Genomic DNA, 72,089 nt, shown 5'->3' with positions numbered 1-72,089 from the left:
CAATACCAAAACAACTGAAATAACTGTCTTAACATACTATAGTCTGAAAGCCTCTAACACTGTACTGTCTGAATAAGGAGTTGATGGGACATGTCCCCAACTAACTCCAACTACTGAAATAAACTAAGTACGGTAGAAGTGAAGTAATTAAATCATAACATCCTCGAATAATGAGGACTCACTGCTGACTTGACTGCTAAAATAGGAATGCTACTGATGCTCTGGAGCTCATACTTCTGAACCTATGGTATAAAATAATATAGTGCAAACACGTCAGTACGATTGAATGTACTGGTATTCTAGTGAGGTAGGCTGAATGCAAAGGGTTCATATGCATGAATAATACTAACTGACTGTATAACATAAACGTGAGAATACATGCATGAATAAGTAACTGTAACTGAATTCATGAAAATACTGACTACTGAGTTTGAATACAACTATCATGAGTTACTGATAAATGATGTAATTGATACTAAGTGATTGTATCTGACAGTCTAGATTCTGATGGAACTAACTGAGTTTCGTACTGTACTGGGTGACTGTATCTGACAGTCTATATTTTGTAGAACTAAATGAGTTCAATTACTGAGACTGAGACTGATACTGTAACTGTGGGAAGTAGTCCTTTAATCGACATGCCTCTAATAAGCTATTATAGTTGAGTTGGGGTCTAGTCTATAACCCCAATTGAAAGAGTGTCAATACCGCACCACTGGTAAGGACAAGTTGTGAGTGACCCGTTAGATACTCTAATGAGAACGGTGGGACCCTCATCTAACAGGTTAAGCCACCTTATCTACCCTCATCTAGCAAGTTTAATGTCTCAACCTACGCTGGCTACGTAGTTCTGGAGCATAAGAATTGCTTCTAAGAATCACACCCTCTACTCGCAGGTGAGTTTCCATACTTGGGCTCACTCGGTGTTGAATCTTACTCCCATCTGAATAGACACTGAACTGAATATACTAAACTGAACTGGACTGAGTTCACTAAATTTCGTTGACGGATGAAATATTACTGAGATCTGATAACTGACTGAGATTACTAAGATTACTGAGACTTCTGGACTTATACTGAATTTGCTGAGTTTTCCTAAGTCATGTAACTGATTGAATTCTACTGATTATGGCTTGGCTAAGATTATTATAAAGCTGACACTAGCTCTAGACACTCAGCTAAATTGTCGAGTACAATTACCCCCAGGACTCGATAGCATGAAACTGATAAGACATGATACTTCTTGAACACATGACCATAATCAATAATTCATAATACAATCACTTGGGAGTTTCATGAAGCACTTGGTTCTCATACTCTTGTACATGAATAGTAATGTATTCAAATATATCATGGTTATACAATTCTAGTCTCATGGACATTCCATCAAACAATTTCAACGCATCACAATAGCATGAGTGTCATTTTGAAACATAAGGATAAAGCATGGATTCATCATTTAGGCCCTATTGAGTTAATAAGCATAAATATTACTCTCTTAGGCATTTTATCAAACTTCTAGTATGCATAACTTAGGGCTTAAGCATGAACTTAGGGCTTAAGCATGAACTTAGGGCTTAAGCATGAACCTTAACTTAATACATCAAGTTCCTTTATTCTACTCAATTTCATTGATTTGAATCGATACATTAACAAATTTCATGAAAACATATTAAAGTTTCCAACTTAGAAGTCGCACAACAACATAAACATGATTATAATCAATCCACAACATGGGTATCACAATTCATGATTTTAAAATAGGATTCTTGAGCTTCATGGGTGAAAGGAACCCATGAATCAATACTAAACATACCTGGGTGGATAATTTCTTGAAGATTCATGGAGAAAAGCTTGAATTCTTGACTTAAAATTAAACACTTAGGGTTTCTCGTTCTTGGGTATTGATCTTTGAGAGAAACCCTAATTTGGTGTTGTGTATGAATAATGAAGTTATGAGCTCTAGTCTGGTATAATTAGGGGTTAAAATGGGTGGAAAAAGACCCAAATACCCTTTTGAAAACAACTTAAAATAGCTGATCGAAAGTGGTGACGATTTGGGCGATGGTCCGTTGCTGGCTCGACGGTCCGTTGGTCCATCCCGTCGTACTTGGCCAGAACCTAAACTTTCTACCTTGTCTGCAATGATTTGGGCGATGGTCCGTCGCTAGCTCGACGATCTATCAGTCCTGAATGTCGTACTTAGCCAGAAGATGGGTTCACTACCTTAGTCACGATGGCTTGGGCGACGGTCCATCGCTAGCTCGACGGTCTGTCGGCCTGACTGTCGCTTTTGGGCGGTTCTGACAGTTCTTTGTAAAATAACCATAACTTTTTACTCTGATATTGGATTTGGACGAAATTTGTGTCGTTGGAAAGCTAATTCGATTTACCACATGATAAAAAGTTGAAATTAGGGAAATTCGATCTGATTTAAACATCATTCACTTAGAAAGTCATCCCTAAATCTTCTGGAAACTAAACTAGACTTCAAAAAAAGTTTGGGGTATTACAATATCTATCCCTTGGGAAAATTCATCCTTGAATGGGACTGACTAAGCTGGGATTTCTAATAGACTAAACTTATTAAGGGACATGAACATCTGAAACATAATTATATGACTGGAACTTCTGATATACTGAAATTTCATACTGAACATGCATATCTGATGCATGAATACTGACTCATGAATACATGAATGGAATCACTGATAAGCTAAATTAAGCAAGCTAAACATGCATATCTGATGCATGAGTACATGACTGAGCTGATACATGAATGCATAACTGAATATGCAATGGTACTTTAAAATACCAAAATTGTAACTGAAATCTGAACATTAAACTAAATAAGCTTAAGGATAGCTATTACCTTGGGCTGAGTCTGAGTTTGCGGAGAAGAGGTGAGGATACTTGGTCTGCATATCTATTTCTGCTTCCCAAGTATCTCCCTCAACAGACTGATTCCGTCAAAGAACTTTGACTAAAAGGACTTCTTTGTTCCTCAGTCTGTGAATCTGGTAGTCAAGGATTTTGACTGGAATTTTCTCGTAAGAGAGACTTTTCTAAATATCTATGCCCTTAGTAGGTACTACGACTGCTGGGTCACCTATGCACTTCTTAAGCAAGGAGACATGAAAGACTGGATGCACTAAAGCTAGATCTGAAGGCAACTCGAGCTCATAAGCTACCTTGCCAAAATGACTGAGAATTTTAAAAAAATTGATATATCGGGGACTGAGCTTTCCCTTCTTGCTGAATGTCTTCACTCTCTTTACGAGAGATATCTTTATATAGATAAATTCATTAATCTCAAACTTGAGATCCTTTACTTAACACGCATGAACAGGAACAGAAGAACCTGACTGAGTCTGTAACGTGTGACATAGACTGAGTATCATAAACTTAATTGAGCTATTGCGTACATGGCTTACGACTGAGATTGAATCTTGAGGGTCCGCCTATGAGTACCCACTACTCCAAGATAGGCTCCTTACATGAAGAGGGAATGACATGTTTAGGTAATGAAAGTTCAGGGGATTATAGTGTATCTCCCCCTTGGGACACTACGTCTCTCGAAGAATACTGACTTGGCCAAGATACTGAGGAGAGACTGGAATGATGCACAGGGCATCCACAAATGGAATCACGACTGAATATCTGGGATCTGAGACTGAGTCATAAAACATGAACTGAGCTGAACACGCAACTGCTTGATTGGTTCATCTTAGAATGGTTACATTTATGAGGCATTAAATAGTGCGACTAGGTGGACAGAATCGAAAAATATGTGAACTTATCCGTCTGCCTATCAGACTAAAGTACTGGTTGTTCAAACTAATTCCTACTGACTGACTCATCTGATCTACTGACTGACTGATGGCTGAGACTGGGCATGTAAGACTGAACTATACTTAGTTTGAATAACTGGACTGAGGATATGGAGTTTTTATGAACATAAGAAAGGGACTAACTGAGTAACATAATATAGCTGAGCATGAATTCATAAAATATTTGTATTGTTTGAGAATACAAGACCTAGCGTATAACATGATTTGGAAACACTCTGTAAGCTGAGGTACTGAAACACTGATAACATGCATAACTGATAACTACACGTTATGGTTAAGCAAACCTAAAATTAAACTGTGGTACTGATCTGATTTCTGAACTAAGGCTAAGGCTGACACTATATCTAAGACTGGAGCAGAGACTGTAATTAAATTTGTAATTGAGACTCATACTGGACTAAATACTGGTTTCTAATAATTAAGGTTTAGACTGGTACTGAAGTACAGAATTCTGATAGCTAAGTAATTGATAACTGAAAGCCATGGTCCTGTAGGACTATTTGAGTCCTTTACTGAATACCGATTACTAAACTGACGCTGTAACTGAGGCCAGAGGGATGGAATGTCGACACTACAGATTCATCGAGGGATCTAAACTGAGGGTATACGTGACATAACCTGAGTTTGGCTGATCACTAGGAGTGGAACACAAGTCATGTGGGTTAAGCATACTGTAAAGCACGACATGAGTACATGAGTCGTGAGTTGCATGACCTGAGTCTGAAGGTTCTATATTCATAGTACATGATCCATACTATTGAGTAAATTGAAACTCCTTATACTTGGAACTGGAAATGCACATGATTCTATGGAAGGTGCGTAATATAAGCTGTGTTCATGAAACATAATTCATACCGTACCTTATACTAGGAATTGAAATCATACATAATTTTTACTAATATGCATAAATATGCACGATGATCATGGAGCTGACAGGTAGGACATAAATAGATATCATGATACTTGATGGGTTTTGAGGATCTGTAATACTATCCTGAGATGGTCTGCATGATTATGTTCACTGCAGAAATAGACGAGGATGACATCTATGAAAACTATGACAAACATGTCCAAGTACTGCTTGAGCACATAGTTCATCAAGTCCATGAAGTCTGCTAGGGCATTAAGACCAAAGGACATGACTAAGAATTCGAATTGATCGTATCGAGTTCGAAAAGCTATTCTCGGAATGTCACATTTTCTAACTCTGGGTTGATGATAGCCCAATCTGAGGTCTATCTTAGAGAAATAGCTGGCACCTTGATGTTGGCCAAACAAGTCATTGATTCTAGGAAATGGATACTTGTTTGTAATCGTGACTTTATTAAGCGACGGTAGTCTATACACTTTCTGAGAGAACCGTCTCTCTTTCACATGAATAGAATTGGTGCACCCCACGGGGAAACACTGTCCTGATGAATCCTTTATCTAAGAAATCCTTCAACTACTCTTTTAGTTCTCTGAGTTCTGCTCTGTATGGTGGAATAGATAAAGGCTGAGTATCTGAAAGAAAATTAATGTGAAATTCTATTTCCCTTTCGAGAGGAACTCTGAGAAAATATTTGGGATACACATCTGACTATTCATTCACTACTGCGATTGATTTAAGACTGGGAGTTTCAGAACTAAAATCCTTAACTCTAACAAGATGATAGACACACCCCTAAGATATTATTTTTCTAGCACGTAGGTAGGAAACAAGCTGACCTCTGAATACTGAAATACTACCCTCTACTCTAGGACGGGTTCATTCAAAAACTGAAACTGTACTGTAGCTAACTGTGGCATAGTAGGAATGAAGCCAATCCATGCTGAGAATGACATCAAAATCCATCATATTTAATTTGACTAAGTCTCCTGAAGTAACTTTCTTAGTTACCATGATCGGACAGTTCCTATATACCAAGAGACTTTCTCAGTTACCATGATCAGATAGTTCCTATATACCCATCGAGTTATGATGGTTTTACCCACTGGGGTAGAGACTGAAAAGGGCTCTGCTAGAATTTCGGGACTGATTCCAAAATTAACTGCTATATAAGAAGTAACAAAAGACAAGAAAGCTCATGGATCTAACAAAGTGTAAACATACAAGAGAAAGATCTGTAATATACCAGTAACCATATCAAGAGAATTTTCCTGATCTTGTCGGGACTGGAGAGCATAGAGTCTGTTTGGGCATTGCCCACGGGTAGCACTGGAGGTGGCACCCTACTGATTCAGGCGATCGGACTGAGCTGAGGAACGGTTACACTAACGCTGAAAACCTGACTGGGGACAATCTCTGACTTTATGGCCTGGCTTACCACATCCAAAACAGACATCATTGCCAGCTCTGTAAATACCCTGATGGTTCTTACCATAAGTCTGACAAAGGGGATGGGTTCGGGTACTACTCATACTATTCTGAGGTTTAGGGCCTGGCGCCCTTCCCTCCTAACGTCTCTAGATTTTGGTACTAGAGCACTGGCTGAAGAAAGGGCTAGGACAACAGCCTGCCGATTGCTCTGAGCTACTACTGAGTAAGATAAAGTGAGGGATTCGATTCTGAATTAGCCATTAAAGGCATTCTCATCTAGGGAATCTGCCCCTTTTGGGAGACATATTCTGTAAATAAAATAGAAAAATAGATTAGACTAGGATTCTACATTTAAGCTTATTCTCACTAGCACGACATGAATACTGAAATAAGGGAAACTATTCCTAAAACATCTTATAGCCTCCTATCCATAAGTGTGGAGCACAATACGCCCATGTACAAGACTCTACTAGATAAGACTTTTCAAATTTCCTAGGACACTGTTGAACCTTAGGCTTTGATACCAAGTTTTTAAAGCCCCAAATCTGATACTCGGAATGCTACACGATCCTTATGACCCCGAAGGACCACAAGGTAACCCATGACTGATATCTGTAACTAAACACTGCATAATATACTATATAAATGCAGAATAAAAGGATGAAAGGCCATAAGGTTCAAATATCTGATAAAACACAACATCTGAAAATATGGTATATCAATACCAAAATAACTAAAATAATTGTCTGAACATACTACAGTCTAAAAGCCTCTAACACTGTACTGTCTGAATAAGGAGTTGATGAGACATGTCCCCAACTAACTCCAACTACTAAAATAAACTAAGTACTGTAGAAGTGAAGTAATCAAATCATAATCTCCTCGAATGATGAGGACTCACTGTTGACTCTGACTATTAAAACTGGAATGCTACTGATGCTCTGGAGCTCGTACTTCTGAACCTATGGTATAAAACACCATAGTGCAAATACGTCAGTACGATTGAATGTACTGGTATGCTAGTGAGGTAGGCTAAATGCAAAGGGTTCATATGCATCAACAATACTAACTGACTGTATAACATGAACGTGAGAATACATGCATGAATAAGTAACTGTAACTGAATTCGTGAAAATATTGACTACTGAGTCTGAATACTGATATCATAAGTTACTGATAACCGATGTAACTGATACTGAGTGACTGTATCTGACAGTCTAGATGCTGATGGAACTAGCTGAGTTTCGTATTGTACTGGGTGACTGTATCTGACAATCTAGATTCTGCAAAACTATTTGAGTTCTATACTGAGACTATAACTGTGGGAAGTAGTCCTTTAACTTACATTCCTTTAATAAACTATTATAGCTGAGTAGGGGTCCAATCTGTAACCCATATTGTAAGGGTGTCAATATCGCGCCACTAGTAAAGACAAGTTGTGAGTGACCCTCATCTAACAGGTTAAGCCAACTCATCTACCCTAATCTAGCAAGTTTGATGTCTCAACCTACGCTGGCTACCTAGTTATGAAGCACAAGGATCGCTTCTAAGAATCACACCCTCTACTCGTAGGTGAGTTCCCATCTTTGGGCTCACTCGGTGCTGAATCCTACTCCCATCTGAATAGATACTGAACTGAATATTCTAGACTGAGTTCACTGAATTTCGTTGACTGACAGAATATTATTGAGATATGATAACTGACTGAGATTACTGAGATTTCTGGAATGATACTGAATTTGCTGAGTTTTTCTGAGTCATGTAACTGACTGAATTCTACTGATTATGGCTTGGCTGAGATTATTATAAAGCTGACACTAGCTCTAGACACTCAGCTAAATTGTTGAGTACAATTACCCCCAGGACTCGATAGCATGAAACTGATAAGACATGACACTTGTTGAACACCTGACCATAATCAATAATTCATAATACAATCACTTGGGAGTTTTAAGAAGCACTTGGTTCTCATACTCTTGTACATGAATAGGAATGCATTCAAATATATCATAGTTACACAATTCTAGTCTCATAGGCATTCCATCAAACAATTTTAACGCATCACAATAGCGTGAGAGTCATTTTGAAACATAAGGATAAAGCATGGATTCATCATTTAGGCCATATTGAGTCAATAAGCATAAATCTTATCTCTTAGGCATTTTATCAAACATCGAGTACGCATAACTTAGGGCTTAAGCATGAACATCAACTTAATACATCAAGTTCTTTCATTCAACTCGATTTCATCGATTTGAATCCATACATTAACAAATTTCATAAAAACATATTAAAGCTTCCAATTTGGAAGTCGCACAACAACATAAACGTGATTATAATGAATCCACAATATGGTTTTCACAATTCATGGTTTTAAAATAGGATTCTTGAGCTTTATGGGTGAAAGAAACCCATGAATCAACACTAAACATACCTGGGTGGATGATTTCTTTAAGATTGGTAGAGGAAAGCTTAAATTCTTGACTTGAAATTTAACACCTAGGGCTTCTTGTTCTTGGGGATTGATCTCTGATAGAAACCCTAATTTGGTGTTGTATATGAATAATGAAGTTATTTGGCAGGACCGCATAACAGGGCCTTAAAACCTGAAATACAAGGGGTCAATACATAATGTACTGGTATGTAGAACAATCCAAAGACAAAATATATTTTTATACAACCAAGGTGAGATCATTTCAAAAAAATAAAGCATGCCAGCATACAACAGTTGAAACTACATGGGCATAATCAATAGGCTTCAAAACCTTTCTATAAATCTCAACTCAATTCTTTGTCTTACTTCTGACCTTAGGTGGTACACTCTACATATCTACAATCCCACAGGCTATATGGAATACATCCTTGACTCGGTAGCCAAGCCCCCAACCCAAGTTTTCCACAAGGGTTGGAGTATTTGAATTTAATTGCCAAAGGGCACAAGGCTAGCGTAAGATCCCCATCCCAGGACGTAATAACACCCATATCGGCAAAACACGATTTCCGACAATGAGTTATCTGAACTCGTGACTTTTTGGGGTAACCACCTAACTCTCTTAAAGCCCATCTTTAACCTTTTAAAATGTACATATTACTGAAATCTAAATCTAAAAATCTAAATAAAATATGTATTCTGATCTGTTCTAAATCCGTCATGGCATCCATCTATTTGGTATCGTCTTACTAAGACTTACAATTCATATACATATAAGCCATATCATACTATGCTTTAGTCCTTACAATCCAAAATATGTCATTTACCTCCAAAAATATTTAAATATATCACGGGAGAGTCTTAGATTCAAAACACATGAAAACTCATGAAAAATACTCTTCTTTCGATTTTTGGCAAGGTGTGGTCATCTTCTTTCATCGAGCACATACACGTTCTTTAACAGTGAATATGAACATTTAATAATAATGATAAAACCCCTCTCAATTCTTTCATAAGATAATAACAATCCATTAACGTTGGCAAAAATGCTTAAATCAACTTTCAACCATCCATGTAAACAAACTATAACATTGTAAAACAATGGGTTTCGTAACAAGAGAAGGAATTCACGTAAATATTACTCTCATATAACTTTCCAAATCAATAACACATTTACATATGAAGACAACCAAGTTTTGGAAAACAACTTCGTAATCTATGCAAGATTTCTTCATAAAGTGGATTTTCAATACATGTTCTTCAACCATTTTGAAATCCATCTCGTGTAGGAAACTATATACATTATAAGATTGTTTGAACAATAAAATTTATGCCCATGAAGTTTAGGATAGCCTTGCGTACCTTAAGTTTCCTTAACTTGGAGGATGAAACCCTAATATTGATACTTTCTTGAGATTCTTGAACTTGAAAGGCTGGAATTCTAGGTTACTTTGGTAAAAAAGATGGGATTCTTGTTCTTGGGGAAGAGGGAAGGGTTTACTTTGAGAGGAAATTGGAGAGGATGGGCAATTTTTTCCCTAACCAGCGTTATTAATCATAATTAGACTAATTGGATTGATGGGAAAAGACATAATTTCCCCTCAGGCATTTAAATCCGTAACTAGATTGCATTTTAGATGCTTACCGCAATGCGGTAGGTGTGCCATCGATATAGACACCGCGATGCGGTCCTATCGCAATGATCTGCTGGAATCTAAATCCAAACACAACCCAATCCTTGTTAGAAAAACCAGAAACTCCCCTAAGACATACTACCCACTACCCTAAACATGATTTAACTCAAAAACCAACGCCTCAGAGTCAGAAAGGCTAATTTAAAAATCTTCGAAGTTAAGAGGCTTAAAATATGACTAAGTCCCCAACACTTAGAAAAAATTCCAGGCCTTAAAATCCCTATACATACAACCAAAAGCTGAATCAATCCAAGAATAATATGAGTGTTACATTATCACCCCTTGGGATCATTGGTCCCCAAATGATGACTGGGGACACAACAAGCACAATATTTTTCAAGAACTACATGGAAAAAAAATAATAGTACAAGATTTTACCTTCCAAATCATCATCCATGGTTTCAAAGAGGGTTGGGTATCTAGTATGCATGTCATTCTCCGACTCCCAAGTAGCCTCCTCAGCTGAACGATTCTTCTATAATACCTTAACTGAAGCTATCTACTGACTTTTCAACTTTTAAACTTAGCGATCTAAAATAGCAACGGGTTCTTCTTCGAATGACAATGAGTCTTTTACATTAATTTCTTCCACGGGAAACACAAGAGAATGATCTCTAATACACTTCTTCAGCATGGATACATGAAACACAAGATGAACATAAACCAAACTTACTAACAAATTTAGCTCATAAGCAACCCCATCGATCTTTTTCGTAATCTAATAAGGTTCTATAAATTGAGGACTGAGCTTTCATTTCTTTCCAAATCGCATGACTCCCTTCATAGGGGAGACTTTTAGAAACACCCAATCATCAACCTCAAATTCCAACTCCCTTTTTCTAACATCGGCGTAGGACTTTGGGCAAATCTGAGTTGTCCTAAGTCGCTCTGTACTGACCTTCACTTTCTTTATCTCTTGATGAAGAATATCAGGCCTAAACAAATGGGTTTCACCCACTTCATACCACCCAATCGGTGATCTATATCTCTTTCAATAAAGAGCTTCAAAAGGAGCCATTTGAATGTTGGAATGGTAGCTATTATTATAGGAAAATTCTATCAACGAAAATTGATCCACCCAACTACCCTTACAGTCTATTACGCAAGCCCTCAACATATCTTCTAAGGTCTTAATGGTGCGCTCTACTTGCCCGTCCATTTGAGGGTGAAAGGTGGTACTAAGATTTACTTGGGTACCTAAAACCCTCCGAAAAGACCTCCAAAACTAAAAAGAGAATTATATACCTCGAACGATGGTACCCCAAACGAAGTTCTATTTTGGAAAAAATATTTGGCACCTTAGAGTTGGTCAAAGAGATCATAAATTCTGGGAAGAGGGTACTTATTTTTAACTATAAATTTGTTCAGTTGACGGTAATCTATACACATACGGAGGGAGCCATCTTTCTTACGCACAAAGAGTACCAGAGCACCCCCACGGAGAGACACTAAGACGAATAAAGCCTTTATCAAGAAGGTCTTTTAACTGTTCTTTCAACTCTTTCAATTTTGCAGGAGCCATTCTGTATGTCAGAATACAAATAGGTCAGGTATCCAACAATAGGTCAATGCCAAAATCTATCTCCCTATCTGGTGGTATCCCAGGGAGATCCTCAGGAAAGATTTTTGGGAATTCATTAACTACAAGAACAAACTAGAAGGAAGGACTTTCAGTGCTAGAATCTTCAACCCAGATAAGATGGTACAGATAACCCTTTAATATAAGCTTACGGGCTCTAAGATAGGATATGAATTTCCCCTAGGTGCTAGGGAATATCCCTCCCACTCTATCACTGGCTTATTAGAAAAAGAGAATGTGACCTTTCTGGTTCTACAATCTAATATAGAAAAATATGAATGGAGCCAATCCATTCATAGTATAGCATCAAAATCAATCATGTCCAGTTTTACCAGATCAGCCGCAGTATCACGATGAAAAATAGACACTACACAATTCTTATAAACTCTCCTAGCCACAATAGAATCACCAATAGGAGTGAAAATAGAAAAGAGTTCCAGAATATTCTTGGGCTCAAAACCAAAACTAACTACCACGTAAGGGGTCATATAAGACAAGGTAGACCACATGTTAAGTTACATATATACATCATGGGAGAAAATCTGTAACATACCCATAACAAAGAATACAATCAGTTATGACCACCTCCAGTAGCCGAAGTAGTACCCTTAGGTGGTGGAGCTGTGGAGTTTGTTTGGAATTTAGCACCTCTAAAATTTTCTCTAGCTGGCAGACAGTCTCTTTGAATATGTCTTAGCTGACCATAGGTGTAGCACACTAGCTTTCTAAACTGACACTTCCATGGGTGATTCTTACCATAAGTACCACATTGTGGGAATGACCGGTATGGCTGAGCCACACTACCTTGGGACTGAGTACCCTACATCTTCAAACCACTGGTTGGATGAGAGTTCTAAAACCGCCGATCAATTGGAGATCTGGGAACTGGGGCGCTAGATAGAGACTGAGAATTGCTCCAAAACTTCTTCTTAGACTACTTATTCCCCCAATTGCCACCCTGGTATTGACTGACATTCTGATCTGCAGACTTGGCTCTCTTAGCTTACCTTTCTTTTTCCCTTACTTTTGCCTACCTCTTCTTCTCCTTTTCTACCTGTTGCATATGTACTGATAACCTGGAGAAGTCCATATCCTTGTTCAGCATTAATCTCTTACATTCTAATGCCAATTTATCTGAGAGACCAGATGCGAACTTCCTCATTTTTGTTCTCATATAACCCACCAACTCTGGAGCATAATGGGACAGCTGGATGAACTTCAATGCATACTCTTTGACACTCATCTTTCTTTGTTTCAGGTTCATATATTCTTTAGCTTTTGCTTCCCTCAGCTCCTGGGTAAAGAAACAATCCAGGAAGTCCTCTACAAGATCACCCCACACAAAAGGTTAAGAATCGCCACCCTCAAATCTTCCCACTCATTATACAACTGGTTAGATATGTCCTCCAACTGATAGGCCACCAACTCAACCCCTTCAACCTTATTAGCATGCATAACTCTAAATATTTTCTCCATCTTATCAATAAACCTTTGGGGGTCCTCTTCAATCTTTGTTCCAAAAAAGGTAGGTGGGTTCAGCCTCATAAATTGGCCAACCCAAGAAATCTCAGATAAACCAGACACAAACCCCACATCTTTAGATCGACAGGCCTGAGAAGCCATAAGCTGAGCAATTATATGGATGGACTACTAAAACTCAGTATTTGAGACTTCTCTCTCAGGAGGCTGGGTACGATTAACACCGAACTGAGGATCTCGAGGTGGAATAGTTTGAAATGGAGGAACTCTTGCAGTAGCAACAAATTTTAGAGTACGAGCTCTATTATGAGTCCGCATCCCATGAGTAGTGCAAACATTTTCAGCATGGGTATTCTGCCCATTAGATTTATGGAGAGGCATGATCAATCAACCTATAAAATATAAAAAATCATGAGTTAGGGGACGTTTAGACTCTATAGCACGAACAAGAGCATGAAGAAAAGGGAGACATTCCTAAATGCCTAGTAGCTCCTCCCTTAGAATGTGGCGCGCTACACGCCCATAAATATGACTCTATCTGATGCGACTTTCCAGATACCCTGGGACCATGAAACATACTCTGATACCAAGTTTTTCAAGACCCGAACTGAGTATCTAGCCGCGACGGGCATCCAAAATGATAAAGGCCCGAGAGCCCTCTTAACTGGCAATCATACGCATAATTCTTTTATTATAAAAATCTAAAATTAAACTAGAAACATGGTCATCTTATTATTGCAACTTAACAATACGGAATGTAAGTTCATAAAGACTCAAATACATCTAAATCAAGTATGCAAGATCTTTATTGAACTGAAAATATCAATCTGTCTGAAACTTGGGACAAAGCCCCCAGTCAGATCATGAACTAAACCAATTAAAATCAACAAATGAACAAGTCGCCTTTCAAAATAAGGGAGACTCGCCAACTCTGAATGCCTGACAATAATCTACTATTTGGAAGGACCGTGTGATAGGACTTCAGAACCTGAAATATAAGGGGTCAATACATAATGTACTGGTATGTAGAACAATCCAAAGACAAAATATATTTTTATATAACATAAGTGAAAGCATTTCAAAAAATAAATCATGTCAGCAAATAATAGTTGAAAATACATGGGCACAATCAATAGGCTTCAAAACATTTTTGTAAATCTTAATTCAATTCTTTGTCTTACTTCTGAGCTTAGGTGGTACACCCTATATATCTACAATCCCAAGGGCTATATGGAATCCACCCTTGACTCGGCGGCCAAGCCCCCAACCTAAGTTTGCTACAAGGGTTAGAGTATCTGAATCTAATATGACAAAGGGCACAAGGCTAGCATAAAATCCCTATCTCAGGATGTAATAAAACCCATATTGGCAAAACACGATTTTTGGCAATGAGTTATCTGAACTTGCGCCTTCTTTGGGTAACCACCTAACTCTCTTAAAGCCTAGTTTTAACCTTTTAAAATGTACATATTACTGAAATCTAGATCTGAAAATCTAAATAAAATCTATATTCTGATCTGATCTAAATCTATCATGGCATGTATCTATTTGGTATCGTCATACTAAGATTTGCAAGTCATATATATATATATATAAGCCATATCATACTATGATTTAGTCCTTTAAATCCAAAACATGTCATTTGATCACCAAAAATATTTAAACATAACATAAGAGATTCTTAGATTCAAAACACATGAAAAAAATACTCTCCTTTTAGTTCTTTAGTAAAGTGTGGTTATTTTCTTTCATCGGGCAAATGCAAGTCCTTTAATAGTGAAGATGAACATATAATAATAATGATAAAACCCCTCTCAATTTTTTAATAAGTTAATAACAATCCATAAACATTGGTAAAAATGCTTAAATCAACTTTCAACCATCCATGTAAACAATCTATAACATTGTCAAAATAATAGGTTTTGTAACAAGAGAAGGAATTTACGTATATCTTGCTCTCATATAACTTTTTAAATCAATTACACATGTACATATAAAGACAGCCTAGTTTTGGAAACAACTTCATAATCTATGCAAGATTTCATCATAAAGCGGATTTTCAATACATGTTCTTCAACCATTTTAAAGTCCTTCTTATTTAGGAAACTATATATATTATAAGATTGTTTGAACAATAAAATTTATGCTCATGAAGTTTTGGATAGCCCTACGTACCTTAAGTTTCCTTAACTTGGAGGATGAAACCTTAATCTTGATACTTTCTTGAGATTCTTGAACTAGAAAGGCTGGAATTCTAGGTTACTTAGGGTAAAAAAGTGGGATTCTTGTTCTAAGGGAAGAGGGAAAGGTTTGCTTTAAGATGAAATTGGAGAAAATGGGCAATTTATGCCCTAACTAACGTTATTAATCATGACTAGATGAATTAGATTGATGGGAAAAGACATAATTACCCCTCAAGCATTTAGACCCATAACTAGACTGTGTTTTGAGGCTCACCTTGATGCGGTAGGTGTGACATCACTATAGGCACCGCGACGTTGTCCTATTGCTATAAGCTACTGGAATCGAAATTCAAACACGACCCAATCCTCATGCATGTAACAAAAAGCTAAATAGCCAAGAATAATATGGGGTGTTACAGGATGTGGCTTCGGTTAAGGTTCTTTGGCAGAACCATAAGGTGGAAGAAGTTACATGGGAAACAGAGGAGGACATGATTTGAATAATATGACGGGAATTTTATGCAACTTAAGTAGGGGCATTCTGGATATTTCCTCACCTATCCTAATAAGTCCGCATGACTTCTAACCTTCTTGGAAGGATATTTACCATATTATTCTATTTATTAATGCTTAGAAACTCTTCTAAACACTCTATAATTCTCTCAAAAGTTTTTGGGCAAGGGAAGCTAGGGTTCCAACTAGAGAATTGATTTGGGGCTTGTCTTGGTGATTTCTTTCCATCCCCATCTTAGTTTAAGGCATGCTATCTTCTCTTATTGTTAATTCTTACTATAAGCATGGTTTTTATGAATGTTTTCATGACTTTATTGATTGTATGATTTTGGTTTTCAAATATGAATTGAGGGTTTTGATATTAAATGGTTTATTGTGGTTTTCCATGGTTTTAATTATGCCTTATGTGCATTAATGGTGGTTTTAGATAATTGAATTGCATGATAACGATTTAATGGTAATTGAAATTGGTTTTGGTCATATGATGCCCCCAATGTGTTTAGTAAAATGCCTATAATAATGTTTTCATTGCATTGAGTATTTTATAGGGAAGCATTGGAGTAACTGGCAAAGTTGTTGTCATGTAACAAGGAGGTCACAGGTTCAAGCCTTGGAAATATCCTCTAGAAGAAATTTAAGGTAAGTCTGCGTATAATACACCCTTGTGGTGGGGCCTTTACTCGAACATCGCACATAACGGTAGCTTTAGTGCATCGGGATGCCCTTTTCTTCATTGCGTATTTTAATGGAATCTTGTTTTTTTTTAAAATTGGTAAAGAAAAATGGATTGGAAAGGTAAATGGCTAAATAGTTATGTTTGTGGGGTACATGGAATCCCCCAAGTGGTTTAATATTATAAATAGAAGGGCACTTAGAAGTCCTCTTAAACCTATATATGGTTGGCTATGGATAGTACTTACAAGTAATGGTCGATAGGATGATACCACCACTAAATGAACTTGGTTAATAAATGGTAAATATATTGATTGGTTATTTGGAATTGGGTTTAATTGGGCAATAACTGTGGGATGTGCAGCAAAGCCGTGGAAGGTGGAGGTCCCAGGGGGACCAAAACTAAAAACTCATACTTGCCGATATGAGGTTGGTCTTGGTGACCGTGTGCATGATGTCACACTATATTTTGGGGGATGTACTAGTCATCTAAGGTTTTCTTCCCTGGTCATTCAGCTTCACGCATTGGGGCCCTTTCAGAAAGTGGAGCTGAACCCATATAGCCCGTGGGCAGTTTAGGACAGCAAAGCTACATAGCCCAGGTAAAGATTTTAAAGGCATGCTAAACCTGATCCCATTTCCCGGCATGATTTTATATATATATATAGTTGTGTGCATATGGATGGTTTTACTTGGTTTTATAAATGGCATTATTTTATCCTTATCCTGAGATCATTCTAGCATTCAGCCGCTAACCCATCTACTGGCGGTTGTATACCCACGCTATGCAAGAATCGACCGCTACTTCTCTTACATAGTGATTGACTCAGGGACAATATTTGGACTGACTTGGTGATATTCCATCCTTTTGGAAGGCTCTATTTTATGTCATGGATATTTCTAGACACTTTGATTTTATTTTGGATACTGGTTTTGGCCATGGTTGGTGGTATATCCCAACCGAATTTTATTACTCTTTTGGTTAGAGGCTTTGTGGTACTGCTATGGGTTGGAATGGGCGGGATCGGTATTGGTGTCATCCTTAGCATTAGAATAAGTTGGAGGGATGACATCATTGGAGTATATTGTTGGTTGTTCTATCGTATTTCATTTTGGAATTAATTATATTATGTCTTGGAACATCTTTGGTTATGGCCTGGTTTATGGCCCTTGTTTCAGTATTGGTTTTGTATGGCTTGATTATTGTTATGGGATGGTTGTACTCGGTTGGGTTGGTCACGGTTATGATCTTATCCCAGAGTTTACATATAAGCTGTTACATCAAAATTCAACCAACTCAGGGTATGCGATTGGAGGTTGGGTTGGTTAACAGTGGTGGTCTATAATGCAGGTCAACTTAGGATGCCCATTATAACAAGGCCCCCAGCCGGGTCGTGTTACATAATCATCGATGGGTATGAAAACCAAATGCACAAAAATAAAAAGGTAAATACAAGAAATAAAAACACACCTATCATAGTAAAATCTGCAGTCATTTGCTTGATGGGTCTAAGAGATAATAAATCTAAACGGGTCTAAACTTGGATCTACCAACTGAATCATCAACTGAGGTGCCAAGTGCACTATCTTCAACTGATAGGACCACAACACTATAAGTCTAACTTGAATGAGCTAAATGACCAATAATCTCATGCCGAGGACATTTTATTGACCAGTGATCGATCTTATTGCACTAATAGCAAACCCCTAAAGCCCTAACCTGGCGAGAAACATGAACTAACCCCAACTGGCTGACCATTTGACACTGAGAACCCTTTCTACTACCATGCTCATCTTTCCCACAGTCATAACCTACCTCAAGAACTCTAGGATGGTGGGTAATACATACAAACTTTGTCTGAACAATTAACTCGCGTATGGGGCACTATCTAGACCAATGATCTATCTCGCCACAACCAAAATAATCTCTTAGAATACTCTGAGATGCTACCCTTGCTAATGTAGAAAAACTACCATGGATTGAAGACTCATATCAAATACTCCATACAGTCCGATGATAACTCTACCCTCTATGACCACCACGAATAACCTGAGAGTTACCCATAGTCTGAAACGCTACCTGTATAGAGACGATAGTCTGCACGTGAAACTGACCTCCACCTAAGGGATCCTCAATCCCGGATAGAATACTAATAGAACTATACTGATAGCATGGACTCTTAACTCTACCTTCATAAGTCTCAATATATGCTCTCTTTGTGGCTCTCTCTTAATCAACAACCTGAAAGAAGGAAGACCCAACTACTATCAAGTTCTCTGATGCCAAATGGAGTGGCAATGCAAATCCTATAGTAAATCCATGCACCATGTCCTGCTCAGAAAGATATAGCATAGGAATATGCCTGGCCCACTCAAGAAACCCAATCTCGCACTCTAAAATCGATAAAGAGCCCTAATGAACACCAACAAACCTAACTCTGTCTTAAGAACTGCTGATGATCTAGATATTATCCCTAGCTTTGAGGTATTTACGAAAAGACTTGGGATCCCCAATTCTAAACCTTGAAAGCCAGAAGTAGTCATGAGCTTGTTTGGAGCCTGAGACGACCCCAAATCCTCTGGCTAATGCTAAAGATCTCTGGCATCCATCCCTAACTCTCTGGTCTGACACTAAACAGAAACTTTAGAAATGCATGCTGAAGTCTCATCTGCATCTACCGATAGCCTCCATCGTCCATCAGGGACAAAATAGATTCAAATAATGTGCTTGAGGATTAGAGCAATATGGACACACGACAAGGAGTCAAGAAATAAATTTCCTAGGAATGCCCTGTAGCCTCTCAAAGATAGGTTAAATACGTCTCTACATTGATCCACAGGACTCTACCAGACACTTAGCTCTTGTACCAACATACCGATGAACCTAACTCTGATACCAATTTCTTACGACCTAGTTTCTCAGGTCATGGTGGTGCCTACTATAACCCACTAGTAGGCAAGCCAACCTATAGTTAGGAACTACTAGTAACAAATTACTAAGAGAAATAGAGAAAATAAAGCAGAATAAATATAGTAAAAGACTAACACATATAAGATAGTCCCAAAACCTGGTGTAATTAGTAAAAGATCTTCTAACATAATCAAGATACAAAATAAAGTACATAGAGAATATATTGATACAACTCATCACTAAATACAACATAGCGACTAGTCTACTATATAAGAGAGAGAAAAGTTATACTTCAAACATCAGGAGCTCATCTTATGTCTCTGAACCATCGCTGCCCTGCACGATGCATACAACACCAGTGATGTCCCATATTATGATCTGCAAGCTGCAGAAGTGTAGTATGAGTACCAAACATGTGGTACTCAGTAGGCAACTACCGATTGAGCTCCAATGATAATGCAAATATATATAAAATATAAACAAAATAGAAACTACACCCATAAGAGAATAAGGATAAACTTTCATACTCATATCCAAGAACTAACATAATAAGGTTAAGGAAGTAATAAGGATGAACTATCCTAGTCTAGCCATACTCAATCACCTCAGCACTAAACCATATATCACTGACCAAAATATAAATAATGGGTTAAAGAAGAATATACAACAGTATACAAGGCTAAAGAATGAACATATAATCAGAATAAATGAGGGAAGAAAGGGAGATACGGTAATACCATAGCTACACACACACACACACACACACATATATATATATAAACAAGGTCAATGCAAAGTACGACCTAAATCATCAGACTAGCATTTTAAGATCTCATAATCATAGCAGGAACTGATACTAACAATTTCTGGGTCTAGGAATAGTTATGCATAAATAAAATAAATGAAAGAGAAAAGGATCAAAATCATACCTCAAATCTTACTATCGGATCATTAGCCATAATAATGATCATAATAATAAAAACAATTGCAACTATAATGTGAGTAACTAGCTAGTCCCGATAAATTATACATAATTGGGCCTTTTAAAAATCCCCATCGCCATAGGATCAGAAAAGTTCAATCAACTTTCAACACACCACAAGTCATAGTCATCGCCTATACCTATGCAACCCCCATAAGGCTGATAGATATATGTACATACTGGTGATAGGCAATGACATGCAAGAATGAATGTCAAGACATAATCCATATTACTTGACTAATCCAATTACCACAAACTAACCTAGTATATATACCTTCTCCAGGTTAACAGCTCGCAAAGGAAGGACCTACGATGACCACCCTTCTCCTGCACAACGACTCATGGACGAAGAGGTCCCTAGGAGGTTCAAGGATACACTTACCTGGTCATGATCCAAAAGTTCCAATCATCATCAATATTATCAACACCATCAAACTTCTCTATCCAGTACCTGAGAAATGTATATATATATATATATATAATAAATGCACAAACTCTGAACAATCTAAAAAGAGTATAAACCCACAAATCCATTGCGCAGGGTAAACTCCAAAACTCAATCATCATAAAGATATAGAAAGGGCCAGTAATATCTCACGACCAAAGTAATTAGTGTAACAATATGCTACCATACAAATTTGATGTTTTGGACTCAATAGAACCATCAAAACTTTCAACTGGGATTGTTTTGACTAAATGTGTGGCCTACACTTATAATTCTATTTTTCTCACAAAATGCTCAATAATCCAAAATAAGTTTGGAAGCCTTGGGACCTGAATTAAGGATCCCCTAGCCTAAAATCAATGTTTTAGAGCAGATGATGTTGTCATAATTCTCATTCGATGTCATCTACTAGGATTTTTGATCCGAGGCCAAATCCTAAACAATAAAAGCTATAAAATAGGAAAATGAGCCTAAAATCCAAACGAACTGTCCATCACCGAACCGATAATTTTGATAAGTCTTAAATGACCTGTAGCTACTGTGAGAAGTCTCAAAATATAGGAAATACATGCAAATCTAGGAAATAACTTGAAGGGTCATTACAACTTGCCACACATGTTAGGAAATAATATATAAGAGAGATAATTTTACTATATCATCCTTTGAATACAATAAATTTAATACCTTCAAAAATTCATTGGGTGGTGAATAATATTTAATAAGAGGAGCAATATGGATAGAAAAGGGTAAATTATACATTGGTTTTTCAATCTAAACAAGTTGGATATCTATTTTTAGTATAGTGGACAAGTATTTTTGGATATGAGGTGTAAATATTTTCTATAAATAAACTTTAAGAATATGTCTAATCCTCATTACTGATGAAACAATAGAAAGCTAAAGACTTACTAGGTATGTTCATTTTTATTCTACTAGTTAATTTTATTTACTTTGTTGCAGTGTTTCTTTCTATCATTGCTTTGATATCTTTTGAGTCATTTTGATACTAAGATAAGGGTCCTATTAGCCTTCATTTTTGTCAGGTTTTGATAACCACATAACGATATGGCGTCGAAAATTACAACAGAGGATTATTTCAACCTAGCTAAAGTTGAAAGCAACAATCACGGGTCTTTAACTTTATAATCCAACTCTACTTTTTGTTGACATTTATTCTTGCGACAAAATTGAGATATGATTCATGCACGTGATCTTAGTGAGACTTTCACTCTAAAAGTTTGTCTCAATATATGATTTTGATACAGTATTATTAAAAACTTGTCATTTCTTTCCTTTTCAACTTTGTAATTGCAAGATGTATGGGAGACTTTGTTAGTTTTCCATATAATTAGAAGATTTTTTTGGTTTTACATATTTTTTGTGTATTAACTTGAACTTTTGATTTGTGATTTCTCAAAAGACTCTTTAAAGGTTCTGTGTCACAATTTTAAATTCTTTCACGATTATAACCAACACATTTTATATTTTATTAGAATATTTTATATGTGTAAATTAACTACTTTCAAATAAATTCACAAATGAAGAATTCATAATTTTAAATTAAAGTGGGGAAATATGCATGTACGTATAACTTATACACGTCAAATTTTATCAACTATTATCTCCATCAGAAATAATTATAATATTTGTGTAGGTATGCACCATTATTTGAGAATCATCTACACATCCTACAAAAAGGGATATATTGATTGGTTTTGTGTATAACATCTATAAAATATGAATTTCATTCGACTATAACAATTGATATGTGTGTAACTATGAAATCACCTTCGTGGGGCTTTGAGCTAAAATTGACAAAAGAGTTTGAAAATGAGGTGTAGGTGACTCAAGTCTTAATAATTGAGTGGAGATGACAATTACTTTATTATGGATTAAGAAAGTTGGGTAAGTTTGAGAATAGCCCACAAGTTTTTAAATTCACACTTTAGTCTAAATTTTTACCTAATAAAACGAGAAACAGAGGAAAAAGGTGTGTTTCTCTCTCTTCTTATCCATTGTTATTTTCTCTCTCTTAGTGATTTTTGTTGTTTATTGTTGTTGCTGCTTTATTCATCATCTTATGCTTCATTATCATTATCTTTTACTTCATTATCATCTGCATCTTCTTCTTGTTAACCATTGTTGTTGTTGTTACCGCTAATGTTGCTATTTGACCAATTTCTTAGGTCAAATTTTATTTCGTACATCACTTTCCACTTTGGTATTACTTTATAGGAGACTTTGGTAAGTCAAATTATGATTTTTTTAGTTGAATTTATCATCTGGGTAATTGCTAGTATGCTATTTTTCAACAATAGATAGCACACGAACATGACTGCAATATAAGAGTCATCTGTTTAAACAGATCAATCATCTGCGATAGATGAGACATCTATTTCAATGGAAGACTCATATGTTGGTTTCATGTTTGTGGTTCTATAGTGTCGTAATATGAATCGAATAGATGGGCCATCTGTTACAACATATGACCCATCTATTGCAATAGATTAGTAACCTATTGCAATAGAACCTGAACTTGATTCCAATAAACGCGTCATCTGTTACAACAGGTAAGTCACCTGTTACAATAACTTAATTATCTATTGTAACATGTCACTCATCTGTTGGAATCAGCTTCAAAGGTGCCTTAGTACTATAATATCTATCCCAACTGGCGCTTCATCTATTGCAACAGATGTATAGTCTGTTATAACATATGATTCACCTGTTATAATAGATTACCCGTCTGTTGAAATCAGCTTTAAGAGCTTAACATGAATCCTATCAGGTAAGTAATCTAATGCGATTGATCACTTACCTATTGCAACTTATTTTTCACTTGTTGCAACAGATTACACATCTGTTGGGATTCATGTACAAAACTATGAAGTCACTATTAACTTTTTTAATAAATAACTTTATATAGGTCCCACTAATGGAGAAATCAATAATAATAGGGGTGGATTGTCATGGTCAATGGATTGAGAAGAGCAATTGATATGTATGGCGTTGGAAGGAGGGTAAAATGCTAGAGATGATAGCTATGACAGTCCAAAGTGATGTTTCGTATGATGATTTTGTGAAATTAATCATCAGCTATTATGGACTAAATTGTCAACCGGAAGAACTCATCATCAGCTATATGCACAACTCCTTTGAAAATCAGAGGGTACTACCTTTCAAGATAGTCAATCAGGATCGGTTGTGTGCTATCTTAGTGATTCATCCAGGCCGGTGTTAAGGGTGTACGTGGTTGAAAAGATGAGAGAGAATGAGAACCAAAATGTAGAAGAATAACAACAATAATACATCTTTGATGATAGGTTGGATGATCTATACATAAATATTCCAGATGATGATCTAACACCTACGCCCGTTGATGTGACCAATACGATTAGTTCTTCTTGATCGACACAGTCTAGCAATCTTCAAGATGACGGAGCTGGCTTATTCAATGGAATGTCATTCAAGGACAAGAAAGAACTATCTACCACTTTGTTTATTTATTTCTTGAAAAAAGATTTTAGAATAAAGAAGGTGATTAATTCGAGCAGTATCTTTTGCTAAAAATGTACTAATCCGAACTGCAAGTGGTGGTTGAGAGCAGTCAAGTACATAAGTTCTGATAGATTCATTATTCATAAATATGAAAAGTATCGCACATGTGGTTCAGATCACGTCTCGGGCCAAAATCCTCACGCCACGTCAAAGGTCCCCATTGAATATTTCAAGAATAGTTTCCCCGATGGCAAAGGCCCTTCTACAAGGGTTATGAACAATCAAATCCTTATGGAATTGGGTGTCCTAGTCAGTTATTGAAAGATATATACGGCCATGAAGATTACCAAAGACTTGGTTACGGGGACACACGAGCATGGGTATGCAGTCCTGGATGCTACCATTACATGATTGTGTCCACAAATCTCGAAAGTAAGACGACATTGCATGTTGATGAAAATAGAAGGTTCAAGTACTTTTTTTGTATCCTATAGTGCTTGGATTCAAGTCTTTCGACATTTGAGAGAAGGCATAACCATCGATGGTACCTTCTTGAGGAGCAGGTATAATGAAGTTCTACTAGCAGCGGTGGCGCAGGATGCGGATAGTCACATCTTTACTGTCGATTTTTGTATAGCGGACAAGTAATGTGATACCTCTTATGGATTTTTTTTGAACAACTGAAAATCTGCATCGAAGATATCGAAGAGTTATATTTTATTTTGGATAGGCATCCAAGTATTACAAAGATGGGTTTAATTTTGTTCACTTCAGTTTACTTTAGTTGTTGCATCAGGCATCTTCGAGAGAACATTAGGACCAACTATCACAACGAAAGGGCCGTGACCTTTTTTTATAGAGCAGCTATAGCATATAGTATAGAGGAGTTTTTAGACCATTTCAATCAAATAGCGGATATGCATCCCAAGGTAGCCGAACATCTTGTACGTGTCAGTTTTGAGAGACAGAGTCGAGCATTCTGTCCAGTAGATAGGTACATTCTTATGAATTTAATGTTTTTTTGGGGTTACAAGTTTAGTATGATTTCGTACTAAGTGATTCTTTTGTATAGGTACAATATTATGACATCAAACATAGCTGAATCAGTGAAGTCATTGTTTGGCGATGAAAGAAAATTTCCCATCAAGGCTCTGTTTGAAATAATAAACAAGAAGTATGGCCAATTTTTTAACAAAAGGTATGTGTAGTTCAAGGGTGCACGAACCCCATTTGTTCTAGAAATCAAAAAAATAATATCAACAAATATCAGTTTGGAGAATAAGTTATTATCTCATCAAATAGCAGGTTACAAGTTTAGTATCAACAGTCATGGTGATGTTGCCACGGTCGATCTTTAAACAAAATTTTGTATGCGCAGAGTTTTTGACTTAAACAAAATGCCCTGTCCACATGCTATGGCAGCGCCACGAGCTCAATACGGTGCAAAATATGGACCTAAAATTTATGAGCACTCATCTCCATATTATTCAGTGGAAAAATATACAATGGCATATAGTGGTCATATTACTCCGGTGCCTCCCAAAGAATCTTGGGTTGTTCCTGAAGATCTTATGGAGAGATTAATACCTCTTCATATATTGACCCAAGCACTATCAAACCAGGAATAAAGACATATAAGAGGAGGCGTGGAGTCGGGGAATCATTTTCATCAAGAAGAAAAAAGTGCTTCGTATGTAAGCGCGTTGGCCATAAAAGAACTACATGCCTGGATCGTAATCCACCATGATCATTGTAATTACAAAAACTTGTGTTGTTGTTTGTTTTGTACTTTTATATATTTAACTCATTATTGTGAACGTAATGTTATCATTTATTATATATAAAATATCTTCTTTAATAACTTGTGCATCAATAAAAGAGGTAAAACATGAACTAAATACAACAGACCATAATTATTTTCAATAGATTACCCATCTGTGGCAATAGATGGACATTAGCTGGAAGAACACAACACAGTTGCATCAAACTGGAATGTTTTCCTCTAATAGATGACAAATCTGTCGCAACAGATGGATAATCTACTGACAGAAACCTAACCGATCTATTACAACAGGTAGTTCATCTGTTAAAAGAACTCAAATGCCAAAATCACTATTGCTACTAGATTCAAAATTGCTCCTTACCTCCAATAGTCGACATATTAATATGTTTAGAAGAAGGAATAGACAGAGTAAAAATTTAATAAGAATTAAAAAGCCAATGTCGACCAATAATAAATTTTTTAGTAAACAAAAAACAAAATACATTAGGTATAGATTCGATATAGAATTAAAAAAAAAACACATTCTAATTATTATTATCAGCAACAACATTATTATTGACAGCCGACCAATCTTCAACCGGCAGCGGTAAGGCCCTTCTAAGCTTGCGAATCTCCATGATCATTGGGCTCTCATGGCGGACAACTCCCACTGCAGGTCGTAAACCTGCGACTTAAGTTCTCGAACAGTGTCTTGTAGAATTGCAACATCCCAATTTGTATCAGTTATATCTAGAACATGCATGAATTGACAAAAAAAATTAAACACAAAAGTAAAGAAAAGAATTTGAATGTAATACAATGTATACTATGAACTGGTAGATTTACTCAGAAAAAAACTTACCTCAAGGAGAAAGGAATGTGCTCTTTAAAGAGAAGTGGTTGAAGATGTAATCAGAAAAGACAAAATGCAAGAAATAAATAAAAGTGGAGGGACCTATTTATAGAGGATTGAATCTGAATGTGTTAGGCAAAAAGGCTTGACTGCTCAGGTCTATTGTATTAATTACATTCAAATTGCTGCCTTTTTGTTTTCTGTGAAAAGACACGATTTTTTCTTTTACATCCAAACTTCTTACCTTTTCAAAATGGTTTGAGACTTAATAATAGTCGTTATTATTAAGATGTTGTAACTAATCATTTAGGAAAAAAGACATGACTTTTCAGGTCCATTGTATTAATTACATTCAAACTACTGGTTTTTTATTTTCTGTGGAAAGACGCGACTTTTTCTTTCACATTCAAACTTCTTACCTTTTCAAAATGGTTTAAGACTTGAGACTTAATAACAACCATTATTATTGAGCTATTTCAACACATCATCCATCTGTCCCAACAGATAACCTACTGTCACAACAGATTTACCATCAGTTGCAATAGATGGTCTGTATGTGCAACAGATGATACATCTGTTGCAATATATGGATTATATATTGCGACAGATGGAACATCTGTTGGAAAAAATGTTTTGATTTCTTCTAACAACTGATTCATCAGTTGTAATAGATGGGTAATTAATCCAAATTGGTGACTGTTTTATTATATAAACAGATTTAAAAACAAAAAAGGTAAAAAGTCATGACTTGTAGCACTTGTTTTTTCTTGATGGGCATGTAGTCCTCTGAGTCTCTGTAGTCTTGTACACTACTTAAGGATAGAAAGTGAAGAATAAACACTATCCGACATTGATGGAGTAGGAAAAATAAGGTACGTGCAGATGAATGGATCCACTTTCATACATGGGAGTTATGTATTACTGATTAGGCTATCGTGACAGACACACATAAAGTACAATGATTTTATGAATGCATTTTTTTACCGATTAGACATTGATCCTTCAAATAAGATCCTGCATTTTACAGTTTAGTTTGATAGGTGCAAACTAATAAGGTTGAAGGGTTCCAAGATGGTGGGGTCGATACTCTGTTACAATTTAATGACGGTTTTACTCATGTTTATATGTTAAGTTTGGGGAAGGGTTCAAGTTTCTGTGGAAGTGTAAATATCGAATAGTGATTGGACCAATTTGAAGGGTTCAATGGACTTTTATAAGGCCTCCGAAGCCTCGCACTTCAGCAAACAAGAATAGAAAACCAATAGAAATTCCCCAGGTCGGATTGGTTGCTCGAGGAGACTATTATACAGAAGAAGGTATTTGGGAGAATACTTGTGCAAGAAAGGGGAGGTGGAGAAGACCATATACCATCTTAGACCTTGTTTAAGAGGAAACACAAAGAAGCAAGCAAGGAACTTCTAGCCAATTTGGCTAATGAAATTGACTTGAAAGACAAAAAAACTGAATGAGCTTTAAATGTGGAAGTGCATCCAACTATTAAATTCCATTAGTCATTCTTGAAAAAGAAAAATGGTAAAGAGGACTAGAGCAGGACACTTTACTAGAGACTGCAACTGGAGAGTGTGGCCTGAATGAAAACCTACAAAGATGCAGGGTGAGAACTCTAAGGAACCAGCTTGGCGAGCATCGATGGTGGTAAGATTGTTAGTCAGGCTCGAACCTGAACCAACAATTCCTGAAGTAAAAATAAAGGATCAAGCCAAGGCATCAATTTCTGAAGTCTAACTTGAATCTTATGCCTTCTGTTTGTGGTTCTGATCAGGTCAATAGTAGTAAAAAAAAAAGGTCTGAAGTTGGGCAGCAATCCCATGCCTTGTTGTTTCCACTACCTTTGACCAGACTAGAGCCATAAACAGGAGGCTTGGGATGCAAGTTTAACTTGAGAAATTTCCATACTGGCTTGATCCCTTATTTTTACTTTGGGATTTATTGGTTCAGGTTTCGTTCCTGACCGACAATCTTACCACCATTAGTGCTCGCAAAGCTAAAATCTTAGAGTTCTGGTCCCGCATTTTGTGGGTCTTCATTCAGGCCATGCTAGCTAGTTACAATCCGATAACAAAGTGCATAGCTCCAATCCATTTTACCATTTTTTTTCAAGAACAACTAGTGAATTTTCATTTTTGGATACACTTTCACGCTTGCTGCTCATTTAATTTTTTTATTTTTCATGTCAATTTCATCAGCCAGTTTCACTACACACTCCTTCCTACCCTGTGTTTCTTCTTTAATAAGGTTTGAGTTGATATATGGTCTTCACCACCACCTTTTCCAGCACAGGTATTCTTCTAATCACCTTCTTTTTTATAATAGTTATCTATTTAAATTTTGACCAGGGGAATTTCTATTTGTTTTATGTTCTTGTTTGTAGTAGTGCGAGGCTTCGAAGGCCTTTCAAAAGTCCATTGAACCCTTAAAATCAGTCCAATACTATTGGATATTTACACTTTCACTAAAAACTTAAACCCTTCCTCAAACTTGACATATAAATATTAGCAAAATCTTTATTAAACCGTAGCAAGGTATTGACACCACCTACTTGGTCCCTCAGACTTACCAGTTTAAACCTAACAAACTTAACTGTAAAATGCAGAGTCTCCTTTAAAGGATTAATGCCTAATAGGTAAAGAACCAACATTCACAAAATTAGTGTACTGAATATGTGTTTTCATGATAGGTTGATCAGTAATACATACCTCCCACATATAAAGTGGTTCTATTTGCAAGCAATTTTTTTCTCTAAACCCATCTTTACTCTAGCCTTTAATGCTAGTTGGGCAAAAGTTGATCTAGTTTCAGTTCTTTTTATCTGTAAATAAGAAAAAAATATTTGATGTCAAATAAGAGAAGAACAAAAAGAACATTATAAAAGGGTAACACAAAATTGAATAAATACCACATATTACAATAATCTGATGCAACGGATGACCAATCTGATGCAACAGATGATCAATTTGATACAATAGATGATCAATCTGATGCAATAGATGATCAATCTGATGTAATATATCACCAATCAGTTGCCATAGATGCATCACCTATTACAATAAATGATAAATCTGTTGTGATAGATGACTAATCTAATGTGATAGATGGCAATATGATGCAATAAATCTCCCCCTATTCAACAGATGAGTCATCTGTTTAATAGGTGATACATCTGTGGCCATCGATGGATGACATATTACAACAGATGGATCATCTATTGGAATAAATCCAACCATCCTTGCTACTAGTTTGATTTCTTTCATCAGTTGCTCCATCTGTTCCAACAGTTGATTTATCAGTTAAAATAGTTGAGAAAACCGTTGCAACACTACAACCAATATCAATAACAACATCAACAACAAAGAAACAACACTATATTTTCCAACGCCATCAACAACACTAACACCACATGTTCCAACAACACCAACACCCCCAACAACAGCACCACCAATAAAGTAACAAATAATTGATGCAAATATCTAATTTAAATAACATTCAAAGAAGAAAACGAGAAGGAAAAAGCAATATTAAACCATACCTACAATTTCAAAAAATTAATGAAATCAAAACACCTATTTTAGTCAAGAAAAGATATTGATTGGTTGAGATCCGAAAGGATCCTTATGCGAAAGAGGAGAGAAAAAAAAGAAAAAAATAGTTGTGATTATCCTAAAAAGGAGAGAAAGAGAATTTTGAAAGAGAGAGATGAGCTAAGTTAATTTATGGCTAAATGAGAGAAAATTTTAGAGATGGGTTTTAAATATTCATTAATATATTTGAGGGGCACGAGGAGACGGTGACGTTGAAAAGACAAGATAAGATTACTCAAGAAGGAAATTTTTAAGTTATCCAAGTAATATTTTTACTGCCCTAGTATTTTATTTTTTTTATCTCAGACGGGAAATTGCTTCCAAATAAAAAAAGATCTTAAAACATATAAGTCATCTGTTACAACAGATGACAATTTCTGGTTGAAAATTTCCAATGGCTCAGTCATCTGTTGCAATATATTCAATAATCTATTTGATAAATTCCAACAGATTACCTACCTGTTACAACATATTCAATAATCTGTTTGTTAAATTCTAACAGATTTCCCACCTGTTGCAACAGGTTGAACATTTGTTTTTATACAATTGCATGGTATAAACTAGTGTTTGGTAAAAATTATGGTTTGCTAGATCTAGGGATGAGTACATAGGGTCAACTACAACTTCAATTGAGTCTTTTGCAATTACATGGTATAGGTGTTTGTGTTTGTGTTGCGTTCCTCCCAACCGGAGTCATTGATCGATCACTTTGAGATGAAATGGTTCTCATTAACTTACTATGATAAGCTAATACCTAAATTGATTTATCTAGATCTAAGGACGAGTACAATGGGTCAAATACAACTTCAATTGAGTCTTTTTCAATTGCATGGTATTGGTGTTGGTGCTGCATTCCTCCCGACCTGAGTCGTTGATCGATTACTCTGAGATGAAATAATTCTCATTAACTTATTATGATAAAATAATACCTAAATTGATTTAGCTAGATCTAGGGATGAGTACATAGTGTCAACTACAACTTCAATAGTGTCTTTTACAATTGCATGGTGTTGGTGTTGTGTTGGTTTTACGTTCCTCCCAACCTGAGTTATCGATCGATCACACTGAGATGAAATGATTCTCATTAACTTATTATTATAAGCTAATACCTAAATTGATTTAGCTAGATCTAGGGATGGGTAAATAGGGTCAACTAAGACTTCAATTGAGTCTTTTGCAATTGCATGGTGTTGGTTTTAGTGTTGTGTTCCTCCAAACTCGAGTCTTCGATCGATCACTCTGAGATGAAACGATTCTCATTAACTTATTATTATAATATATTATCTAAATTGATTTAGCTAGATCTAGGGATGAGTACATAGGGTCAACTACAACTTTAATTGAGTCTTTTGCAATTGCATAGTGTTGGTGTTGGAGTTGCGTTCCTCCTGACCAGAGTCATCGATCGATCACTCTGAGATGAAATAATTCTCATTAACTTATTATTATAAGCTAATACCTAAATTGATTTAGCTAGATCTAGGGACGAGTATATAGGGTCAACTACAACTTCAATTGAGTCTTTTATAATTACATTATATTGTGTAGCATTCTTCCCGACCCAAGTCATTGATTGATCACTCTAATATGAAATGATTCCTATTAAATTATTATTATAAGCTAATACCTAAATTGATTTAGCTAGATCAAGGGACGAGTACATGGATCAACTACAACTTCAATTGAGTCTTTTGCAATTACATGGTGTTGGTGTTGGTGTTGCATTCCTCCCAACTGAGTCATTGATCGATCACTTTGAGTTGAAAAGATTCTCAATAACTTATTATTTTAAGATAATACCTAAATTAATTTAGCTAGATCTAGGTAGGAGTACATAGGGTCAACTACAACTTCAATTGAGTCTTTTGCAATTACATGATGTTGGTGTTGGTGTTGCCTTCCTTCTGACCTGAGTCATTGATCGATCACTCTGACATGAAATGATTCTCATTAACTATTATTATAAACTAATACCTACATTGATTTAGATAGATCTAGGGAAGATCAATTCAGACCAAATTAGCATTTTTAAAACTTGTCATTCTTTTCAAAAATACAAATCGACCCATACAAATCATCTATTTATGGGAAAAAGTTTCATCATTTCAAATCTCAAGTTCTTGCTTTTTCCTTTCTTTATCAATAATTCATATAACAACTACTCAACATATTGCTCAACCCTTCATAACAGATCAATTTTCTTTTCATTTCTGACCATATAGGTGTTATTTTTGACTTTATTCTTACTTGTATCTATCATTTTTCTCTGTAATCATTGGTAACAGAGTTCAAGAATAGTTCTATATTTGTGTTTTTATCTAAAAATTAGGGTTTCTTAATTAATGATAAAAAAAGACTTTTAGTTGTAGTATCTTCGAAAATAGGTTACAATTTTGAGTCTTGATGGTAAAATCGTAGGAAGAACCGGATAAAACCCTAGTTTTTATTACAGTGTTCCATTGACTGTGGTGGTATTGTTGGATGGTGTTTGTGGTGTTGTTGGATGGTATTTATGGTATTGTTAGTGGCTATTGGTGTTGGTGTTGGTATTGGTGGTTTAATAGTGGTGGTGCTAGCATTGCTGGTGACATTGGTGGTATTGGTAGTTGTTTGTGGTGTTATTAGTGGTGTTGGTGGCATTGGTTGGTAGTATTTTTGGTAGCTATTGGTGGTGTCTGTATTGGTGGTGTTTGTGGTAGCTATTTATGGTGTTGGTATTTATGGTATTGGTGGCATTAGTTGGTGTTGTTTGTGGTGGTTGTTGGTGGTGTCAGTATTTGTGGTGTTTGTGGCATTGGTTGGTGGTGTTTATGGTGGCTGTTGGTGTGTCGGTATTGGTGGTGTTTGTAATGTATTTTTTAAAATTTATGTATACATCAATTGTAATGTAATTTTTGTTTTTCTATTGTTTGTAGGTAAAACATGTCTCCCAAAAGAAAAGAAAGTGAAAGTGGATCAACTTTCGACCACCCAACAAAAAAGGCTACAGTACAGAGGGGTTCGAAGAAATTTCCCGAACAGTCTCAGTCGGGAAAAAGTAAAGCTAAGGAGAGATATAAAAACAACACTGAGGGAGGTAGACAAGGGTCTATAGATAGTGATGAAGAAAATAAAAGTGAGAAAGAGGAGGAAGTAGAGAATGAGAAAGAGGATGATCATCAACATGATGATAATGGATCACCTACGGGGCGTGAATTAATATTGACATTCCAACATAATCCTGTCAAAACTATTAGTATTGAGATGTTTCAAGTTACGATGTCAATAGATGACCCTGCAGAACTAATTGGTGAACTTGAACTTAAATGTTAGTTGGGGAAACATTTTAATGAATTTAGGAATATTATGAACAAAAACATAGATAGACTTTTTAAGAGGAGCTACTTTGGATACTTTCTTGAGCTGTCTGACAACCACACTGCTTGTTTCCAAATAAGGATGGTATATGGTCTTCTCAAGTACATGATCAAGTATGTGGAGAATGATAAAGATTTGGAGGAGAGGGCAAAAAGATAGACAAAATCTGGATCAACTACTGTGGTACAGTTTGTTTTGGCTTGCAAGAGTTTACCATAGTGACGGGCTTGAGATGCAATCGTCTAGTAGAACCTATTGCCAAGGTAACACCCCGCAAAAGGTCCAAGGCAAGCAGGATAGCCAAACCACCACAATCAAATAGAGGGAAGGTATTATCCTAGTGGCCACCCAGCAAAACCAACAAATGTAAGAAAAAAAATAGATGGTTTGTTGGACATTGCTGGACGTGGCTACAAAGCATCGTATTTGATGACAAATCTTGAGGATAAAACCATACCAAAGTAGTACAGGAAGCCATTGTGCTTAGTTTGGTTTCCCCACTCTGTTATATTGGCAAAGACGTTAATAAGGTCATAGAAGATGATTTGTTGGCGCGTATTGAGGATTTTGAGAAATTCAATATTATCACTGGGGATATGACATCTTCTACTTGATTGTCAAATATTTACTAACAAAGTTATCCCCAGGGACGATCACATTATATGGCTTTCCTTGGGCTTTCATGGTAAAATTAATTATTATTTTTACTCATCCATTAATTTATATTGAATATAGTCATTATGACTTTTTCTTGCTTGCTTCCTGTTTACATTTTTTAGACTTGGGCATTTGAAGCCATTTCTCCTTTACGAAAGCAGGTAATGGATTACTCAGATGAGGTTTCTTATCCAAGGATGTTTAGGTGGTTGGCTACAAAGAACAACACAAGAATTAAGGAGGCTGGTCTCTTTAACCCTCCGGATGATGCAGTACATCTTCTTTTAAGTAAAATAATTTGACTCAATGAAAGATATTGAACAGATGTTATATCTGATGCACTAGATGGGACATCTGTTCTGACAGATTACCCGTCCTGTGCCAATTGGTGTAATAGATGGGTAATCTGTTGCGACAGATGATTGATATTTTGTATCAAATTACCCATCTATTGCTTTGGTTCTATGAACCCGACTCTAACAGATTAACTATCTACTACAAATTATGTAACAGATGGGTAATCTGATGTAACATATTGTTAATTTATTGCGACATACAGATCATCTGTTGTATAACATATAATCTAATAGATTACCCGTCTTGTGTCAACTAGTGCAATTGATTAGTAATATGTTACGACAGATGATTGATATTTTTCATCAGATTACCCATCTGTTGCTTTAGTTTTCTGAACTCGACTCAAATAGATTAACCATCTACTATAAATTATACAACAGATAGGTAATCTAATGCAACATACTGTTAATCTATTACGACATACAGATCAACTGTTAAATAAGTTGTCTGTGTTAACATATAACCCAACTATTAAAATTATTATATTATATGATTTAAATATATCTGTCTTTTTTATAGGTTATGCATCCATGGATCGTGCCTATTGAGCAAGGGTTGGGGATGGATTCTTTTATTTCTCTAGGTCATGTTGATACTATAGCAGACCCAATGGTGGAATTAATAAAGAAGAAATTGACTGGACCAACAGACATAAGAAGAGCAATTAGGCAAGGTCAACCTAATGTTGAGACTCTTCATGACAAGCCTACTAAAGCAGATCCGGGTGCTTGTTCTGGTGGATTTGTTGGTGTCGGTGGCAGGCTTGCTGATGCTGCTACCACTCGTGATTATAAGCATGTTGATGCTTAAGAAAAAATAAATATGTTTGAAAACGCCCCTTTCACAGGACCCTCTCACCCTTACACAGGTCCCTCTCACCTCTCTTCATCCTCATTTTCTCATTGCAAATGCAAAGAGTGCAAGGACAGCTAGGATAAACTCTATGAAAAGGTAGAGAATATTGCTAAAGCTGTCGAGAAATTTAAATCCAAGAGGGATGTCATACCATCCAATAAGGTGAGAAAGCCTTACACTCCTACAGCGGCAGTTAGGAGGAAGAAAAGAGCAATTAGCAACGTACTCTCCAGTCAGAGATAAAAAAATATTAAAGTTTAGGGATCATTGAAGAAGGTCGACATATACGCGAAACTTGGCGCCAAAGAGAAAAGGGATCTGCGACAGGCCAAGAATGCCAAGCGAGGAATACCAGATTACCCTAGGCCTCCCTCCCCCCCCAAGACTTTAAGATTATAAAAAATATGTGTATATGACACGAGGACAAGGTAAGTTTACTTTTCCTAACCTAGCCTTCTAATCTACTCCATGAAGAAGATGCTACGCAACAAATGTGAAATCTGTTACAATAGTTGGGTATTCTTCTGCAACTGGTAGTGGTTCTATTACAACTTATTATCCATTTGTTGCATAAGTTGCGTTGGATTAATTTAGAAAACCCTATGCAATAGATGTACCATCTGTTGCATCTTTATAATTACTAACCTATTTAAAAATTGACTTCTTATATTAAAGTATGTTGATGAAATTCTCTTCCTCATGAGGAAAAAGCAATTATCTTACCCGAAAGCTTATGACGTTGCCGATAGGATAATGGACCTCGACTTCTGCAAGAAGCTTAAGGATAAGTACGATCAACTCAATGATCTAGCGTCAGCCTATGGTACGGGATTTGATTTGTTAGTTTCTACATTTGACTGGGATAAACAAATAATAAAATATGTTAGAGGGGAGAAGCCAAATCCACACGGCAAGGCTAGACCGAGTCAAAGAGAATTCTTGTACTCATGAACGTGGATGACATACATTATCGGGCTGTTGAGATACTACTTTAGGAGGGAAATATCAAGGTTTATGACTGCAACGAACTTGCCATCGATGAGGTCATTTTTTATCTACATGTCACTGATGGACCTGTTCCCTATCTTGTTGAGGCAAAGTAAACTAATGTATCATTTTCTAAAGGAAGTATTGATGAAGAAATCATGGAATTTTGAAGATCGAAATAAGGACATAAACCTTTTAAAAAATGATACCAGTTTTGCATGCGGCTCATACACGCTTGCATACATCAAATATTTGTTGACCGACACAGAAATGGCCGAGCCAATGACCTTTCTGTGCGACAACGCTGTGCCAAATCTGGAAGAGATCTGGGCTTATGGGGTACTAACTAGACGCTTGGATCCTGTGGATAAATAAGAGCCAGTGAAATAATAATTTTTTATTTCAAGTCACACTTCACTTTACATTACATGTACATATAGTGGGAATATTTTTTTTTAATGAATGTTGAGTTTTTTTATAGTGCAATAGATTGTCAATCTATTGTAAAATATATTCTATCTGTTCTGGTAGATAGTTTATTTGTTGAAATAGGTTGGTCATCTGTTGCATTATGCCGATGTTATTTCTATCTAATCTAAGTCTAATCTGTTGCAACAGTGGGAAGACCTGTTTGATAATTTCCAATAGATGACCTAAATTTTGCAACATATGCCTAAATCTGTTTGATATTTTCCAACAATTACGCTTGAATATCTATGTGCTCGACAACACCAAACTAGTAACAAATACACCACCATGAAAATTTTAGCAATTAGGCTTGAATATCCATGTGCCCAACAACACCAAATCAGTAGCAATAACGATAATAATGTAGTATCTTCTTACTCGATTTTGTTTCTCTTCAAAAGCCTTGACTTTCTTCAACAAACCTCAGATTACACGATTTGCTTGTGAAAGGTGTCATTCTTCATACCAATCAAAGTAATTGCATCCACCTAATTTCTATAAAAACAAGAACACAATTACAAAATAATTACAAGTCAATAATTAATCAACTAATTAAATAAAAAAAATAATATCTTTGAAATCTTACAAGTAAAAAACCTACGACCTGAATTTTGTTGAGTCCAAGAAGTCTTCAATAGAGCTTCATGACCGCACTTACAATAGCGAAAATCTTTGTCATAAAAAATGGTGGAAGATGAGCTCGACATTGTCAAACTCAGTTGGAAAAAATTAAAAAAAGATGAAGAAAAACCAAATGCAAATAATTTATAGAATTTGGATAGATAAAAAAAGATGATGAAGAAAATATTTGAGAATTTAGGGTTAAATTTTAGGAAGAAGATGAATATATAAGACAATGGGGAGAAAATGATTGTTGGGGGGCCAAATCAGATGCCAAGTCAGCAAAAAAGGGGTTCAACGAGCCTTGACTGTGTAAATTACACGCGAGCTGCCAATAGGGCCAAAAGTGTCAAACGAACACATTTGATGCCTATTTTAGGTGTTTAAAATGAACGTTGTCTACTTGAGGTACTAAAGTGAAAGATCGTTGCAACTTTAGGTGCCTGTCGATGGGTTCCGCCTTTTTTATTTCAAGTCACTTCACTTTGCATTACATGTAGTGGCAATTTTATGTCTGATGAAATTAAAATTTTTTAGAATGCAATAGGTTGTCTATCTGTTGTAAAATATATTCTATCTGTTTTGACAAATATTTATCTGTTGCAATAGGTGGGTCATCTGTTGCATTATGCTCATATTTCTATCCTGGTCTAATCTGTTGCAGTAGTTGGAAAGCCTGTTCGATAATTGCCAACTTATGACCTACATGCTGCAACATATGCCTAGATTTGTTTGATATTTTCCAATAGATATTTCGTCTGTTTTAACAAATAAGGTATTTGTTGCAATATTTGAAGCTAGTATTCTATTACAATTAATAAGTTCAAATCTAAAGATAAATAAAATTCATAGACAACATAAAATAAATCGAATCCTACAGAAATTATAATTTAAAATGAAATATAAAAAAATTATTATGGGTGCAGATCTCAACAAATAAATCAACAATTTAAGGTTTGATGCCAACAATTTTTAAGGAGTAGTGAGGTTGTTACTTTGACTGACTTAAACTATAAAAATCTACTTAATATGGACAAGTTGTGTATCCACAGACTACTAAAAAAAGGCCAAAAAGCGATGAAAAAAAAGCGACGAACTGTGTCGCTTTAAAAAGTGACGAGAAAAGTGACACTTTTCGTCGCTTTTATAGTTAAATTTTATTTTTTATTAAAATCAACGACCAATGTCTTAATATTCGTCATTTTTTTGCGGATTATTGTGCCAACTAATTAAAAAATAATTTATAATTTTTTAATAAATGCGATGGATAGCATCGTAATTAATTTAAAAATAATAATAATTATTTTTTAAAAAAGAGACGTAGTCCATCGATTTTTAAATTTGATTTTTAATTTTTGTTTATTTTTATGAAAAGCGACGGACAACGTCGCTATTATTTTTTTAAAATATTAATTCTAGAAAAGCGACGCTATCCGTCGCAATATGTAATTATTTTTAATTCTTCTTTTTTTTTTTAAAAAAAGCGACGGATAGCGTCGCTTTTGTTAAAACTAAATAAAAATTAATTATTTAAAAAGAGATGGATATCGCCGTAATTTATTTAAAAATAATAATAATTAATTTTGTAAAAAGCGACGTAGTCTGTCAATTTTTAAAAGTGATGGACACCATAACTATAATTTTTATTTTTTAAAATATTAATTCTAGAAAAGCGACGCTATTCGTCGCAATATGTAATTATTTTTAATTCTTCTTTTTTTTTTTTTTAAAAAAAGCGACGAATAGCGTCGCTTAAAACTAAATAAAAATTGATTATTTAAAAAAGAGATGGATATCGCCGTAATTTATTTAAAATAATAATAATTAATTTTTTAAAAAGCGACGTAGTTTGTCAAATTTTAAAAGTGATGGACACCATAATTATAATTTTTATTTTTTAAAATATTAATTCTAAAAAGGCGACGCTATCCGTCGCAATTTATAGTTATTTTAAAATTTTCTTTTTTTACGAAAAGAGACGGATAGTGTCGCTTTTGTTAAAATTAATTATTTAAAAAGCAACATTGGGCATCGATATTTAATATATTTTTAATTTAATAATAAATAATATTTCTATTTTTAAAAAATAAATTAAATATATAAATTTTTAAAAAGCGACACCACCATCAAAATTTGTGGTCGAAATTAAGTCAAATTTTTAGTCCACCGCGTATCAGGGAAACAGACACATTTCTTTTCTTTTCTCTCTCTCTTTCTTTCTTATTTTTCTCTCTCGTCGCTTCTCCCACTCTCTCACTTTCTTCCTTTCTTTCTCCGATCAACGCAGCCGAAGCTCTCATCGACCAGGTACAAGAGCTCAGTTGTTAGCTTTTGCATATGAAGTTAGGTTTCAAGTTACAAGAGCTCAGTTGTTTTGCATAAATGATAATTGTGTCTAGATGTGGGATTTTTATAGTATCAAGATGTAGATATTCTTAATCGGGGAGTTTTCTAGTAATGGAGAAGATATATTCGTTTGCATTTTTATACAATAGTTCACTCCTCTATGGTAATTACTCATGAAGAAACTATAATGGGATATTATAAATGAGATACAACAAGATCTAAGTCAATGGGTAGGGTTACATAGAATTATCCCAAAATATCACATGAGAATTCTTTTATATAAAGAACTAGCTAATTCGCGTAATAGGAAAAAGAAGTATTTGCAAATTACTTAGGAATTTTGCTCAAAATATACCGACATAGAGATGGAAATGGGGTGGGGTAGATGCACAGAGGGGTGGGTTATAGTTAATGTAGGGCATGGTGGGAAGCTCTTATACTAGAGGTGGGTTTCAATTTTTTGAAAATTTAATGCAGGTCAGAGGTGGTTTGCTGATCAAACTTTGTTTCCCACCTACATCCGGAAAGCTCTGCAGCATGATTCAGATTGCTTGTTTAATGTAGTAGGATTTGCCTTTACCACCCACATAACATAAACCACCTTCCCTACCAGCTAAAGATCCAAACTCTTCACCATTTCAGTAAAAATGTAACAACTGTCCCTCCATAATGAAATATCTCAGCGAGACCTAAATTTGTTCATCAGAAATAATACTACCTGCATTCTACCATCTACTTCCAGAAAGCAAATCACAATTGTCCCACAACCAAGAAATTCTTGTTAGGATGCAAAAATGGCAAGAGATGTTTTACAAATGATTACAAAGATGCAGCACAGAGAGAAAACAAATCAATAATAAGTCCATAACAACAAAGAGAAGTTGGAGGGATTAATGCACAATTTGTTTAGATCAGTTTCAAGCAATCTATAGTTGATATCCTAAGGTCGAGTAATTAATACATGAACTTTCATTTCTTTCTTAAAGTATGTGTCGAATCAAACTATGTCACATAAATTGTGATGGGAGTACTACATATAGTACGAATCAACAATTCTATGGCTTTCTATCTGAATGGTTTTCAATTTCAACCAATTATGTGATTAATACTTGAAATTCCCTTTCTTTCTTAAAGTATGTGCCGAGTCAAACTATGTCGCATACATTGTGACGAGTGTACTCTTCTCAAGTAACATGTATGCCTAGTAACTAAAAATTGCCACTAAGAGGGACTTATAAGTGTAACAAAGATAGATCAGCTAAAATAAATATTAGGTCTGGTTCTTGGGTCTTTTGCATTAGGGATGATAGACGGGAATTCTTGTATGATAGCGTAAAGGTAACTGATAATACCACTAGTCTTTATGTTGAGGATAAAAATTTTGAGAAGGGTATTGAGTATTGTGTGGATCAACAACTTCTATCTTTAGTTGTAAGCTTATTTTAACTATAAAGAAAATAATTGAAACAGAATGGAAAATCCTTGGAGGATTAGCATAGAAGTAAGAAGAATACAGAAATAGAGGGTCAGCACTATCTTAACACTTTGGAAAAGTATTGGATCACTGATGCTCTTAGCTCTGTACTTGAATTCTAATTTTTTTTCTATGGTAATGTTCACAGGTTACCAAAAAAAGAAAGACATTACAGTTATCCATACATGATTATTTGGCATAAATGGGATTGCAATGCTAAATTTAATTCATTGGCAATTATCGATGAGAAGAAATCCTCCAAGAATGGAGAAAAGATGTCTTTATATAAGAAAACTAGGGGGATCAATAGGCATATTTGCTTCATGACTAGATGTAGATAACCTTGGACGTCTACACTTCCTTCCCACTGGCCTAATCTTGTAAAGATCTTTGAAGTTTGATTATTTCCTAAGTTCCAATGACACTTAACTCACGCTACCAGAAATAGCCACCTGTTAGATTTAGACAGTGATATAGCTTCTCAATTTAGTTCTCAAGTTAATTTTATGTTTGATTATTTGCGCCTTTGGTGGTTAAGGTATTCTGTGAACTGGGAAAAACAAACTCAAATTTCGACTTTGATATTCTGTTAAATTAAGATTTTTGTAACAGTAACATAGCTGGTGAATTGTGTACACTTCACCTTGATGAAATGTACCTCAAGAGTTGTTCTCTTTGTCCTCGGTTGCTTCCTTTGATAAAGTTAGTTGCTATTTTTTGATACTTAATTTGGTCAGCATCAAGTGATATAATATTGATGCTAACCTTTTTACTTTATTTGTGATATAATATTTCCATTATGAACAGGTTGGGTTGCTATTTTTCGACCATCGCTTGCCTCTTTCTCTTCAAATTAGGCCAAACAAAGGTAAGTTTATTTCTCTCTATTTTCTTATAGTGAAGTCTTTATATGTAATGTAATGGTGGGATTATTTGCTGGAGAAGGCTTCTAAAGTCATAGATTTTGTGATGATTATATGGTGTGAGAGAGAGACATGTGACACCTCTACTTATTAGATTTATTAAATTTATTGAATTATCTAACTTATATTACAATTGAGAATGTGAACTAGTGATTAGAAAATGGTTAAATGTAGTCACTTGAAATGTGAAGTTATGTTTTGAAAATGCTTAAGTGTAGTTACTTGAAATTGTGAACTTGTGACTTGAAAATGCTTAAGTGTAGCTACTTGAAACGTGAAGTTAATGACTTGAAAATGCGTAAGTGTAGTTACTTGAAATTATGAACTTGTGACTTGAAAATGCTTAAGTGTAGCTACTTGAAACGTGAAGTTAATGACTTGAAAATGCTTAAGTGTAGTTACTTGAAATTGTTAACTTGTGACTTGAAAATACTTAAGTGTAGCTACTTGAAATGTGAAGTTAATGACTTGAAAATGTAGCTACTTGAAATTTGAATGACTTGAAAATGCTTAAGTGTAGTTACTTGAAATTGCGACTTTGTGACTGAAAAATGGTTAAGTGTAGCTACTTGAAATGTGAAGTTAATGAGTTGAAAATGCTTAAGTATAGTTACTTGAAATTGTGAACTTGTGACTTAAAAATGCTTAAGTGTAGCTACTTGAAATGTGAAGTTAATGACTTGGTTTTTATACGTTTTAATGTAAAGTTGCTTATTATTGAATATATATATTTTTTGTAGATGGATCATCATTTGTGGATGTATGATATGGACTATGAAAATGTTGGTGGTTTAAAACCCCAATATCTTGATGGCGTTAGAGGTTTTATCGATCATGCAATGTCACTATATCTATTTCAAAAAAATGGAGTGGTTAGGTGTCCTTGTAGTTCATGTAGGTGTTTGAAGTTTTTTCAACTAGATATACTTATGACTCATCTTTATCGTAATGGATTTATGCCCAGATACTTTGTGTGGGTCGATCACGGAGAGATAGATGGTTTAAATGGTATATTTTATAATTTATTGCCTGTGGATTGATATGACATGCTTGTACATGGTCGACATGCTAGGGTTCAACATGCTAGATTTCAACATAGGGTGCAACACGATAGGGTACAACATGAGGATAGGATTCATGGTCAATGATGCTTTTGGTATTGGGGATGGGATGGAATCCGAACGGAATTTAGAAGATCCCAATGAAGAAGCAAGAGGTTTCTATCAAAACTCAGAAGAGGCTACTCACCCATTATGTGAAGGGAGTTTGCATTCTGCTTTATCTGTTGCAGTTAGATTAATGAGTATCAAATCTGATTGGAATGTTGCTCAAGCTGCTATGGACTCTATGGTCAGTCTTTTGGGTAAACTAGTAAATCCAGAGTTGAACATACCTCAAAATTTTTATCAAGCAAAAAAATTGGTTTCCAAGTTGGGATTGTCATATAGTAGAATCGATTGTTGTATAAATGGTTGTATGTTGTTCTATAAGAATGATGCTGAATTAGAAAATTGTAAGTTTTATGGACATGCTCGTTATAAGCGAACTCCCGGTGGAAAGATGGTTTCTATTAAGGCGATGCACTATTTACCTCTTATACCTAGGCTAAAGAGGTTGTATGCTTCGATGAGTTCTACCCCACACATGAAATGGCACCATGAAAATAAAAGGCCACCAGGTGTCTTATCTCATCCATTAGATGGAGAAGCTTGGAAGCACTTCGATAGAACTTATCCTGATTTTGTTAGTGAACTAAGAAATGTTAGATTGGGGTTGTGTGCAGATGGTTTCACACCGTTCTCTAATTCTGGCACACCTTATTCTTGTTGGCCTATATTTATTACTCCATATAATCTTCCATCTGAAATGTGCATGACATGTCCTTACATATTTCTAAGTTGTATTATTCCAAGTCCCCGCAATCCAAAAAGTTTGATCGATGTATATCTCCAGCCATTGATAGATGATAACTACAATTATGGCATGAAGGTGTAGTGACATATGATATATCAACTAAGCAAAATTTTGTTATGCGTGCCAATTTAATGTGGACTATTAGCGATTTTCCTGCATATGGGATGTTGTCTGATTGGATGACTGCTGGAAAGTTAGCTTGCCCATATTGCATGGAAAATAGCAAAGCATTCACTTTAAAGTATGGTCAAAAAAATTCTTGGTTTGATTGTCACCGCCAGTTCTTACCAATGGACCACTAGTTTAGAAGGATGAAAAATGCGTTCAGAAAGAATAAGATTGAGAATGATCCGCCACCTTCATTACTGTCAGGACATCAGATTTGGGAGAGAGTTTGTAATTTGCCTAAAGTTACAGATGGTCTACCTTCTAGACTTCCTGGATATGGTATTGAACATAATTGAACCAAACAAAGCATATTTTGGGTGTTACCATATTGGGGGACAGTAAACTAAGACATAATTTTGATTCGATACACATTGAAAAAATTATTTTGATAATTTATTCAACACAGTCATGGATGTTAAGGGCAAGAAACACGATAATTCAAAAGCTAGAATGGATATAAAGGAGTATTGCAAGAGAAAAGAATTGTGGTTGAAGGAAAAAGAAAACGGTAAATTGTTTAAGCCCAAGGCCAGTTTTTCATTCACATTAGATGAGAAATAGGAAATATGTGAGTGGGTTAAGAATTTAAGGATGCCCGAGGGCTATTCTTTGAATTTAGGAAAACGAGCGGATATGAAAGAAGGGAAGTTAATTGGTATGAAAAGCCATGATTGTCACATTTTTATGGAAACCTTGATTCCTATCGCATTTAGTCACCTTCATGAGAGGATATGAAAACCAATCACAGAGATAAGTTTGTTCTTCAAAGATTTGTGTTTGGTAAAGTTGTTGGAGAGTATCTTGGACAGAATGGAGCAGAATATTCCTGTCATCACTACTAAGTTGGAGAAGATCTTTCCATGTGGCTTTTTTGATGTGATGGAGCATCTTTCAATTCACCTAGTAGAAGAGGCACGTGTTGGAGGCCTAGTTCAAATGAGGTGGATGTATCCAAGAGAGAGGTAAATTTTTTTAAATTAATGCCATCATTTTCTTCAAAGAATTACTTTTATCTACCTAAGATAAAATTATGCAGGAAAATTGGCGAGTGCAAACAAACTATCAAGCAAAGGGGAAAGATTGAAGGATCGATTTGTGAAGCTTATCTTGCAAAAGAAACTGCTTATCTTTGTTCTTACTACTTTAGGGATGAAGTGCCATGCAAGAGAAATAGGTCCAATTGTAATTATGAAGGTGATGGTAATCCTATGTTTCCACCTATATCAATTTTTAACAATTCGGGTAGATGATCTAAAAGTTATTGTACGCGAGCCCTCACTGGGATGGAAAGAAAATCTATTGTGACACATGTTTTGCTCAATTGTCCAGAGATTCAACCATATCTTGAGTAAGTGTTAATGATGTTATCGAATTATATTAATTTGTTTAGGACACTTCACTAATAAAAAAATCTTACTGATGTATACTTGACAGTTTATTTATTGGCAAATGGGGTAATGATGCCATATATACGAGGTTTTTCGATTGGCTGGAAGAATACGTAAGTATGATAGATCATATGTGCATTTACTAAAATTATATATAAGTTATTTAATAAAATTTGTATTTTGATTTAACGATATGTAGGTTTTGGATGAACGTAGTACCGTCGAACATTTGCCATTCATGAGAGATATTATATTTGGTCCTGCAACTCAAATTCGGACAATGGATAAATATTACATGAACGGTTTCAAGTTTCAAACCGAGAAAGTTTCTAAGTATAAGAAAACTAATAACAGTGGCGTGTGTGTTGAAGGTGATGGTAATGGTAATGGTCAAATCGTTGAATATTTTGGTGTCATACAATAGAAATTAGAAGTCAGGCACCCTGATTGACCAAAAAAGAAGATAATTCTATTTCGGTGCAAGTGGTTTGATCCATCACATAGAGGTACCAGGGTGAATCAATAGCATAGTATAATTGAAGTTAAGCACATGAGGCAATATAATCATTATGATCCCTTTATTATTGCACAAAATGCCAGGCAGATATATTATGCTATATATCCAGTACGCAGAGATAAAGCAAATTGGTGGGTGGTTATAAAGACTAAGCCTGTGGGGAGAATTGAGATTGAGAATGTGTCAGATGTGGCATACCAGAACGATGTCGCAGTTATTGATCAAATAGTGGATGATGAGTTGGAAAACAATCTAGAACATCCTCAACGCATATTAGAAGAATTTTCTGATGATGAGATCATTGACATTGCAAATAAAACGAAAGAAATAGACAAGGGAAATAAATCATTCTGGGAGGACGAATGGGACCATGAAAATGAAACAATTGATGAGGAAGAATGGTAGAATGATGGAAATGAAACAAGCATGAGAAATATTGAGAGAATATAGATTAGCTAGTTTGTTTTTTATTACCACTAGTTAGTGTATTGTATTTTGTTGGGTAGTGTTTTGAGATTACTTGTTTGTACTAGTTATCTTTTTAGCCTAAACTTATTTACTGGTGTACATGTTCTGTGTTTTTTGCTTGAATTGGATATTGTGACTGAGGAAGTTCCACTTACTGGTGTACATATTGCTTTCTCTGTTTCTCTGTTTTTTGCTTTCTCTGCTTTCATGCGCCTGTTAGTCACAACTTTAATTAATGTTCTCTATAGCTTTTACTACCAGATTGTTGTTGTATACTAGCTGTCAGCTATAGAGTTATATGTTGCAGGTAAATAAAAGCTAAAAATGGGTAAACAGGTGATAATCATCTTTAAATAGGAGCACATTATTTTACAAAATGTGGGAGAGAAATAAAACCCCTTTCAGTTTATTCTATAGAAAAGTACTGCAGCAAAATCTTAACTCCTTTAAGCCAAAATCCTTACAAATTAGACGTACTCATGAGCCACTAAAACAAATATTGTTCGCTAATACTAATAACTAATTTGAAGTCAAACATGGTTGATCCATTTCTGGGATTCACCATCTTCATCAGGTTGCATGGAAATCACTTGTCTGTCAGGGTCCATACTGTTATAGCTTGTAGTTGATATGACACATTCCCGAAGAGTATAATGTGCTGCCTGGATTCTCTTGGTGCCCATCCATCTCCCATAGAGGTGGTAAATATGAACAACTATTGCCTTTAGCTTTCAGACAGGAGAATTCCCTTACAAAAATGGAAGCAGTGGCACCTGTCAATTAGGCTAATGGAAGCTATCCTTATTAATATTCTGCTAGATGATCTGAAACATCTTTTGTTTGCATGACCAAGTACATCTTAAGTGTGTTTACTAGGTCTCCATCATATAGAGTGTGCTGTTAAAGATTACAGTCTGTTGTTTGAATGCCTGCATTCTGTGTCATTCTTTAAACTTTAATTATCTTGTATTTAAGCATGAGGGCTTGCTTCTGACTGCACACATACCATTAGGATCCATCATGTTGATCCTTTTTTGAGTACTATATCATACAATAGATTTTCACTGTTTTTCTCTACTTATGTTTCTTGTAGGGACTGTTGTGCTTTAGATGTATCAAACGTGCTTGTCAAGTAAAAGAAAACTCCTAGGAGCAAGCAATTAACAATCTGCAGGTAATCTGTGATATCATGTTACAACTCTTGTCATTTAGAATCAAACCTTGAGTTGAACACTGGAGCGAGAGTTAGACATGTGATGCTTCTCCAGGCCTTACATGAGTCTCACCCTCTAGATTTGTCTTTTTTCCCCGTTTTCTCTGGTCCTTTTGTTTTATGCTGCTTCTCCTCATATTTTCTCCAAACTGTATCTACCATCCAACATTCCAAACTTTTCAGAAAGAGAAAAGGTGGATAGAGAAACAGAGTAGTCATGAACCTTCTTTTTTGAAACTAGTAAATGAGTAGTCATAAACCTTCCTGTCATGTCCATATCTTGGTTATTTGTGTATGAGTTTACCTTTTATATACCAACAATGTAAAATAACTTTAACACTACCAGATCATAGTACATGTAACTATCCGTAATGAGTGAAACTAGTAGTATTAGGTGATTTTTTATCAAACAACAAAAGAAGTGAGAACTATAATGGATTATAGAAGTAGTAATGAGTGAAACTAGTAGTACATGTAACTGTCCGTAATGGATTTTACACTTGTTATTTGTGCTTTTGAGTAAATGGAAATGATATTTTGCTTTCTTTACTTTATCTTTTTCTGCTTTTATTTTTTTTTCTGAACCTTAAAGTAGTAGTTTTTAATCCTTTTGCTGAATCAGATCAACCTGTTCAAAGAAATAAAACATGTTCTAATCATTTGTTGGATTATATCCATGGAAATATAATGTGTGCTTGTGTGGTATTTGGATGATTTTGTTGGATGCATTTGCATTGAACTATAAGGAAGCAAGGGTGTATCATCATTCCCCAACCATCATTATAGTCACAAACTATAGTCCAATATAATCCAAACTATACCTATGTCTTCTATGGGTATGCACCTCTCAGTATTCGCCTGGTTCAACATGCAATTTGATCTCGGTGGTGAGATATTCTTCTTTAGAGATTTTCTGTGTTAGATTGTCCATCTTAACATTCCTAATTGAAATAATTTATGATTGTCTATGAATCTGGCTGCTTTAATGATTTTGACAAGATTCCTTGTGATTCACTGGAATAAGATACTTCTATTCTATGTAATGCTAGAGTTGGGCTTCATTACGTTGAGAAGCAGTCATGGAATTAAGTCCTTGCAAGAAAAGTTCATTTATTCCTCTTTTTGTTGTTAGAAATCTTACCACTGTTTCATTAATTGATTTCCTTCCTCCACTGTCCACCATCATGTGGGTGGCTAACTCCACTATCTCATCAAATGCCATTTGGAACATAGTGCAAAAAATCTTAATCTCAGTCCGCTATTTATGACATCTGTATAATTTTATATTCAGGCACCTTATGCCAGGTCCACACTCAGATACTAAGAGGGTAAACTTTTAGATTTCTGTTTATATTTTGTTCTTCACATGGATTTTTCCTTTATTTGATCATCTTATGAAGGGACTCAACTCTTAATCTGTTGTTTTGGATTATTTCTCTGCAGGGTGGATTTTCCAGCAGTCCACCACTGGACTCATTAAATGGGTCTTTGCATAGCTCGGACAAGTACGTATCGAAAGAGTATCCACTAACTAACCTGTAACATTCCCTGGCCTATAAAACACTGTCTAAAAGCCAGTAAATGTAGTTTTTAGGTACATGTCATTATTACTTAAATTAGAAAGGCCACTAAATGGAGAAAAGTAAGTTTGGTTATTGAACTTAAAGTGATATTGATAAGACTATAGTATGAATGATTTTTCCAATTGGATCAGATTGAGCCAAGTCCTCACCTTATCACTCTTCTAAAACAGTCAAGAATAAAGATTTACCAAGTCACAAACCTGGAAAATAAGCTCAAATACACAGCAAAAAAATCAAGAATTACCAAAGTAAAATACAAAGATCGATAGCAACTTTGGAATATAAATTAGAAAAAAAAAAAATAAAGCAACTTTGGGAGTTTGAGAGTTCAAGATTTCCAATATTACTACTTGTTCAAGATCAAGTACAAGTTTTTGTACATGTAATTATCTTTTAATTACTTGAATGTAAGTTTCTGAAAAGTTATATTTATAGGATATTAGCATTACTGGTAGAATACAAATTGATTTTTATATGTTTTAATGTAAACTTGCATGCAGATGACATTCGGTGGTAGCGGTGGTTGGCCTCATCCTGGTAAAAATTTGAAGTCAATTGCTAAAAAGAAATGTAGGGCACCTATAAATCCTGATGATATTCCTTGTCGAATTTTTTCACAGCCATATATGCATACCTCTTCATCAGGGAGGTTATGTCCCATTTGGCACTGGTAATTCTGTAGATTATCATAGTCCTAGAAAGCAGCGACAGGTGTGCACTTCTTATGTTCCACATAATTTCAGGCCTCCTATAGATATAGGGACTTCGAGATTATCATCTGGTACTCCATCCCCTCGCTATTCATCCCCCCACCTCTCAGGATTGCGGCTGACGGCTGAGAGACAACTCTGACTCTGATGCACAAACATCTACTACCCAGTTAACGAACCTTGGGTACTCCCGGGGGTAGCATCCGCATCTGGATCTGCACCTCCCCCTCCCCCTCCACCTGTAGCAGATGATACTGATGCGCATTTGATTGGTCTCATTCCTGGAGATTAGGACAAGGACAGGCTTGGTAGAGTCTTTAATGGATCTACGTAAGTTTATTTTTTAATTCATAAGTTTATTTTTCATTAATAAAATATTCATGCTTACATATTTATTTTGTTACTTCAGTACTGTGCCGTGACATGAGGTACAACTTTGTAGTATGTGTTATCTAGGGATTCTTTTGATATACTAGATCGTTTTTGTAGACAGTTAAATTAGAGGAGGATTTGTTCACTAAACAACAACAACATAAGTACTAGGTGCTTTACATATTTATTTTGTTCTTTTAAAGGTGGCATCCCGCATCAAAAGAAGTTAATAAGGCAGTAAAAGAGAGCGTTAGGTGGTTTTTTTCACAACCTTGGCACAGTTGTCGGAGATTCCAGACCATAGACAAGCCATGTTTGAAGAGTTCAAGGTATACTAAATTTAATCATTATTTAGTTAACTTTAATAGTAATATATATTTGTATATGCGTGTATATATATATATATATATATATATAGCACTACTCATTTCATTTTCAGACAATGTGTACTTGGCTGAAAAAGCACAATAGAGTTATATCCTCTAATTTTGAGAGAAATATTGGTGCAAAGCTACCAATTGGCTTGAACGTGTTAGACGTACAGACAATGTTGCACGATGGCTTCTTAAAATCGTATATGATGATTTGTGTATTTATTGGAAATCTCCTAAATATAAGGCACTCTCTGTGCAAAATAAAAAAGCTAGAGCCAGTTTAAAAGGTGCCTCATTGCACACCCGAGGTGCAAAGAGTGTCGGGTCATAGTTCGAGAAATGGTATGTAGTAACCTTAGGTTTTACTTTATGTGCTTATATAAAGTTCATTAAATATTACTTGATTGTGCTTATTTACCTTTTTGTTTGTAGGAGAAGGACTTGGTCGCGAACCGACTCGACTTGAGGTCTTCAGACTAACACATCTGCGGAGAAAAATGAATGAGTCAGACCCGGATACGTGGGTTGAGCCCAGGGCTGAAAATGCCAATGTAAGACTTATATTTATATTTTACTCTATTATACCTTTATATTTAATTAGCTATATCATTCTCCTATTGGCTACCTTTTGTTATCGACTAGCAAGTAACCTGTATGGTTCTTAAGGTTCCAAGGATTTGGTTTTTGATTACTTGGGTGTTTATTCAGTGGTGATTCAATATGCGCTTTTATTCCTCTTTTATTGAGATGGAAAATCTATTTTTTTTGTTTTATTTTCTGATAATAGCGTGAGGAATGGTGTTTCATCATACAATGTGGAGTGGCCCTCAGTATTTTCACTCTAACTTTTTCTCACGTATAATTTCTAATAGTCGAATAGATGTACAAGGTAATTATAACTCTGAATCTCTTAGTAGTCTACTTGGAATTTATAATTAACTACAACCTAAATGTCATGTTAGATACTTACTAAAGAATCTATTAGAAAGTGTTGTAGCAATTTCTTAGTGCTTTTCGTTCATCAATAATATATGTTTTATACTATTCTGCCATAGGTTCCTACTAGCCGATCTTATATGCATTGTATTTATGTTGTTGTCCAATTCCACAATCATCTTTTAGATTTGTTCTTCAGTGCTTGTTTTGACTCTTAATATTACTGGGAAGGACATAAAATACAACATTCTTTCCTATCCTTGTCTTTTTTAAAATTCAGTAAAATTTACTAATGTGTCTTTTTTAATATGCAGAATGAATTTATACTACTTGTCTGAATTTGGTTTAATCGAGCCTACACAGGAGGAATCAGGTAAAATTTGGACTGAAAAAAGTGACGGAAGGAAAAAAAAAAAGGGGAAAACCAATGGGTTTGGTTCTCGAAATGAGTTACGACGTCTTCGTGCTGGATGAGCTGGTATTGGTTCCTCGCGCCAGGCTGAGGCGATTGACGGTGTTCAGCTTGCTCCTATGTCGCAGCAAATTACAGATCTTTCACGTGCCTTCGCACAATCCGTTGCTCAAATTAAAGTCATGAGCAAGACTGTTGAGGAACTCAAGAAACAAGTGGTTAGCATGAGTCCCGTCGTCACCGTTCTCCATCTCCCGATTCAAGTAGCAAAGAAGAAACAAAAAGTGATGAGTTTGTTGACACTACTCCTTAGTGTTACTTGGATTTGCTTCTAGACTTTTTTTAGACATTAACGTTTGAACTTAACTTTTAACTTTTGGATTCAAAAGCTTAAAGACTTAAGTGTTTTGAATGTTTTTGAATTACCTGTTTTGAATGTTTTTGAATATTGGATTAGTGTTTTGGGATGTTGTTGAAGCGTTGATGATCTGAATTACTTAAATGTTTTGATAATGTAGTTTTTTGTATGATTAGTAATGTCTGTTCCATGATGTATAAATTAAACCGTATTTATTTGGCTAGTGGGATGTAGAAGATGCAAATATTTGCATTTCAAAAAAATGCAGAAAAGCGACGAACAGGGTCTCTTTTGTTCTTCGCTTTTTTTAATTATATTTCCAGAAATGCGACGCTTTGCCTCGCTTTTTAATTAAAGATAAACAACGATGGCTGCCGCTTTTTATTTATTATGAAAAATAAAAAGCGACAACCAACGTCGTTTTTTATTCATTATGAAGAACAAATAGCGACGACCAACATCGATTTTTTTAAAAAAAATATTTTATTTTTCTCAAATTATGACGGATAGTGTCAATTTTTCTGAAAAAAAAAAACTTTTTTATTTTAATAAATTGACAATGTCCGTCGTTTTTTGTTCATCATGTGTTCTTCACATGATGAACAAAAAATGACGCACAACGTCGCTTTTTGTTCATCATGTGTTCTTCACCTGAAGAACAAAAAGCGACGCACAACGTTGCTTTTTCAAAAAATAACTAAAATTTTTTCCCTAAAGCAACGCTGTCCGTTGTAATAAAAGCGACGCAGGCCGTCATTATAAAAAACCAACGCCTCTTTTTGAGACGGAAAAAAAAGTAAGGGATTTCCATCGCTTTTGCCCTAAAAAGCTACACAGACCGTCGCTTTTTGACATTTTTTAGTAGTGGAATTTGACTTTGGCCGTTGTGGATCTTTAATGTCACTTGCGTACGATTTTTGCGCTTTCGCTTCTCTATATTTCCATAAAAGGAGTAGCATATTATCAATGTTGTTTGACAGTAGCTTCTACTTTGACATCTACATGGAAAGCCAGAATTGATTAATGTTAATAACAAAGATTAAAAAAAAAACGGAAAAAGGATAACTCAGATATTTTAGCAAATCAAACAGGTCTTTCTCCTGTTTTTAAATTATCCCAAATAGATTATATTTTCGTTGCAACATATGGATCAGCTATTGGGATAAATTATAACATGAGGAAGTCCTGTATGATCATTTCCAATGAATGAACCATCTGTTGCAACATATGACTCATATTTTGGAAAAACTAAAATAGTAGGAAGTCTTGATTTAAATTGTTCCAACAGATGATCCATCCATTACATTAGATAGGTCATTTATTGGTACAAATAAAAATGGTACATAGAGCTGTTTGGTTTGCTAAAACAGACGAGACATATGCTGCAACAGATATTGTAGCTGATGCAACAGGTTAGTCAACTGTTGCAAAAGATGTATATATCTGTTTGATAATTTTTGGCAGATGTGTCATCTATTTGAAATAGGTGTGTGTGTCTGTTAGTTGGAACAGACAATATATATTCACCTGCTTCAGCTCATGCTGCTCTCTTGTTGCCCTTGTACACTGCTCAATAAAGCAACACATGAATAGAGGTGTTGCAAATTCGCTTTTTTGGATGCAGGATAATGCCTTGGAAATTACTTTTCTTCTTCTCTTAGCCTTAATCTCTAATATAGTGGATGGATATGAAATCATCTTTGATGGAATGAAACCCCTATTAGATGTCAGTTCCTTTACAGAAGTTGTTAATGCATTAATAGCATTAATCACTACATCATATTTCGTCTTGCAGACTTCAAATTTGCATGCAGAACATTGCGAGGATAGGCAAAATCTGTATAACCAGTATAATCACACTCATAATGGTTTGTTTTAAAAACTATAAGAGGAGCACCATTAGCCCCAACAACAGCACCACTACCACCACCAACAGCTCCATCACCACTACGACCATCAACAACAAGCCCACCCTCCAAAATTATTTTTCTTGTGATGGTTGTTACTCCAAACAATTTCATTTTTATTCTGTCAATGACCTTAGGATCAAATAAAGTTTGCACAAATCGTACGGTAAGAAAAGATGGTATCTTCAACTCTCGATTGGTCGAAACAAGCGACGGATGCACAATCTAACATAAATCATTACATATATTAGAATTATGATATGATCATTCAAAAAATCATTAATTAAAACAAAAACTTAATTATGATTATACTTACTGCATCATTCGAGGGGTTGAAGAGATCCATAAATTTTGAATTTTTATCGGTTTTGGCCAACAACCATCTCAAAATTCTTGGACAAAATTTTTTTTCCTAGTAGTTACTTGTTGTCTCAAATAAGGAATGACTTCAAACGCGCAAGCCTATAAAATAATGCCACTAAATCAAAACCATTATTGAATTAAAAAATGAATCATTTCATAATAAAAGAAAAAAACATTTATCATGAAAGTCAATGAAAAGCCATATAAGTTGACTATCTTTGGTGTTAACGGAGTCAACAAATATTTGACAGTCATTTTGGAGATTTCATAACCCCAAGGATAGCTGTTAAATGCCTCAAGATCTTCGGAGAGCTTTATTAAACCAACGCTTATGTTGTTGTTAACGTCTCTCGCCCAAAGAACATTATGTACAAACCAACCCAAGCACAACGATAACTTGTCCTTCTTTGAGAGTCTTTTACCTTTCAACTTTTCTATCAAATTTTTGTTTTTGAAGCTTGGACCAACAAAAGACACCAGGTCATTACGATCACTCGACTTGTCTTTGCTTTTTTTGGGTGTGCAAGGTGCTTTTTCAGGTTAAAATAGGTATAACTTGAGAAGGAGGATAATATTTTAGTTCGGTAACTATGACAAACTCCTTCCAACCAAAACTAACAGGCATACCACAGTAATTTATCCACACCCCATTCATCTTATCTTTGTTTTCATATATAAACCTACACTTGAGAAGATCATATACCATTTTCATTTGGAAACGAGCATTGTTGTCCTCCGACAAATCAAGATATTTCCCAAAGTAGCTGTCCCTGAAATAAACATCCAATTTTTGTTCTCGAAGTATTTTTCTAAAGGCGTGGAAAGATTTTTTCATGGATGACTTAATCACAAAATCACTGTAAGACCCCGCAAAATTCCTAGCTTAATTCATTCCTTTAAGTTTGTCAAGGGGTCCCAGGCTTAGAAAATTCTAGCTAAGTTTTCAGACTTAGTTTATTTTTAGCCTTTGAAAGTTGGCAATCTCATTTTGCAAACTTAATTTCATTTAGTGGTCTATATTTTTATTAATTCATGATCAGGAAGGTAAATAGGTGCTCCTGAATAAGTTTTGGATTTTTTAGACTGTGTTTAGACCACGTTTGAAATCCCAAAACAGTGGACCAATGTGATCTTGTCACGCCGCGTCGCCTATCACGTTGGTTAATATTGTTGCAGGTTTCCAGAGTCAAACGCCTGAGACACGGTACGATCATGGTGCAACACGCTGAGTATCGCGTCTATGGCATCGACGCGCTGCGTCGACAACCGCTTCGGTGCCCAATTTTTAATCATTAAATAACGCATCCTTAAGGGTAATTAGGTCTTTTTCCACCGACCTCCAACCCCCATAACATGAAAATTAGCCCCTTTTTGGCTAAATATATTCATTATTTCACAATTTCTCAAGAACAAAAATGCCCTAGGTGATTAATTTCAAATCAAGAACTCAAGCTTTTCTCCACTAATCTTTAAGAAATCATCAACCAAGGTATGTAAATTGTTCATCCAAGGGACCTTTCCACCCTTGGAGCTCAAGAAAGCCTTTTCAAAATATGAATTTTGAATTCTATGTTGTGGGCTGATTGTACACATGTTAGTGTCATGATATGACTTCCAAGATTGAATCTTTATTAAATTTTCATGACTTCATGTTAGTATATGGATTGAAATCCTTAAATTTGAAGTGCTTTATATACCCATGATGTATTAGTTGTTGATTTATGCCGTAGAAAAGGTTATGCCTTCCATGTGTTTGTTAAAATGCCTAAGTGAATAAGAATTGTGCTTTATGACCCATTTGTGATCTAAATGATGAACTCATGATGCACCCACATATTCAAAATGACTCCCATGCTTAAGCTATGTCTTGTAATGATTTGGTTGAATGCTCATAAGTATGGATTTGTGAAATTATGTTATGTTAGCATGCATTTCTATTCATGTGTAAGCTTATGACTTGCAAATGCTTCATAAAATCCCTCAATGGTTGTATTGAGAATTGTTGACTATGATCATGTGTTCAAGAAGTGTCATGTCCTATTTATATTCATGCTATCGAGTCTTGGAGGTATTTAATACCCAAAAATTTAGCTGTGTGCCTAGAGCCAGTGTCAGTTTTCAAGATAACCTCAGTCAAGCCATGATCAATAGTACTCTCAGTCAAGTTTCAAAACTCAGTTGAACTCAGTCAGTTACATGACTCAGGAAAACTCAGTAGATCCAGTATCAATTCAGTCCTATTCAGTATTCAGTTCAGTCATCAATAAATTCAGTCAGTTAATAGAACTCAGTAGTATTCTGTCAGTCAACGAAACTCAGTAAACTTAGTTCAGTTAAACAGTATAAATAGTAATAAATCAGTCAAGCCTAGTATGAATGAGCAAATCAGTTCAGTGTCTATTCAGTTGGGAGTAGGATTCAGCACCGAGTGAACCCAGGGATGAGGGCTCACCTGTTAGTCAGTAGAGGGTGTGATCCTTAGAAGCAATCCTTGCGTTCTAGAACTACATAGCCAGCGTAAGTTTAGATATATCCCTATGAGTCTAGGGTTAATACATCTCATTCGAGTTCTCCTACCAGCGAGGGGTTGACGAAAGAGCTCCCTGTCAGCAGAGGGTTAACTCACAGTTTGTCTTTACCCGTAACACGGTATTAACACTCTTTCAACTGGGGTCACAGGTTGGACCCCACCAATTCAGTTATGGGTCATATCGGTTAGATGATTACCTCTCACAGTCTCAGTCTCAGACTTCAGTAAGGAACTCAGATAGTTCCTCTGATTTTAGAACTGTTAGATACAGTCACTCAGCTCATACGGAACTCAGCTAGTTCCATTAGAATCAGGACTATCAAAAATAGTCATTCAATTAACAGTACATCAGTTATCAGTAATCTATGTTATTAATAAACTCAGTATAGTTCCACATATTTAGAACTGTCAGATACAGGCATTTAGTTACCAGTTATACGTATTCATACATGTATTCTCACGCAGTCATGTTTATGTTATTCAGTCATTTATAGTTCATACATATAAACCCTTGCATTCAGATTACCTCACTACCTCACTTTCTATTCCAGTACATACTCACGTATTGACACATATGTCTCTCTTGCGCTATGGTGTTTTATACCATAGGTTTGGACACTCAGGTTCCTGATCACACTTAGCAGTTCAGATTTTCAGCAGTTAGAGTCAGGGTGAGTCCTCATAGTTTGAGGACGTGATTATTTCTTTATTTCAGTGCTTTAGTACTTAGCTTATTTCAGCAATTGGAGTTAGTTGGGGACATGTCCCATCAACTTCTTATTCAGTCAATTTAGAAGCTTTTTTCAGACTAGAGTATTTCAGACAATTATTTCATTTTTGGTATTGTTATACCTTATTATCAAATATGTTTTAGTTTTGAACCTTATGGATATTTAGCCCCATTATTCTTCATATTTCAGTATTATTTTACAGTTATTGCAGTAGGTACCAGTCATGGGTTAGCTTGTGGTCCTTCAGGATTATGAACACCGTGTAGCATTTGGGGTACTAGGCTCGGGGCATTACAAACTTGGTATAAGAGCCTAAGGTTCAATAGAGTCCTAGAAAGTCTAAAAAGCCGCATTTAGTAGAATCTTGTGCATAGGTGTGTAGCACGCCACACTTATGTACAGGAGGCTATGAGATATTTTAGGAACAATTTTCCTTTTTTTAGTATTTATGTCGTGCGAGTGAGTATGAGCTCTATTTAAAATCTCCATCTAATCCGCTTCTCTCTTTCATTTACAGAACATGCCTCCTAAAAGGACTAACGAAAGAAGAATCGAAAATCAGTCAGAACCTCAGCCCGTTCAGGAAGATTCCCTGGACGAGCGTGTTTCCCATGCAGAATTCAGGACTGCATTCACTACTCTTAGTAATTCAGTTATAGCTCAGAATAAACAACCAACTACTGTTTCGACCAACCCAGTGGCCAATATTGCTGCAGCCAGGATTTGGGACTTCACCCGAATGAATCCTTCCTTATTCTCAGGTTCTAAGTCTGAAAAGGATCCATAGGAGTTCCTCGACTAGGTTTAGAAAGTCACAAATATCATTGAAGTGACTTTTAGTGAGAGTGACGAGTTAGCCACCTATTATCTACACAATGTATCCCGTATGTGGTTTAAGAAATGAAAGGTAGACAGGGGTATAGATGCAGAGCCCATAGAGTTGGAAGAGTTTGCTACTGACTTCCTAGACTGATTCTTTCCCGTAGAGCTGAAGGAAACCAAAGTGTTAGAGTTCATCAACCTCAGGCAAGGTAGCATGAGTGTGAAAGAGTATTCCCTCAAGTTCACCCAGCTAGCCAGGTATGCCCCCCATGTAGTAGCAGACAGTAGATCCAGAATGAGTAAGTTTATTTTTGGGGTATCGAGTAGAGTGGTTAAGAAATGTAGGACTACAATGTTGATTAAGGAGATGGACATATCTAGGCTTATGGTCCATGCTCAACATATTGAGGAGAAGAATCTCAAGAAAAAAAAAAAAGAGAAAATAAGAGAGCCAGAATGGGTAGCTATAGTTTTACCCAGCCAAGGTCAGAAGGTGGTAACCGTTCTCAATATAATCAGAAGTTTTCAGTTCCAGCTCCTTCCTCAGCCAGTGCTATAATTTCTAAGTTCAAAAATGGTAACAAAGATAGGGCACCAGGCTTTAAGTCTCAAAGTAGTGTCAGCAGTGCCCGAACCCATCCTCTTTGTCAGACTTGTGGCAAGCACCATAAGGGTGTGTGTAGAGCCGGTAGTGATATGTGTTTTGGATATGGTGAATCGGGTCACAGAGTCCTAGACTATCCCAAGATTGGTCCGCAAAGTTAGGACAATTATCCTTCAGCTCAGTTCAGTCGCCCGAATCAGCAGGGTGCCACTTCTAGTGCCACCAGTGGACAACGCCCAAATAGACTCTATGCACTTCAGTCCCGACAGAATCAATAAAGTTCTCCTGATGCAGTCATTGGTATGTTATAAATCTCCCATTTATGTGTTTATGTCTCATCAGATCCAGGAGCTTCTATGTCTTTTGTAATTTTTTGCATAACAGTCGAACTTTAAGGTCAGAACAAATGTTACTAGGGCTTTTCTCAGTCTCCACCCATTGGGTCAGTCTATTATAGCCCGATAGGTATACAGGAACTATCCGGTTATGATATCTCAGAAATATCAGGCCTTCAGATTCTATTAGTACTGCTAGTATGTGTAGAAAATCAATAAGGGAAGATGATTCCCAACCCATCCCTATCTCAGTGCAAAGTTTTGTACTACAGTCATCTCGATACTTATGCATGTTTTACGTCTCAGTTCCATGAGTACAACTTATATTCACACACGTTTCATAGAATCATGTGTGTTTCTAGTTCTTAGTATGAGGAGTTCCAGTTTACTCAGTGTTACGAATCATGTTTCATGAGTACAGAAACTTCAGACTCAGGTCATGCAGCTCATGACCCATGAACTCATGTCATGCTTTATAGTATGCTCAACCCACATGACTCATGTTTCACTCTTAGTGATCAACAAAACTCAGACTATGTCACGTATACCCTCAGTTTAGATTTCTTAATAAATCTATGGTGTTGATGCTCTATCCATCAGGCCTCGATTACAGTGTCAGTTCAGTAATTAATATTTAGTAAAGGACTCAGATAGTCCTACGGGACCATGGATTTCAGTTATCAGTTACTTAGCCATCAGAATTTAATACTTCAGTACCAGTCTAAACCTCAATTATCAGAAACCAGCATTCAGTCTCAGTTATAGTCTTAGTTACAGTTACAATCTCAATTACTGTCTTATCTCCAATCTCAATCCCTGTCCTAGTCCAGTAGTCAGATCAGAAACTTTAGTTCAGATTTAGGATTTCCCAACCATAGCATATAGCCATCAATTACTCAGTTATTAGTATTTTAGTACCTCAGTTTACAGAATATTTCAAAGCCATGTTATACGTATGGTCTTGCATTCAGTACCTCATATTACCCAGTCAGTCAATACCTTCTATGCATGATACTCTATAATTTTGGTCCAGTTATTCAGACTAAGTACAGTTTAGTCTTGCAGACCTAGTATTCAATTATTAGTTATTCAGTTAATCAGATGAGTAGTATATTTATGCATTCTTGCTCAACACCCAGGTAAATATTTTCAGTAGTCTCAAGTGATGTGCTGTGCTAAGGTAGAGAGTATAGTTGAAAGAGTAATTAAGGGGTATGTCTAAGCTTGAAAATTTTAGATGCAGTGCGTAAGGCTTAGTCACCCTACCCTAGATGAGGATGTGTAGGCCTCACCTCATATTACAAAATCTTAGCCAGGATAATATTTTCATATTCAACTATCGTATTCAGACCATGCTAAGTTTTCCTCCCTCCCTAAGGCCACTAGAACTCTATAAAAGAGTGTCAGAGAAAATCTCTAATTGAGAATAAGTTTTCAGTATGAGTCAGTTCGTAACCCACTTTAGCAGTCAGACAGATGAGTTCGTATGGTTTCCTAACTTTTCATCTATTTGCATTATCTGAAATCTCGTGAATGGGTGTAAATATTCTAAGATGGACCAACCAGGTTCCAGAGCCTAGATATGCAGTCGCGATTCAGTTCGTAGGTGCCTTGTGCATTATTTCAGTCCTTCCTCAGTAGCTCAGCCAAGTCAGTATCTATCAATGAATGTATTTTCCTAAGGGGGAAGTACACTATAATCCCTCAAACTTTTATGACTCAAAATATGCCATTCCCTCTTCATGTAACGAATCCAGTCTGGTGCAAGGGGTACTCATAGGTTGACCATCAAATTCAAATCTCAGTCGTAAGACATGTATTCAAAAACTTAGTTCAGTTTATGATGCTCAGTTCATGTGTCACATTTCAATCTCAAATATGTTCTCATATTTCCGCTCATGCATGTTTAGTAAATGATCTCAGGTTTATCCATATTTTCAGTTTAAGGTAATAATCTTCCTTGAACTCATTCAGTTTCATGTTTAGATTTCCATTACAAACTTGGTATCAATTACCATTGCATATTTGGTCATGCATTCATGAGTCAGTTATTCATGCATCAGATATGCATGTTCGGTATAATAAACTCAGCTTACCAGTTATATCAGTAATGAAATCATGTTTCAGTTGTTCATGATTAGTATGTACTTCAGCTTATCTTTTTCCACATCTCAGTTAGTCTCATTCGAGGATGAATGTTCCTAAGAGGGATATATTATAAGACCCCGCAAAATTCCTAGCTTAATTTAGTCCTTTAAGCTTGTCAAGGGGTTCCAGGCTTAGAAAATTCTAGCTAAGTTTCCATACTTAGTTTATTTTTAGCCTTCAAAAGTTGTCAATCTCATTTCGCGACCTTAATGTCCTTTAGTGGTCTATATTTTTATTAATTCATGATCAGAAAGGTCAATAGGTGTTTTTGAACAAGTTTTGGATTTTTTAGACCGCATTTAGACCACGTTCGGAATCCTAAAACAATGGACCAACGCGACCTTGGCGCGCCGCATTACCTATCGCATTGGTTAATATTGTTGCAGGTTGCCAGAGTCAAACTCCTGAGACACGACGCGATCATGGCGCGATGCGCCGTATATCGCGTCTATTCCATCGACGCGCCGCGTCGACAACCGCATCGGTGCACAATTTTCAGTCATTAAATGACCGCGTCCTTAAGGGTAATTAGTTATTTTTCCCCTGACCTTTAGCCCTCATAACACGAAATTAAACCCTTTTGGCTAAATACATTCACTATTTCACAATTTCTCAAGAATAAGGAAACCCTAGGTGATTAATTCCAAATCAAGAACTCAAGCTTTCCTCCACTAATCTTCAAGAAATCATCAATCAAGGTATGTAAAGTGTTCATCAAAGGGTCCTTTCCACCCTTGGAGCTCAAGAAACCCTTTTCAAAATATGAATTTTAAATTCCATGTTGTGGGCTTGATTGTACATATGTTAGTGTTGTGATATGACTTCCAAGATTGAATCTTTATTAAATTTTCATGACTTTATGTTAGTATGTGGACTGAAATCCTTAAATTTGAAGTGCTTGATATAGCCATGATGTATTAGTTATTGATTTATGCCCTATAAAAGGTTATGCCTTCCATGTGTTTGTTAAAATGCCTAAGTGAATAAGAATTATGCTTTATGAACTATTTGTGATCTAAATAATGAACTCATGACGTACCCACGTGTTCAAAATGACTCCCATGATTAAGCTATGTCTTATAATGATTTGGTAGAATGCTCATAAGAATGGATTTGTGAAATTATGTTATGTTAGCATGCATTCCTATTCATGTGTAAGCTTATGACTTGCAAATGCTTCATGAAATCCCTCAATGGTTGTATTGAGAATTGTTGGCTATGGTCATGTGTTTAAGATAACCTCAGTCAAGCCATAATCAGTAGTACTCTCAGTCAAGTTTTAAAACTCAATTGAACTCAGTCAGTTACATAACTCAGGAAAACTCAGTAGATCCAGTATCAGTTCAGTCCCATTCAGTATTCAGTTCAGTCCTCAGTAAATTCAGTCAGTTAATAGAACTCAGTAGTATTCTGTCAGTCAAGAAAACTCAGTAAACTTAGTTCAGTTAAACAGTACAAATAGTAATAACTCAGTTAAGCCTAGTATGAATGAGAAAATCAGTTCAGTGTCTATTCAGTTGGGAGTAGGATTCAGCACCGAGTGAACCCAGGGATGAGGGCTCACCTGTCAGTCAGTAGAGGGTATGATCCTTAGAAGCAATCCTTTCATTCCAAAACTACGTAGCCAGTGTAGGTTGAGATATATCCCTACGAGTCTATGGTTAATACATCTCATTCGAGTTCTCCTACCAGCGAAGGGTTGACGGAAAAGATTCCTGTCAGCAGAAGGCTAACTCACAACTTGTCTTTACCTGTGGCACGGTATTGACACCCTTCCAACTAGAGTCATAGGGTTGACCCCACCAGTTCAGTTATGGGGCATGTCGGTTAGATGATTACCTCCTACAGTCTCAGTCTCAGTCTTCTGTAAGGAACTTAGATAGTTTTTTAGATTTTAGGACTATCAGATACAATCACTCAGCTCAGTACGGAACTCAGCTAGTTCCATCAGAATCAGGACTGTCAGAATCAGTTATTCAGTTAACAGTACATCAGTTATCAGTAATCCATGTTATCAATAAACTCAGTATAGTTCCACAGATTCAGAACTATCAGATACAGTTGTTCAGTTACCAATTATACAGTATCCGTAGACTTAAACATCTGTTAATCAGTATTCAGATTTATAGCTTGTTTGGGATTTCTTATTTCTCAAAATAAGCACTTATTTTGAGAAAAAACTACTTTTTTTAAAAAAGAAGGGTGTTTGGTAAACTTGCAAAAGTACTTTTAAAAATAAGCAGAAGCAGTTTTTCTGCTTCTGGGAAGAAGTAGAAAATTTCTGCTTCTCAAAAAAAGCAGAAGCAGAAAATTATTTTTTATGATAAATATATCCCTATCACACACACACACACATATATATACCTTATTAATTAATTAACATATCTTACAAGTTTATTAACGTTTGATTTTTAAAATTTTACATTTCATACTTACGTTATAATTCTTTATGATTTATATATTGTTATTTTATTTTCACTCATTTTTTTAAAATAAATTTGAAAATAGCATTGATGATGATGACTAAAGAATATATAAACTATTTTAGTGTACGTACTTTTTAATTAAATAAAAAAATTAATTACAAATATTAACATAGATATTTAATATAATTTTTTTTTGATAAATTGATTTTAGTAATAAAGGCTATTGATAGATGTCCTTTTTGATCATTTGTCTCAAAAAAGCACTTCTTGAAAAAGATTATCCAAACATAATTTGATTATCAAAAGCACTTTTCGAATGAATTTACCAAACATAAATTTCTTTTTTTTAAAAGCACTTTTTTGAAAAGTCATTTTATAAAAGTGCTTCTCAAATAAGCAGTTTTGCAACAGCAATCCCAAACGGGCCCTTAGTATTCAACATTATCATGACCTCAGTTACAGTCCACGTATTCATGCATATATTCTCATATAGTCATGTTTATGTTATTCAGTCAGTTATAGTTAATGCATATGAACCCTTGCATTCAGCTTACCTCACTTTGCATACCAGTACATTCTTACGTACTGACGCATACATTTCTCTTGCACTATGGTGTTTTATACCATAGGTTTGGACGCTCAGGTTCTCGATCGTACTTAGCAATTCAGATTTTCAGTAGTCAGAGTCAGTGGTGAGTCCTCATAGTTCGAGGACATGATTATTTCATTATTTCAGTGCTTCAGTACTTTACTTATTTCAGAAGTTGGAGTTAGTTGGGAACATGTTCCATCAACTCCTTATTCAGACAGTTTAGAGGCTATTTCAGACTAGAGTATTTCAGATAATTATTTCAGTTTTGGTATTATTATACCGTATTATTAAATATGTTTCAGTTTTGAACCTTATGGAAATTTCAACCCATTATTCTGCATATTTTAGTATTATTTTACAGTTATTGCAAAAGGTACTAGTCATGGATTAGCTTGTGGTCCTTTGGGATTATGAGCACTGTGTAGCGTCTGGGGTACCAGGCCCGGGGCGTTATAATCACCCATTAAATCTATGGAACCATCGCACTGCATTCTCATAGGATAATGATCAATGCTGAAGGTGTTTACCACTTCTTCAGAGAAGGGCTATTAGCATTTGGATCTTCTTTTTTGAAATACTTCTCCTCCCCATATTCATCATATTCTACTCCTGATTGAGATAATTCTTGCAAAGCAAGCTCATAGTGGTGGATGTAGCCTAGCTGCTTCACTTAGTCCTTTACTTAGACTTGATTCGGTTTATTTTCTTTTGGGAGTCATATTATCTAAAATTTTTAGGAACATAAAATAGATTATAATTAATTATTGCATCGTTAAAAAGGGATAACAGTAAATCAAACATGTACAACAGTAAAATAACAGTTTCAACAGATCACACATTTGTTACACCAGGTAGGATATCTATTACAGCATATAACCAACTTATTACAACGGATGAGTAATTCGTTGAAAATAATAAAAACAGATCACTGATCTATTGCACTAGGTAGGATATCTATTGCAGCATATAACCAACCTGTTGCAGCGGATGAATAATTCGTTAGAAATAATTAAAATAGATCATTGATCTGTTGAACCAGGTAGGATATCTGTTGCAACATATGACCAACCTATTACAGCGGATGGGTAATCTATTTGAAATAATAAAAATAGATCACTAATCTGTTACGCCAGGTAGGATATTTGTTACAGCATATAACTAACCTATTACAACGGATGAGTAATCCGTTGGAAATAATTAAAATAGATCACTTATCTATTGCACAAGGTAGGTTATCTGTTGCAGCCTATAAGCAACCTGTTGCAACAAATGGATAATCCATTGGAAATAATAAAAATAGGCCACACATCTGTTAAAACAGATCACTCATTTGTTTCCAAATGAGTGATATGTTGGATCAATATTGTTTAGATTTCTTCCAAACAGAAGAGTCGTCAGTTGCAACAGATGAATGATCTGTTTTGCTCATCTGTTGTATTAAATGTTTAATCTGTTGCATCAAATATTTCATCTATTGCAACAGATGATTTATCTATTGAATCATATAGTTAATCTATTGCATCAGATGGTTAATCTGTTGCATCAGATGGTTTATCTATTGTATCAAATGATTTATTTGTTGCATCAGATGATTTATTAATTGTATCAGATATTTAATCTGTTGCATTAGATGGTTAATCCGTTATAATACCATTTTTATAAAAAAATAATAAATTAACCCAGCAACACCAACACAACACACACACACTAAGAACATCAACGGTGGTAAAAAATCACCAACAATCGAATCAATAGTTCAACAACAAGAACTACAATAACAATAAAAATTATATTTCACACCGAAAAGTGTAGAGATGAAATGTCAGAAATTAGAGTTTTATTCAGTCCATATTTCAAATTTAAGGAAGAAATATTGAAATTATATCAATACTAGAAGAGAAGTTGACCCAAATTCCTCTATTTCATCAAAACTAAAAAGAAATAATTTTTTACCTGTTAAACAAGAAATGGGACAACGAAGAACTCGAAGTTGTTGTCACCAGAGAAGTTTACTCAAGTTTTTTTATTTTTTCACGTTGAAAGACGGTTGAAAGTCGAAAAAAAACTCGCTCAGCTATATGTCGCCATAGCTTGAAGTTGTCGGAGATTGAAGGGAAATTTTTTACAGAACTGTTGGTTGAGAGAGAGTTGAGAGAGACTGTCCAGAGAGAGAGAGAGGAGTTAGTTGATTTGAAGGAGATAGGTGTGGGTTGATTTTTATTTTTGAAAAGATTAAAAAGTTCTGAAAATATTAATTAAGTCCACAATTAACTTAATCAAGTTTCCTAATTATTTTTGACCCTTTAAGTTGGTCAATGTCACCAACCCTTCATTCAAGACTTAAAAGACACCTTTTCTTCAATTTTCTCAACCCTCGTTATTTTTAAAATGTTTCTTGTTTTGATGATTTTACTCTTCTCCATTGTGCCTTTATATCATTTATGAGTTGTGAAAATAGTTTGTACAGTTCCTGAAGTGTTTGGGAGTGATTTGACTGAATTTGAGGTCTTTAACAACTTTAAAAGTGGATAGTTTGACTTTGGTCAACATTTTATAATTCGAGCATCGCATGGTGACTTGGTTAGTCACATTAGATTTAGAATATCGATTTTGGGATATTAGTAGGGGTGTCAATTTTAGCCCATATTAGTGGAAGAAGTCCATTTAACTCATATTTATTGAGTCGAATCACTCACATTTCAAATGGATAAATATGAACTCCAACTCATTTTAAAAGCTCTTATAAATATGGACAAAGCGGGTAAAATATAGGTATCCATTTAACATAGAGATCACCTACACATGCTTAAAATTTCCAATTGCACTATAAAAATTTAATTTTTTTTTAAGAAAAAAAACATTAGGGGTAGGAGTGGGGGGCCTAGGGTAGTTGGGGTTAGGGTTGAAGGAAGAGCAAAAGATTTTTTAATCTTTTATTTTGACTTTTTTTAATTTATTTATTCTTTTTTATTTTCTTATAAGAAATTGGGGGTGGGGTGGGGGAGGCAGGATTTTTTTCATTTTTCTAAAAAAATATTCCATTTGATTAAAAAAAATTGTAGGGGTGGGGTGCAATTTTTTATTTATTTTTATTTTTTTAATTTTTTTATGAAATATTATTTTTTTGGGGGGGGAGGGGGAGGGGAGTGTGGGGGTGGGTGGAAAATTTTTTAATTTTTATTTTTTTTAAAATTGGGGATTGGCTAGGGGGTAGATGGTGGGTGGGGATTAAAAAGTGGAGTAGGGTTAAGAAATTATTTTTTAAAAGAAAAAATAGTTTTTTCAAAAAAAATAATTTGAAAAAACTAATTTTTCAAGGGAGGAAGGGTTATGGGGAGGAGGGGTACAGGGGGTAGGAGATAAAAAAATCAAGTTGATATGCATATAGAAATTCCAAGTTTTTGGCTTTAGGAGTTAAGGTTGATTGAAATCATTTTTACCCAGTTCATATTTTCCCATATATTATATGAGTGGAATGCAATCTAATCCATTAAACTCATTCCATATTTAGTCCATCCAAATCCGATCTGACCCACCCATTTGCGAACCCTAGTTATTAACATAGGTAGTTTGGGTCACAAACTTTTATTTTTAGTTTTGAGTGCTCTGATAAAAATTAGCTAAAACAGCATAAAAGAGGTCTTTAGGATTAAATTATTGTAAAAACCCTCTTTTATTTAACCCGATGATTCCATTGGATTTGGAACATGTTTTAAGATCAATTTGTACTGTTGATTCATGTTTATAGAGTTTTGGATGAGTTCTAAGAGTCAAAATCAAGTTTTATAAATTGTTGGTACTGGTGTAATCACTTTAGCAACCATTGACCATTAGACTGAGGTGACATTTACGGATTTAGTATTAGTTGAACCTTTGACCAGGCCGTTTTAGTGTTAGTTTGACCCTCTAACTAGGGTGCTTTAGCGGATAAAGTGTCGCTTAAGAAGTTTAAGACCAAATGAAACCTATTTTGTATAAAGGCATGTAAAGATGTACCTTTACTTTTCTGAAGAATTTGTTAATGCCTAATATTTTTCTTCCACATCTAAGTTTAATTCTGAGTTTCTTTAGTTTTAAATATAATTACAATATTTATTTGATCTGAATAAAAACTTTTCAAAATATTTATCTACGTAATTTTGTCATTATAAGTAGCGATTATATATTTTCACATTCATATATACGGGATTGTATAATTTTGTTACTTAAATAATTATTTTATGAAAATTATATTTTAATAAGAGTCGTCTTAAAAATTAATTCAAATGAGTAAAGTCTTAATTTAAATATAACTTATTTTTAAAATTAATTTATTTAAAAAAATATTTATTTTATTTTATTTAACTAAGAAACTCATAATTAAATTGGGTATTGATACATGTTAGAATTATAATTTAATTTAGCAAACTTATTAAATTTAGGTCATGATTGAAATCAAATTGGTCACAGTTGCAAAGCAAATGGCCACTTGATTTTCAATTGGGGAAAGGACAAAAATAACACCTAAAACTAAATAATACCATAAAAATAGCACTCACAATTAAATACCCACAAAATAGCCACTATCAGTATAAGTCGTGTACCATTTTTACAATCACTGCTTTATAAAATTCCCCTTCTTCTTCAACCCACTCCATTTTCTTCACTCTCTCAAATGGTCTAACCTACAAAATACACTCTCAAACTACTAAATTCAAAACATGGATAACAACTCCTACACTTCTTATCCTGAATTTGGTGATTTTTTTTCCGTTCACGTGAAAATGATTTCGAAAATACCGCATCATGGGAAGATCCCAATCAAATCCCTAATTATAAGGTCAAATTTATGTGTAGTTATGGTGGCATGATTCATCCTAGACCACATGATAATCAGCTTGCTTACATCGATGATTCTATCTTTCACCACTTTCTTGCTTGCTTTTTCATTCGATGGACCTGATTTTTCCACCATTTTCAACAAAAACCTCAAAATCAAACAGAGGATTTCAAAGTAGAGTAAGAATTTTTAGGTAGGTTATACGGTAGAAAGTTGTAACAAAAGAAAGATTTGTTGATATCAAATTATTGAGTAAAAATATACTTACCGTTTCTATTTTTTTAAATTATTATTTGTCTTAGCTGGGGAGTTAATAGAAAATAGTTAGTGTATATGATTGCAAAGACTGTATGGATATATGAACACTGCATATGCATGCATAGATTCCCCTTCTATCTTGTTATAAAAGTATATTTATGTGGTATAAAAGAGTATCTATTGGGTATATGATCCCCTCTTTTTTTTTATAAAAAAAGTGTATCAATGTCATATAAAAGTATATCAATTTGATATAAAGTGTATCAATCTAGTATAAAAGAGTATCAATTGGATATATGGACACTGTATATGCATAAATTCCCCTTCTATCTTGTTATAAAAGTGTATCAATATGGTATAAAAGAGTATCAATTGGGTATAGGAGCCCCTCTTTCTTTTTTAGAAAGCGTATCAATGTAGCATAAAAGTGTATCAATATGATATAAAAGTGTATCAATTGAGAATAGAAACTGCATATGGCCGACCGGGCAGATGGCTAAAAGAGGGAAATAAATTTAGCCTACTAGCTAAAGTTGTCCACCTTTTCAAATTGTGGGCCATTTTTTAAAAAAATGGTCAACCCATGTCCCTTTTCTTTTTCAATTTGGCCAAAAATTAAATAAGATGGTTAAATCCTAATCTATTTGGGGTTATTTAAAAAATAACCTCAAAATACTCCTAATCTACCCATTCCCTAATTTAATAGAACTAGTCCCATACCTAACCCACATCACATCAACCCAAATCAGCCCATCAACTTCCTTTTTTTTTCTTCCCTCTTAACCCGACCCAACAGGCCCAACTCCCTCTTCACTTCAGGTGAATCTAAAAAATAGACCCAATTTGAGGTGTCTTTCAAATTTTAGCCCCAAATAAAAAAACTTCCTTAAAATAGACTTTATCTATTAATTAATTTTTTTTGAATAAAATTGCCCCTGATCAATGGAGTTAATTACATAAATGATCCTCAAAATGCATAACAACTCCACATATCTTTTAACTTTTATTTTTTTTCTCTTTTTAATTTTACTTTGATTTTTATTTTTTCGTTTCTCTTTTTATTTTTAATTTTCTCTTTCCTCTTTTTTTTTTTAATTCTTTATAGTTTTCTCAACCCTTAATTTTTTTTCTTTACACCTTTCAACGTCTACTTTAATTAATTTTTTTTTAATTTTTCTCGACCTTTATTTTTATTTAATCTTTCTTTTTTTATCAACCTTTATTTTTTTTCTTTTCTCTCTCAATTTCTACATTTTCTTTGATTTTTATTTTTTAAAATATTTTTCTTCATTTTCTTCTTTTTTAGCAATTATTATTATTTTTGTTCTTTTTTTTTATTTCTTCC

General features: G+C 35.2%; 1 protein-coding gene across 1 annotated transcript; it reads left to right on the top strand.

Moving 5' to 3' along the window:
• Window positions 1–40,202: 40,202 nt before the first annotated feature.
• On the top strand, window positions 40,203–53,385 carry LOC107867908. The gene is made up of 13 exons (XM_047412038.1): window positions 40,203–40,360; window positions 42,681–42,741; window positions 43,869–45,840; window positions 45,915–46,226; window positions 46,313–46,379; window positions 48,345–48,425; window positions 49,756–49,792; window positions 49,908–49,969; window positions 50,548–50,584; window positions 50,668–51,087; window positions 51,333–51,458; window positions 51,936–52,054; window positions 52,754–53,385. Exon 3 carries the CDS (start codon window positions 43,877–43,879, stop codon window positions 44,789–44,791), a length of 915 nt encoding a protein of 304 aa, XP_047267994.1. The 5' UTR covers window positions 40,203–40,360; window positions 42,681–42,741; window positions 43,869–43,876; the 3' UTR covers window positions 44,792–45,840; window positions 45,915–46,226; window positions 46,313–46,379; window positions 48,345–48,425; window positions 49,756–49,792; window positions 49,908–49,969; window positions 50,548–50,584; window positions 50,668–51,087; window positions 51,333–51,458; window positions 51,936–52,054; window positions 52,754–53,385.
• Window positions 53,386–72,089: the final 18,704 nt, after the last annotated feature.

Source organism: Capsicum annuum, chromosome 4, assembly GCF_002878395.1.
Source record: "Capsicum annuum cultivar UCD-10X-F1 chromosome 4, UCD10Xv1.1, whole genome shotgun sequence".
NCBI classification, from domain to species: Eukaryota; Viridiplantae; Streptophyta; class Magnoliopsida; order Solanales; family Solanaceae; genus Capsicum; species Capsicum annuum.
Note: the sequence above shows the minus strand (reverse complement) of the source record. Positions and strands in the feature narration are given on the sequence as shown.

Bases quoted from the DNA above. Each gene is read 5' to 3' on its own strand.
- LOC107867908 (XM_047412038.1), top strand. From the start codon at position 43,877: ATGCTAGATTTCAACATAGGGTGCAACACGATAGGGTACAACATGAGG.